The sequence below is a fragment of the Nuphar pumila genome, chromosome 2 (genome assembly GCF_984573655.1).
Source record: "Nuphar pumila chromosome 2, dmNupPumi1.hap1.1, whole genome shotgun sequence".
NCBI lineage: Eukaryota > Viridiplantae > Streptophyta > Magnoliopsida > Nymphaeales > Nymphaeaceae > Nuphar > Nuphar pumila.
The window spans coordinates 119,437,555-119,509,643 of record NC_143250.1 but is presented as its reverse complement, the minus strand read 5'-3'; the positions used below and the strand labels follow the sequence as shown (position 1 = coordinate 119,509,643).

Below are 72,089 nucleotides of genomic sequence, written 5' to 3'. Positions count from 1 at the left end.
CTAGATCCATCTGTGTATAGATGGGCATCGGGCATCTTCGCTCAGTTTTGTGCAGCCTTTGCAGAGCGGTTTCGAAATTCATAGTCCGCCCACTTGTCACACATTGCATCCCAACAATCTGACCTGATAGTAGGAGGGTCATGGCCCTTCCAGTCCAGTTGATCATCTATCCCACCAGATGATTTTATTGTTGTAGTCTTCATATTGTACAACATATCGACAAATCGACTGACAGCCACCTTCTATCACACCCCCCTCGCATTCTGCTCCTCCTTCACAGTCGCAAAGCAATTCAAAGCCTACAAATAATTTTAGAAAGTTAGTACGCATGACTATAACAAAAAATTAAATATGAATCACATTAGCTATGATAAACGATTCTATACCATGAATGATGACCACAATCTGTCCAACACTTCATTTGGGTACTCTTTTCATTGAGCGTCCGGTCCTGGAAGATGGCAAACTAGTGACTGCCTAATTTTTTGTATTACTTCTTGTGGCTCGAACCTCGCGCTACACATGAATTGGTAAACATTAACAATCGACTATCAATATACACTATTTATAAGATAAGTATTTGATAAGTGAAAATGAAATACTTAGGATCGACTATCGATATATGCTATTCGAATGAGTAATCGTGTGTTAGACTGAGAAGAGCCTGCATTCGGCGTTGTCTCATGATGCGTATGAATAGCTGGTGTAGGTGGGTCATGTGCAAGCAAAACAATATCTATAGAAAAATGAGTTAGAAATTCACACAATGTATATTTAAACTAATCAAGTATACAATTATTTAAATGATATACCTATCAAAGTATTACATGAATACGAAGGCTGAGACTGGCTATCACAACCTCCACTTGATCCTTGACCACTGGGTGCTCGACCACTGTAACATCCTTGCAATCTATATACAAAATTTAATTATCACAAACCATAGTGAAAAAGTATAAACGGGAACCACATCCGAAAAATTATCATGAAACATTTGAGATTTTTCCTTGCCTTTCTTATCTCGCAAAAAAAAAACAAAAATATTAAAGAGTAGGAAGAAATCATGTAAATAAATAAATAAATCATATAATAATAATGACAATAACTATAATAATAATAATCTTTTCTCCTGAGCTATAGCCGATATAAGCATGATTATCAGGGTAAAATCATGATATTTTTTTCAACAATAATGACCAGATATTTTCCAGTGAGGCCTACACTCCCCCATTAAACATGAAAGTGGCCAATGATGGGAATGCGGGAATTTATTTCGACATGGAGATTTTCCACCTGCTTCCTCTCCCCTTGACGAGGTCAAAACGTTCTGAGTTGGCTATATATATATATATATATATATATATATATATATATATATATATATATATATATATATATATATCAGCAAATTGAAGAGCTCTGCATACCAGGCTAGGTGGGTCTGCTTCAGACTTACAAATTGAAGGGCTTTGCATTCCTTGCTGTAAGGTTGAAGCCAACTGAAAACTATCCCTGGTAGATAGGGGAGGATTTCCAGTGAATTTCTACACCACAAACACTGAAACAAGTCTACAACCACCTACTCATCTCTCAGGCCATCAGTGGATACCCAAACCAGAACAGTGGCTCATAATCTTCATAAATATTCAGGCATTCAAAAATTACATTTTTTCATCAAAAATACATGATCCAATGGTTATTCCTAGCAAATTTACCATGCCAAGTACATCCACGTGGTTGGATTTGCAAAAAAAAGTTCTGAAAATGCCCATATTTCTTGTTTTTATATTTCAGTTCTTGTATTCTAGTGACTATATATATATATATATATATATATATATATATATATATTTATTTATATTTATATATATATATATATATATAACTCACCTTTTGACCTAACCAGAGAAGTCAATCTGAAGTATACTGCAAATTTGTCAAAATACAATTTTTTTTTACGAAAATCACTGCAAAGAGAGAAAAAATGCTGAAGGTTCTAGAGAAAAAAGAGTTAGGGTTCTTTTAAAAACCAAACAAGAAAAAGAAATAAAATAAATAAAAATAACTTTATATATGATTCAATAAGCATGAAAATTTATAGTAATTCACATGCGAGTATTTTTATTTGCGATGGTTTGTTTCAGAGTACAAACTTCACATAAATTCACATGTTACATGTGCAGATCACCACATATTTGCGAATCTCTTTGATAATCAATTACGGAAAAAAAGTTCGCATGAGATCTCGCGAGTGATGTATTATATATAGGAATTTAGCATGGTATTTGCAAAGTTGCACAAGTTGTAGTTACATGAGGTTCACAAAATTGGTTATGTGAACTTCGTGATGTCTAAAAAATATTTTTGTTTGAATCTACATTTTAGTGAGAGTTTGCGATACCAGGAGACCGTATTGATATACCGTGTGAAGCTCAAGAGGTTTACTCGTGTGAAGGGTAAAAAGGTTATAAAAAGGTTAGGCATTTGCGAATTCAGATATGAGGTGAATTTATAAAATTATGAGGCAATTTCATAAAACATGTCAATTTTGCCATACAATACAATCATTTTATTTGAATCAATGCCAGCTATGACATCATTAAACATGGCTTCATATATATATATATATATATATATATATATATATATATATATATATATATATATATATATATATATATATATATATATATATATATATATATATATATATATATATATATATATATATATATATATATATAAAGACCTGCACAAAGACCTGGTCATGCTGGCTCAACCTACCATACCTATGGTTGTCGTAAAACTCTAAGGTCAGGATCCCCGCCCCTAAGGCCTATGCTTTCATGACATTTATTAGTTTGATCACAACAAGCCCTTTACCCACTAATAAAGTTGTATTAAGCAAGGGTACTAGCAATTTCCAAATAAGTTGGTGGAGGAAGCTTCTTGATTATCTAGAATGGACTTGAACTTGTCACCCCAAATTTTGTTGACATTAAGGGTGTGTTTGAAAAACACAGAGGGTGAGAGGGGTGTGAACTTTCTCCCTTTTTCAGGAGAGGGTGTTGTGTGTTCTCTTCAGAACACGCACTGTAGCTACGGTGCGTGTTTCGGGGTCCCGACTGAGCGCCGCGTGGTGGTGTGTCGGGTGTACAAGCATGTCGTACACTCGCCTGCGGGATGTACGCGAGTGTACGGCGTAACCGTACATCCGACTAAGCGCCACACGGTGCTCAGTGGAGACCCTGAAACACGCACTGTAGCGGGGGAACATATAACCTGCCCCCTTTTGTCGTGCTCTGTTTAATGAATATCAGCATACTAATTACCGGAATCCTATTTGTATGCAGGATATTTTTAGGCAATTCAAAATTCAATGACTTTAAAAACACCACAATTTTGTAGTTAAAAAATAATTGTTTTTGTGAAAAAACATGATTCAAGGGTCAAATCCTATTAAATTCATCTATGGTGTCAAATTCAACGAGAACAAATTGCCCTAAAGAGATCCCAAAGGGGGTCGGACATTAGGGAAGGAAGAGAGGATGAATATCTCGATTAGAAAAAAGTTCTCTCTCTCTCTCTCATTTATGCTGCATGTCTTGTTTAGATCATTTAAAAAGAGGTAGGCGAGAGAGTGTAAAAGAAAGCCATTCGTGGGCTGACTAATATCCCTGCTTTTACAGTTGATGTATGAGATAAACAAGGTTATTGATAAGAAGGAAGCAGAAATGGATGCGGGTATTTTAGATCCAAGGAGAGTGAAGATAGGAAGCAGGAAATACTTCAGATACATGGGGTCTCTGACGACTCCTCCATGCACTGAGGGCGTTACTTGGACCATTGTTAAGAAGGTCGGTCTTGGATTAATCGTTTATGTTGGGTTTTCATGTTTTTCATTGAAACTATAAAACGCCAAGATGGCCTTTCGTGTTCGGATTTCCATTCTGATATTTTTGGGCTCAAAGGTATTAACCATCAGAAATTTACTCATGTCAGGTGAGAACAGTTTCAAAGCAGCAGGTGAAATTGCTAAGGGATGCTGTCCATGATGTAAGTTTGTCCCCACCTCCCTCTTCTTTATGACGCACATGGTGGCATCAAGGGCCCACGGTTCCTTGGTACCCAAGGGAGAAAGGATCAAGTGCAATGTGATTGCAGACCTTTAAATGTTCTGCTGCATCTGATCACCCACCATCTGCCTGATCACCTTTGGGATAAAGCCTGTCAAATCTTGGCTGTAACCATAAAGATGGTTCCTTGTTGCAAGGTCGATGATGAGTAAGAAGGATCTAGGAGGCATGCTAACGTGCAGTTCTTTTAGCCTAACAAAAAATAAAAAGATGATCAATCATCTTCAAAACACAATATGAAGAAGGTGTGGTAATTGAAGTTGTTGCTATATGTTTTGACAGGGTTACGAGGCAAACGCTAGGCCAATACAAGCCACCAATGGGAGGGCCACATACTTCTACACTCCAAGAGTCCTTACAGAAGTTCCACGTGCTTACGTACTTTTTTTACGGGGAGTTCATGTTCTCTTTTTCTTTATATATCATATTAAATAATGTTCCTCTCAATAGTATAAAATATTGTTCATTATTTCGAAAGGTGTAGACATTTAACCGATGCCGTGTACGCTGGTCGGATGGTATACGTTCATTTGTATTATTCTCAATATCTTTTACCTAGAGTTTTCAATATAGTTTTGGCACCTTGTGAACCACCAATAAACAGAGAAAAGATGAGATTCTCACTTTGCACATTTTAGACGTTCTGCTGCATGCTCTTGGACAAAAATTGTTCCAAGAGCGATTGACATCAAGACACGTATTAGCATGGGTCATTTAAAATTGGACGGAACAATAGAATATGTAATATGTTTTGTCTATTCTGCAATAACTTTTCCACGTTCAAAGTATGTTTTAACTGGACAAAAAACCTTAATTAGTGAAGTAGTGAGAGAGAGAGAGAGAGAGAGAGGAACAAAGGAGTTGAAATAAAAAAATTAGGAGAGAGAAAGAGGAATGAAGAAGGGGGGAGAAAGAAGAAAACAAAGAGAGAAAGAGAGAGAGAGAGAGGAACCAAGAAGAGCTAGAAAGAGGGTTGGAGTAAGAAACTTAGAACCCCCTCTGCCCATCTCCCGTCCCATTCTCTTCATATCAAGGGGTTGAAACGATGTTTCATCATTCTACGGACGTGGCAGACATCCGTTGTGCGGGCCTGCAATGGCATCCAGGGTGATGCATGATCAAACACCTACAGACTCGCAGAGAACCATTACGATCAAACAATAGGCGCATGCAATACACATCTGTTGCATCCATAGAACAATGAAATACCGTTCCACCCCTCCCCCCGTTACTATGAGAACGAGGAGGGAACACTACTTAAAAAAAAAAAAAAACTCTGGTGGAGGGTGTCTAACCCTGACCCTCCCCCTTTCACTCTCTCTCTTTCTCTCCCCTTCTCTCTCTTACGCTCTCTTTTTTTTTCATTAGTACGATCCAAGACAAAGTTATCCTATCTATATCTATATGTGTTCAAGCTTCGCGCAATGTAAAAATCAACCACTAGACACAAGGAGCACAACTTGTGTCAAAACAAACGTATAAAATTTATTACAAAACAGACAGAACATGCATTTTGTCTGTTATGTTCTGCTGTTCCGTCTACTTTTGAACTCGCCATAAACACACTCTTAGGGCATGTTTGCGTCTCGAGGAAGCATCGCGGCACCTCTTCCGAGAAAAGGTTCTGTGGAAAAGCAGTGGTCCCCCATTGAAAACAGGGCTCACTTTTGGCAAGAAAAGGAAAGCCCATGTTTGCCATGCTCCAGTGGGGGCCCGTGAAAACACATGGCTTCTCGTGCGTTTCCATAGAGTTTTAAACGCCCCCTTAAAAGTGGTTTTCTGGACGCCAAACTGAGCCAAAACAATGTCTAAATGGGCATTTGAAATCCGATCAAAAGCCCCACCGTGTGGTCTGCCTCCCCGTCTTCCACTGCAAAGCCCATCTCCGGCGATTTTGGGGACGCTGGACTCCGACCATAGCCACCTGTTTTGGGCTGCCTCAATCGTCTCTCTCAACTCCAGTAACCACCAAAAGCTAAACACAATGCCATTAGTGGCCCCATTAGTCGTTGCAGACAGAGAGCACATTTTCAGCAATGGAGAGAGACACCAGACGTGAGGGAGTAGGGATTTGAAAATTTGGACGTGATGATGGTTATGACCCTAAAAAAGAGGAGGTATTTGAGATTACTGGATTCACCAGTATTCCCCTGAGGCGGGCAGGTTATATGTTCCTCCAGGAACACACTGTAGCTACAGTGCATGTTGATGTATGGCTCCTCCACACATCTCACTGAGCGCCACGAGGCACTCATTGGGGACCCAAGAACACACACTGTAGCTACAGTGCATGTTGGAGGGAGGGGGGGGGGGGGGGGGTGCACGCAACACCCTTCTCTCCCGTGAGTCCCCTGCAAATCGGATAGTAAGTGCCTGAAATATAGGAGTCCATGAATTTGGCAATATTTTATCGTGACCTGATTATATATTGTCTACATGCTTACCAAAGGACTATTAACCTGAGAGAAAGCTGCACTGAACACAAAGATGCTTGCAGGTATGGAGCTCATTTCCTTAGGTAAAGCACCTGCAAGTTGTTTATCATCCACCTCTGAAATGCATAACGCAACCTGCAGGCACTGCCTTAATTACCCCTTTCCCAAGATCTGCCTCAAAAGAAGTTCTGCATTTTACATTGATTATGGCCCTTCAGTACAACCACCCAAGAAACTTTCAAAACCCTCTCATCTTAGTCTTGGCAAAAATATAGTAAGAACTACTCTTTCACGTGAATAACAAGAGAGAAATTATACCGCACCAGCAAATAAGTAAGCACTATGGAAATGCTACATGCAATATAGCGAATAATGTCCCTATATATATATATATATATATAGAGAGAGAGAGAGAGAGAGACCTGAGTAATAAATTTATTTTTATCATCATGACAGATTCTCTTAGCTTATATATCCAAACAATTCTAGAACTCAAAACTGAATCTGTAATGAAGGATCTGAATGAAAGATACTTAAGCCATCACATTATTAAAAAGGATAACTGTTTCACCACTTATCAGTAAATTCTGTGAACTCAAAGCTCAAAGAAGATTATTAATATAGGATTGAATCAGCATTAACAATGGCCTTGATGTATAAAAAGCGTATAACATGTTAATGGTTCTTCCAACTTGCCCTTAACCATATGAAAAAAGCCTCCAACAGTGTCATTTAGATGCAATACAAAGGAGAAGCAAAACCCACCTATATGGCCATTTTAAAACTGCTAAAAGGTATATAAATCAGTGCAATAACTTAATGAGCCCAAGACGAACTTATTGTCTATATTATCTCCATTCTAAAGCACAAAAGACACTAAACGCTACATAATTCTTCAATCTTTATACCCTTTTTAGGTAATTTGAATCCCTATTACCTTTGCAGCCTAAAGTTTTGAGTAGCCTCCATAATAAGCTGATTTTCAAGTCAAGAATGATAACCAAGCATGTATACATGTATGAGCTTTGACAGATAATCACAAAAAATTAGAAACACTTGTTTATTTGAAAATGTCGAACCAATGCAATTCAATATAACTTTTTTCTACATTCTTTGCTACGCAAATACCATGCAAGTTCCCAAATATGGTGAGGAATCAGGACTAATTGAAAGCCTGAATCCTTGAAGGAGTTGTTTTTGCTTCCAAACAAAAGAAGACCCTTTGGTCAATAGGGCAGAAGGTACTTGATACTATAGTAGTGAAAGCAAATAACATGCACAGCAATAGGTATTTTGGAATCAAGATACAAACCACGTGCTACATGTAGAGAAACCCTATTAGAGTGACGAAAATCAATACCTCTTGGTTTTAGTGTACATGACTCAAACAATTTAGTTTGCAAATTAAAAAATTAATATATAGACTTAAACAAATCTTCTGTCAATGGTATAAAAAGTTCAATTAGGTGTTTTTGACTTTCATTCACTAAAAGCATTGTTGATTAGTGCATATATCTTAAGGCTACTAGTAGTCAGTTTATAATTTTGATTTTGTATGTTGATAGTATTCTTCTTGCAACTAATTATTTAAGACTACTACATGAGACACAAGAATTCTTTTCCTCTCATTTTGATATAAAAGACATGAGTGAGGTCACTTATGTCCTTGAAATTAATATCCTTTGTGATAGAACTAAGGGTGTACTCGGTTTCTCTCAAAAATCCTATATTCTTAAAATTCTTAAAAGATATTGGATCAATAATTGCTCTCAAATTTTTGCACCCATAGTAAAAAGGGATAAATTGAGTTTAAGGACTGTCCCCAAGATGATTATGATAAGGTTCAGATGGCAAGCATCACATTTGCTTCGGCGGTTGAGAGTTTACAATATGTGTAGACTTATACTCGACCTGACATCGCATTTGTTGTTGGGATGCTTGGTAGATATCAGTCTAATCTAAACATTGCATACTAAAAGGTTGCGAAAAAGTTCATGCGTTATTTACAAAGAATGAAAGACTATATGTTGACTTACAGAAATGTAGACCACCTAGAGGTTGTTGGATAATCGGATACAAAGTTAGGAGGATGTCTCGAAAGTAAGAAGCCTACCATAAGATATGTCTTTCTATTAATAGGTGGTGTCATATCATGGAGAAGCGGAAAATAGTCTACAACTACAGATCATACTATGGAGGCAAAATTTATTGCTCTATACGAGACTTCGTCTTAGGGCATATGAATAAGAAACTTCATTTTGGGTCTTGGTATTGTGGACTCTATTGAGAAACCACTGAAGATCTTTTATGATAATGAAACTGCTCTGCCTTTTTCTAATAACAATAAGAGCTAAACTTTGTGTAGACACATGGAATTAAAGTACCTTGTTGTTAAAGAAAGAACATAGAATCATTTAATGTGTATTGATACAATTAACGCAAAAAATGACTCTAGATCCTCTTACTAAAGGGCTAGCATCGAGATTGTATTCCCAACATGTAATTATAATGAGTTTATTTAATTTCTTACGATGTATGATAATACATTATAGTTTGATATGATCACATTTTTTAAACTAAATTAACTCTCTATATTTTTATGCATTATTGAATTTTGTGTAAAGTCTCTCATTTTTTAAGAGAGAATAGTAGAATAATAATATTAAAAAAAATAAAAAAGAATGGGTCAGAGACCAATCTAGCCATAAATATGCTCTTAACATGCTAAACACTTAAAATAAATAATATTATAGTACATGAAAATATGACATCTCATATAGAGATGTTCATCTTCATGACTCATATGATTCATTTTTGTGATTTAGTATGGCATGTGAACTCACATGAAACTTGAATCGAGATAACAATAAAAAACCTTGATAATGAATTTTTTCATGTCAAGTGGGAGAATGTTGGATTTTGGATTGGACTCGGCCCAATAATCTTCCATCGAATCCAATAGAGACTTCAGACCTTTGGGTTGACTTGGGTCTGATTCGGGTCAAATCCAATGACTTCTCTTACAAAGTGCGGGGAGAGGTGATGGAACTGTGCAAGTCTCCGTTCGATGATGATGATGAAATGACATTGACAAAAGCATTATCCAATCTAAAAAATTAAAGTGTGGGGGTGCACCAAAGCGGAGGATACTATCAGAACTTAAGCAGATATGCAACCCAACTGAGCATGAGGAGGGGATTGGACTAGCCTATTGACCGTACGATTCTTGGAAGGTTAGTTTTCAATCTCTTTTTTAAATGTGTATTCTTGCATAAAATGTTAGGGTGCTTGAAAGAAAAATTGTTTATGGCAAACTTTGGTTAAACAACATAAATTTGATCTTTTTTGTATTTCAGAGACAAAAATGGAGGTCATTGAGGTTGATTTTCTGAATCATATTTTGGGGGAGTGCACTTACGATTTTATTTCGGCTTTAAAGAGGTCGGGGCATATTTTAGTGGCATGGAAGTGTGGCTTAAGGGGCAACATTATTGATAAAGGGAGATTCTCGATAACTATATGCTTTAATGTGTCACATAACAAGAAGGTTTTATATTAAATGTTGTTTATGGCCTCACTACCTCATCCTTAAAGAGGTGTTTTATAAAGAAACTTAATGAGCTTGGACATAGATCACATATGTATAATCAAAATTTAAAAATAAAACAAAAAAAACCTAAAAAACTCATTTAGCATGTTTTATTGAGCACTGACGTGTATATATATATATATATATATATATATATATATATATATATATATATATATATATATATATATATATATCAGGTTTATATTTGATAAGATCGATTGTACTACAATCTAGTTTGAATTGAACGGTGTGAGTTGTTTTGACATAATTATGTGTTCAACAAGTTTTTTTATGCAGACCTCACGAACTTGCATAAATTTATTTATGAATTTTTGGTAAAACTGAAACCACCAAAATCGTAAATATCTTATTCATTTGCATATACATCAATATTTTGCATAAATATATTTGCAAAACACCTCTTACAATTATTCTACTTTTCGCATATACTTCCTGAAATCATATAAATTTATGTGCAAAATTCTCCTTAAAGGAAAACAACAAAATCGCAAATCTCTTACTTAAATATTTGCAAATTTTTTATTATATACAATTTTTTTTAATATTTGAGATATTTTTAAATCATATATACACTCATTTTTTATTCGAGGGTTTCTTCTTTTCGTTTGCATATGCAAAAAACTTATCTGTATAACCCTTGCGGTGATTCCTACATTCTGAGAAGGTTGCGGTATCATCATTGTGATAGACTTCCCCATCTATAGCTTTGAAAGGTGAGTTCCATACAATATATACATGTGTATCCCATGCATATTTCTATTTAATATGGAGACCTTTAATCAAGTGTGAATAAATCCAGTTCACAATAATTGAATATCCCCATGCGTATTTGTGTTTAGTTGTTGCTATGGATGTTTTTTATGTTATCTTGTGTTGTCATTGACTTCTCTAGCCACCGGATTTATCGTTTAGGGTTTTTACTATGTTTACGATTTTTTTCATAGAAATATATATTGTTGTAGATGATTTATTGTTGTTTGCTTGTCTTTTAGTTAATATTTGTTGTTTTTGTGTTGGTAAAATGGGGCGAGAGTTTATTGTGTACAAGCATTGAAAATACTAAAGTACACTATTATGGTTGTTATAGGCAGACAATGTAACACCCTGAAATCTTAACCTAAGTTTTAAGGATTTTTTTCCCATAACAGTGGAAACAAGTAATACTATAAGGTTAAGTATTCTAGAACATTACACTAGAGAGTCAGCCAAAACATTTATTTCATTTCATTTCATTATCAATGAATAATAACATCAGAGTTTTAATGACATGTTCAACTAAATAAAAATGAACTCAAACTATCCCGAGAACAGTAAATCCAAAGTCTCAATCAAAGCCTCATCCCGCAGTCCCTCATAAACTCTATTCTTTATCTGAAAATGATAAATTTATAGGAATTAGATTACAACTGTCTAAGTAGTAAGTACTGTAATTTTTTTTGCAGGTATATCATGTGTCAAGTATATGATGTGGGTGTCGTGTGTGATTTTCAGCATATACAAGAACAAGTAAAAGAAACAACAGTAAGTAACATGTACATCATTTAGCTAACGACTACACATCAACAGAAATCAAATATCTCACATGTTACCAAATCTGCAACATGCTAAAAGTAAAGAAATACATTCTGAAATGATTGTTTAACTGTGAGACTGTAAATCTAGTAATTCTACTTTGAGTGATATAAAAAATGTTTCTAATTAATGTTTATCTTTATTTATCCCGCGGGTACATGCATGCCAAGGCAACCATTTCAGAAAAGAATATTCGGGGGTGTATTATTCAAAGGTATTTTATTAACCCGAATGTTCTAACTGAAACTGAAATCCCAATGGAGCGGCCAGTAGCTGAGAGAACCTCCCAAAGGTCAAACCAAAATATGATGTATCCCTAACTTCTGCAGAAGAACATGGAGCTACCACTTAGGACACATTTGGTAGTCCCGGTCCCCTAACTCCGAGGATTGGGGACTAACAAATCATTTTTTGCTCGAAACACAAAACACATGTCCCCAAAATTTTATACTACCTACCCTCTCAAAGGTAAGCCTGAATCTGAGTGAGTTGATCTTCTCATTTATTTAAATTACCCAAAGTACAAGGGCATTTCCCCGAACTACCTCCTATTATCATAGTAGTAGGTCCCCAACCTTAGTCATTTTACCAAGGCATACACATCCCAATTTTTTTCCATATTGATTGTATAAACCCACTCAGAGTGCTTCGGTGCCTTTAAACCAGTCAAGCACGAATGCCCCGGTGCCTTTAAACCAGTCAAGCAATAATATTATATTCTCATTTTTATGTGAATTCACATCATAACTTCGATGGTCTAAGCATGACCCTCAACACACTGGCTTGAGACTCATATGTCCACAACAAACTGACCCATAGGTTCGGTTACCAGATCATCATTCATCATCATTATTATTATTTATTTATTCTTCAATAGCAAATTGCCACAACATACCATTAGGTTTTGTCTTGTGACATCCCAACACATGGTGGCATGCACTAAAAGCTCTCCCAAACAAGCAGAGACACATTTGGTGCCCTTTATTGAGGATACAGTGTAAACTTAAAGATTTGGTAATACAACTATATACCTTTCTCCCAACACATTCGCATTTGAACATTCTAAAAGATATACACTTAATGGGCATTTTGAACATTTTAAGAAATATGCATTTGAATATACTAAATTATGCAGCTTAGTATATAAAATTGAATATCCTTTTACTATGCAGCTCAATATGCATTTGAGCATTAGTTTAATATACAACTTCATGTAACAGTGAATAACAACCTAATATGCAGTTAATTTTGCATTGAATATCAACTTGATATGCAGCTTTGTAAGATGTTGAACATACACTTACTATGCAGTTACATAGGCATTGAGCATCTAACTAATATGCAACTTCATATGGAACCGAACATCAACCTATATATAGGCATCTAAATAGGAATTTGCATATCAACTGAATATGCAGGTAAATGTTAACTTGAATTTCAACTTAATATAAATCCAACAAGATTCTCATTTATACATGCTTCCAAGATTCTTCCCACAACAGATTACGCATAAAAGGAATTTTAAATACCTGAGAATATTGCCTACGCACGCACACAGATCAGAAAGTCTCAACCAGGTATGTATATTCACAAATAGCAAATGTTTCAATCCATTTCCAAATAATTTTAACGATCCCACAAAATAAGCATGGTGATTCCAAATCCTAACACATGCTGTTATGAACCTATAGATTTCATTTAACAGAGGTCACTGATATCACATATAGGGCTAATCAAACTAAATTTCTAGAATCCTATGATGAAACAACAAAATAGATTAGCATTGATCCTCCTTTGAGGTTCAATAATAGTATAGCTAGTATGAACATTTTACAGGAATCAACAATTAAGAGAAGTCGACATTTTCAGAGCCACACTTAGCACGCATATATCAAAGAGCTTATTGTTGCTTAATTACACAGAAAAGTCAACAAAATTCTGAGCTATCATGACATTTAAATAGAAATATTGCACCACTATGGTTCATCTGAATTGCAGGCTCCGCTACGAACCCACTTTTGTTTACCTTGTTATTCTTGATCCTAAAGAGCGATATTTTTTATTCTCATGAACAAATCAAGCATGTGATAGTTAAACTTTAAATTCAATAAGTTTAACACATCATATTCAATGCAATACAAATGACTCCACTGTGATTTCGCAAGATTGAAATAGTGGTCAGCAGACCCACGAGTGTCATTGCTTAGCGGGACATCAAACATAACCAACCATTAGATGGGTGATTTGGTCTGGTTTTTAAGTGTTTTGTGAAAACAACTTTTTTGGCATTTTAAATTTCGGGTCCTGCGATTTCCAAAATTATCCTGATTTTGAAATGCTTATATCTGGAGATCCAGAACGTATTTTTCAAATCTGTAAAATGTGTTAGATTCTTGAATATGTCAGTTACAGAACAAAAGTGATTTCGGAAAAATTGGACTTCGTTTGACCCCTCAAATCTTTGATTTGCGAAAAGCTGTCAGAGTCCACTTTTGCATTGCTTAGGGACAAAATAGTCATTTAGTTAATTGTTTGATTGAGTGTAGTTTTCGTGTTTTCTAGCATTGTAGTTAGTGAATTAACAGTAGTTAGAGTAGTTAGCATGCATTTTCTTAGTTAGTTTAGTTAGAAGTTGTAATTGTAGTTTTCTTTAGTTGTTTAATTGTGTTTTCATTTAGTTGTTGATTTAGCAATAATCGTAGATGTAATTTAGAATTAATTTTTATTAGTTTACTGACTTTTTCTTTTCATTGTGTAGGTTGATAAGTTAGAACAGGTTTACAGGTGTATTTCAAAACTGAAGTGCAACTGCACATGTGGTGAAAAGTCAATTTTGCCCCTGGAGATCTGCAGACGACTTAGCTTCCTGTTTAGTTGATTTTCATAGTTTAGATTATTATTTAATTTAATTTGTAATAGTGACATAGTTGTAAACTCTGTTATATTAATAAAGTGTTATTTCAGAATGTATCCTGTTCCCTGTGGATTCGACCCGTACTCGCCACTTCTGTGGAAAGTCGGTTTTTATATCTTTGGTTGACGATTTTCCCTTGTTTTTATTGAAAAATATCTTTTAAAAATATGCATTCCAAAAATCCAAACCAAATTTTGGGGTCGTTGCCGGGGATCGAACCCGGGTCACCCGCGTGACAGGCGGGAATACTCACCACTATACTACAACGAAAAACAAAAAATTTGGTTTGACTTTTGGAATGCATATTTTTAAACAATAATTTTTCAATAAAAACAAGGGAAAATCGTCAACCAAAGATATAAAAACCGACTTTCCACAGAAGTGGCGAGTACGGGTCGAATCCACAGGGAACGGGATACATTCTGAAATAATTCTAAAATAACACTTTACTAATATAACACAGTTTACAACTATGTCAATATTACAATTTAAATTAATTAACAATCGAAACTATAAAAATAAACTAAAGGAGAAAGCTAAGTCTTCTGCAGATCTCCAGGGGCAAAATTGTCTTTTCACCACATGTGCAGTTGCACTTCATCTTTGAATTACACCTGAAAACTTGTTCTAACTTATCAACCTACACAATGAAAACACAAAATCAGTAAATAATCAATAATTAAATCTAAACTATATCTATGATTATTTCTAACCTAATGCAGAAATTAAAATACAATTAAATAACTACAGAAAACTACAATTACAACTTATAATTAAACTAAGTAAGAAAATGCATGCTAACTACTCTAACTATTGTTAATTCACCAACTACAATACTAGAAAACACGAAAACTACACTAAATCAAACAATTAACTAAATGACTCTTTTGTCCCTAAGCAATGCAAAAGTGGACTCTGACAGCTTTTCGCAAATCGCTAATTTGAGGGGTCAAACGAAGTCCAATTTTTCCAAAATCACTTTTGTTCTATAATTGACAGATCCAAGAATCTGACACACTTTACAAATTTGAAAAATACGTTATGGATCTCCAGATATGAGCGTTTCAAAATCAGGATAATCTTGGAAATCGCAAGACCCGAAATTTAAAATCCCGAAAAAGCTGTTTTCACAAAACGCTTAAAAACCAGACCAAATTAACTTGGATCGAGCTGAAATTTGGTCTGCAGATAGTTAACACATGGATATAGAGAATAGAAAAATAATTTTCAGAAAACTTTAGAAAAATCTACATAAAATAACGAGTGCCCGACATGATAAAAATCGTTTTTAAGCTTCAATGCACTATTCATTCATATACATCCACTAAGCAAATTTCACATTAAACCACGAACAAAGACCGTCCTAAATGAACCTAATCTACTGTTAAATTACAGCAAGGACAACAATTAAGCTAATTTATAAAATTAATAAAAGAAATAATCAACTAATGTTAACCCTAATCTAAACGAATCAATAATCCTAATCTAACATAACTAAATACTATTCTAATTAAACTATCTAAATGCCTCACAACTCTAACTAATCCTAATGTACATTATCTACTATTACTAACTAATTAATTAGCTAATCAACAATTAGTTCTAACACGTAAGTAAAACACAACTACTATCTAAGATTAGTCTAACTAGGGTTAGAAATTAATTAGGCTAACTAAAGTTAATTAACTAACTATGGGTTAGTAGAGGTTAACTATAGGGTTCTAGGGTACGGTTAGTGTTAGATACCTAGGGTTAGTATCTTGCCTAAAGTAACTAAGGTTTAATTACCTACTAGGGTTGGCTACTAACTTAGGTTAGCTAGGGGCAGTTAGGGTTAACTAACTAGAACTAATAACTAACTATGGTTAGTTGACTAAAGTTAGACTACTAGAATCACTAAAATTAATTACTAACTAGGATCGACTAGATTAGTTTCTAACTAAGGGGAATTAGAATGGCGGTTTAGGATAGGGTATTGATTTAAGTTCACGCCACCTTAGAGTTACTACTTAGGCTAATTAAAATTGCCAACTAAATATAATAAAACCTAACATAATTAAGTTATACAACTAATTAGAATATAAACTAATACTAATGAAAACATTACCTACCTATTGAACTTTCCTAAACACATACCACACGATTTTACAACTCCTCATCTAAGACAATAAATACTACATTAACACTATCCTATCTAGGTTATATGAGAATGGAAGTTAATCAAGGACTCTAAAGATGAGAATCCACGAATTTGGTAGGGACCACCTCTTCCATAATTACCTTAATTGCTCAGTTAGAAAGTTTTTATCTTGTAAAAACCGTCCAGCCTGCTAGACCATACGTTTTTCATTCTTTTCCTTAAAAGCATTAAATCCCTTTTTTGAAACTCTTACCTAAAGCATGGTTCACGTTTTTGACTGGCTTTAAGAGAGAATGTAATATTTCAATTCTTGCCAAACTCGTGTAAACCAATTTAGAAAATCTTTTGAAAACATAAAAAGGGGAGTTTCCACATTTAAAACAATAGCTCCTTGGCAAAGTGGCTGGACCAAAATTATTAAAACTTTCCTTCATTGCAAATCACGATTTTGGATGGGATGGTCTCCTACCAAAAACATTGCTTCAACTGCAAAGACTCAAATGCCCTTAACTAAATATCACAATAAGCAACTAACTAAATTACTCTACCATTAGTTTAACTAAACTAATATATACATACTAATTCAAGGGTAAGGACTACTGAAAAACGAGAATACACAATTATCTATTTGAGCTTCTACACAATAATTAAAGATATTAAGTTAAGGCTAATTTAGCTAAAACGAAATTCAAGAAAGTAAAAATGCTAATTAACTAATATACTATTTCCTACAAAATTTTACTCACACCAAAACTAAACAAAATATCATATTGAATCTAAATAAAAATACAAAGTACTATATAAAACTAAGAACATAATTCTACTCGAAAATCTACTTGCACTACACTAATACATGGTAATAACTAGAATTTTGAAAACTAAGAAACGTGAAAACTAAACTACTACTAAGTTGTAAATTAATCAAACAAATAAATGCATTCTAACAATTACACTAAACTCGACTAAACTTAAAACACCAAAACAGTACCTAATCTAAAATTAAGTCTGCTATATGATGAAAACTCCTTACTAATCTAACACTATGCTGTACATAAGATAAATAAAACATAAAATGCTAAAACAGAAATCGGCTAACCTAGATCTAAAACAGAAAATTATATTTAAACTAAATCTACTTCATGATGAAGACACCTTAAATCTACACAGTAATTTCACTAATTTAAACTAACTAAAAGACATTTTATTAGAATAATATGCACAGAGAAATACTACAGCTGGCTGGACGACCCACCTAAACACCAGAAAAACAAAACTCGATCTTTAATGTTCCTAAATCTAAAACGCCAAAAACAAGGAATGACATCTACACAGTTTCAAAGGTATTGGATTCAACTAAAACGAAATACATGAAGCTGGGAAATACTAAAGAAATGCAGACACAGAAATATCAATTCAACTATCACGCACACACCCCAAAACACCAACATTGGATTGAAAATAAAGATTTAACTAAAACAAATACCTAAACACACCTACGTGTTGGTTTATGCACGAAATATCTATGCTAAAGCTTGACAAAAAACAGAAAAACACAGCACACAACTCACGCACATTTTAGGTTTTATCTAGAAGCAGTGGATGGGAAGATCTAACCTCCAGAGCGATCCGACGATTGAGGGGAAAGGCAGAGCGGACTTTGCAATGATTTCACGCCACGAAGGACCTCGTTGATGCTGTCTAACATCTTTTTGTTGTCTTTTGCAAGGAAACAGTTTGGATGGATATGCCCGAAGGTGGCGTGCTTTAATGGAGAAGAGAGCCAACGGGGGTAGGGATGGCTTGCTATGGAGGGGTAGACGGCACCCCAACCACGGCTGGTCACTCCACCTGCAGCTGCAACCTAAAAAAGAAAACCTCGATGATTAGTTTCAGCAGGGTGAGAAGCAAGACAGGATATGAAAAGAAAAGCATGGGAGAAGAAGGGCGGCATCTCCATGGAAGGTGGACTTCATGGATGAAAAAGAAGATGGGTGAGAGGGGCGGCTAGGTAGAAGTGGAGGTGAGCAAGATTCATGCCCCTAGGGCACGAAAATCAAAGCAAAGACAAAATGGTGCTGGGCGTCCCTCTCCTCTTTTAACGATTTGGGTTGTTTTGGGTTATTTTCAGAAAAAGGTTTAAAACAAAAGTATTCATTGGGTGCCTCATGTAGGAGGGGTTTTTTAGAAAGTATTCTATGAAAACATGCAAGCCTGGGCTGGAGTGGATCTATCTCTGTTTTGGTCCAGATCCAAGACCCAGATGGGCAGTTTGGATCCTGAATACCCGATTCAACTCCGAGGTTTGACCCGCAACACTAGAAATGCATTAATTTCCTCAAATTAAGTTCGATTTCGATGAAATTCGAACCATAGCTCTATAACACCATTATGCACCTAAGTGTGGACCTTAAACCTATAGATGATGCATTTATGCAGTGAAAATGTGTTAAGAAAATGTAATATTTATGCATCATCAATGGGGTTCAATGATAAATTAACAATTAGAACATTGACGCAGGAGGTTGATAATAGATTTAAAGAATTCAATGTTATTTACTGAACAATGCTTTTGAATAGCGCATACATAACATTCATTCAAGACATGTAACCAATGACTAATTTGCAACATTGATGACAATAAACAAAACAAATTTTTTGTTCAGTCCCATCAGAGGAAACACTGATAACATTTGATTGCCAAATAGATCTTTCATTTATCGATAATCTAAACTTATTTATATACTGTGAATCAAATTCATTTACTTAGAGAAAACAAATACAGATGATTCTGATATTCAGTCACTTAGAGAAAACAAATACAGATGATTCAAATACCGATGTTTATGAAAAAAAAAACTAAAGAGAAAACAAGTACAAATGATTTATATACTATGATTCAAATTCAGTCACTTAGAGAAAACAAATACAAATGATTCCAATATTTAGTCACTTAGAGAAAACAAATACAGATGATTCAAATACAGATGTTCATGAGAAAACTAAAGAGCAATACTTTCGATTCTCATGAACAAATCAAGCATGTGATAATCACTACCTATTGATTACACAACATTTTAGAAAGATGATATAGTCGAGTAAACAAAAAGGGGGCCTGAATCAACAATTAGCAAACCAAAGACCCCATATTTTTTTTCTAGTTACTCAAACAATTTAAGAAGCATCCAAATTAGGTGATAGGTAACACGATCTTATGCAACGAACGTGTACGAGTGTACAAAGATAACTGGGACAATGGATAACCATATATGGTTCTCTTTTTCTTTTTTTTATTTAACCGAAATGAAACCCTATAGCAGGAATAAAAAACCTCTCCCCTTTTTACAGAAATGCGAAACCCATAACCCCCTTTATAATAACAATCTGAAACCCCCAATTTGGGGATTTTCTTTTTGGTTGCCCACGTACACACCCGAACACATTCAATAACCCAAAAAAAGTCACAACATTCTACCTCAATCGGCGATCGGAAGCTGCTGTCGAGAGACAATGGTCGACTGATGTTGTCGGCGTCGATGCATGTCGAGCTCGGGCTGAGAGGGAGAGGAACCAAGAGAGAAATAGGGAGACAGAGCGTGAGGAAGAGAGGAAAGAGCGAGAAGACAGAAACGGGGAGGAGAGGAGAGTGAGAGGAAGAGAGAGGAGAGGGGATTTGTAGGAGGGTGTCCCCCGAAACATAAGGGCCATTACCCCCACCACGACGGCTGCGCTACCCCTTCCCCCAACCCCTTTCGCTTGTTGCGTTAGGGTTCAGAAATGAACCCTAATGCAGTTTTATTGGGTATGTCAATTCTTTTTCGTTCTTTCATTTTAACGCATGAACGGGTGCGGGTTTGGTTCGACCGAACCCATGACCCGCGACCCACCTTTCGTTGGGTCCACGCTTGGGCCTAACCAAATCCATCTGTGGATCCAGATCTTCTAAAAATTTATTTATTTTTTCATTTGGGTCGCCCTCATGGTGACCCGTTTAAACTTTGGGTCCAAACTAAAACCAATCGGGTCTACGGATCTGAATTTGTTGAGTTGGACCATGTCCTAATGGATGATATGGGTCCATGACCCAATACATTTATGGATCCAACCAAAAAAGTTTGGATCCACCCAAGGATCCGAAACACTATAAAATTTTTGGTATATTTTGTTTTTAATAAAGTACTATGGATCCCAATAAACCATTATGGACTCTATATAAGATTTATCTCATTAAAGATCCAATTTAAACTCGCGGATCCACCAAATACTGTTTGGAACAAATCTAGACATGACATTGAGAATCCGATATCAAAGATCCAAACAGAATTTCAACCTCTATTATTAGATGTTTGTTGAGATCCAATATCGAAGATCCAAACATAATATCTGAGGTCCAAATATGATTTACCAATTAAAACAATAGAATTATCATTATACTAGCTTAAGGATATAAATTTTAAGTTTATTTATCTGAAAAAATTCATGGGTATTACATCCTTTCCCGTAGAGATCGTAGTCTGAGGGGATTAGTATCGACAAAGATGCACATATGTGTGCGAGCTCCCAACATAATCCCAACATATAAGCATCAGGACAACACACAATGAGTTTCTAAGAGAAGTTTAGAGCTAAAATTTGGTCTCAACAAAATTCATACATGATTTCTTTGATGGCAAAATCCATACTAATTCACAGGAAGACTTAACCTAACACAATTAGAGTGTATGTTCACTACTTCATACATGTTTAGTCACGAATGACAGCCACGACCTACTATAACTTTAGCTTATTCTTGATTTTTGGATAGAGTTTCCTTTATTTTATAATAATCATGTCGTTGTTTGTTGTCCTAGCTATTTCTAACAGACTCTTTGTCCTGAATAACCTCCACTTATTCTCATTTCTCAAGGCCTTGTGCGGTAGTTGTCACATGTCATAACCTCGCTAAAGATGTTATTCTCAAAATGGCCCTATCTTCTTATAGAAGACCCAAACATATCCTCAAATCAAGGTCTAGAATCTCTCACAGAGTGACCCTTCGATCCACAAAAGACACAAACACGTCATTATATCAAGATTTAAAATCAATAATGATCCAGTTTTGCAATAACTAAAGCCAAATCTATTGATCTCTAACTAGTTATATCAATCAATCTCAGCAAATTCTCCCAATTTACCATAACTCTTTATTAATTAAAGATTAGCAAGTTCCATGTCGGATCACCTGGTTTGGAAAATGCACGACCTCACAAGGAATTACCGCCCTAGAGGGTATACCCGATCGTGGACAATACACTTCCTCACACGAATTCACCGTCTTTGCGGCTACCCGCTCTTGGACAATATACTTCATCACAGAGATCCACCGCACTAGCCGGATTACCTGATCTCGATCATACATACCCTCACAGAAAATCCTCTATGGAAACAAAAATCATAAGATCCCCGCAGAATCAACTGGTTTAAGAAATGTACAACCTCACACGGAATTACCACTCTACATGGTATACCCGGTCTTGGACAATACACTTCCTCACAGGAATTCACCGTCTTTGTGGTTGCCCGTTCTTGGACAATGTATTACCTTACGAAGATCTATTGCTCTAGTCGGATTACCTGATCTTGGTCATACACACCCTCACAAATAATTCTTTACGGAAAAGGTCCTCAACAGGTGCCAAAATAGTGATACATGCATAACTACAAATGACCGCTCTCAAGGTCGGTAGCCACCAATATGAGCACAAGCATACATATCATTAATATGCATCATCACTTCATCTGGCACATAAATCATAAAATCACACCTTTCACCATTAAGGTTTCATAAATCATAGTTCACTATTGAACTTAAGCATATATCACATGCTTTCAAAATTTTAGATCACGTGGCATTTCAATCATATCATACAGAAACATATTATCCTATGCATCATATCATTGCCAACAGGAACATTGCACTTTCCAAATTTAACCTTGAAGCATGCGTAATCAAAGCATGAGTCGTATACAATGTGATCCTATATATATCAAGAATCAACTAAACCTCAAGATACGTAACTTCTACGTAGTTTGAGTTATGCATATAGGATTCCAATCATATATGAATCTGAGACATTCAGATCATTTCATGTGCATTGATAATTCTTACATCATATCGCATTCGATTATTTTAACGTGAAATACACGCATATGTCTACTAAGAAATTTAGTCAGGTATTCATGATACACACATCAATCATGCTATCCAAGTATGATAGATCCATTCAGACAATCATAATACAATCATCTATAATGAAACTATGTAGGCGTGATACATTATTCACCTAGTACATCGACACTAAAGAATTATAGTCTTGATAAATCAACAACCTAAAAGCTAATCATTTGTAGGCGTGATGTGTCATTCACCTAATAAGTCAAAATTAATAAATTGTATACGTGAATTCACCTATATGCTAATATGAGCATCACAAGAAAAAGAACAAGTAACATGACGAATAACAAAATAAAATAAATTATACTCACAGAGCGATTGCAGGGTGTGGCATGACCATGATCTTTGATTTATTGTTTCCAAGCTCTGATATCATAATTGTAACGCCCCAAAATCTTAACCCAAGTTTTGAGGATTTTTTTTTATAACAGCGGAAACAAGTAATATTATAAGGTTAAGTATTCCGGAACATTACAGTGGAGAGCCTGCCAAAACATTTATTTCATTTCATTATCAATGAATAATAACATCAAAGTTTTAATGACATGTTCAACTAAATAAAAATGAACTCAAACTATCCCAAAAACAGTAAATCCAAAGTCTCGATCGAAGCCTCATCCCACAATCGCTCATAAACTCTATTCTTCACCTAAAAAATGATAAATTTATAGGAATTAAACTACAACTGTCTAAGTAGGAAGTACTGTAATTTTTCTTGCAGGTATATCATGTATTAAGTATGTGATGTGGGTGTCGTGTGTGATTTTCAGCATATATAAGAACAAGTAAAAGAAATAACAGTGACATGTACATCATTTAACTAACGACTACACATCAACAGAAATCAAATATCTCACATGTTACCAAATCTGCAGCATGCTAAAAGTAAAGAGATACATTCTGAAACCATTTCAGAAAAGAATATTCAGAGGTTTATTATTCAAAGGTATTTTATTAACTCTAACGTTTTAACTGAAACTAAAATCCCAAGGGAGCAACCAGTAGCCGAGAGAACCTCCCAAAGGCCAAACCAAAACAGGATGCATCCCAAACTTCTGCAAAAGAACATGGAGCAACCGTAGTCTGAGGTCCATTGATCGATAATCTAAACTTATTTATATATTGTGAATCAAATTCAGTTACTTAGAGAAAACAAATACAGATGATTATGATATTCAGTCACTTAGAGAAAACAAATACACATGAATCAAATACCGATGTTCATGAAAAAAACACTAAAGAGAAAACAAGTACAAATGATTTATATACTGTGATTCAAATTCAGTCACTTAGAGAAAACAAATATAGATTATTCCAATATTCATTCACTAAGAGAAAACAAATACAAATGATTCAAATACTGATGTTCATGAGAAAACTAAAGAGCAATACTTTCGATTCTCATGAACAAATCAAGCATGTGATAATCACTACCTATTGATTACAAAACATTTTAGAAAGATGATATAGTCGAGTAAACAAAAAGGGGGCCTGAATCAACATTTAGCAAACCAAAGACCCCATAATTTTTTTTCTAGTTACTCAAACAATTTAAGAAGCATCCAAATTAGGTGATAGGCAACACGATCTTATGCAACGAACGTGTACGAGTGTATAGAGATAACTGGGACAATGGATAATCGTATATGGTTCTCTTTTTCTTTTTTTTCTTTTTTTTTCTTTTTTGTTTAACCGAAATGAAACCCTATAGCAGGAATCGAAAATCTCTCCCCTTTTTACAGAAATGTGAAACCCATAACCCCCTTTACAATAACAATCTGAAACCCCCAAATCATAGATTTGGGGTTTTCGGTTTAGGGTTGACAGAATCCCCCAATTTGGGGATTTTCCTTTTGGTTGCCAACGTACACACCCGAGCACAATCAATAACCCCAAAAAAAGTCACAACATCCTACCTCAACTGGCGATTGGAGGCTACTGCCGAGAGATAATGGTCGGTTGGTGTTGTCGGCATCGCCGCATGCCGAGCTCAGGCCGAGAGGGAGAGGAACCGAGAGAGAAATAGAGAGACAGAGCGCGAGAAAGAGAGGAGAGAGAGAGAGAGAGAAGACAGAAACGGGGAGGAGAGGAAGAGAGAGGAGAGTGGATTTGTAGGAGGGTGGCCACCGAAACGGAAGGGCCGTTACCCCCACCCTGGCGGTTGCGCTACCCCTTCCCCCAGCTTCTTTCACTTGCTGCGTTAGGGTTCAGAAATGAACTCTAACACAATTTTATCGAGTATGGCAATTTTTTTTTTGTTCTTTCATTTTAACGCATGAAACAATAGAATTATCATTATACTAGCTCAAGGATATAAATTTCAAGTTTATTTATCTGATAAAATTCACGGGTATTACATTTTTTCCTCCTAAAAAGAATTTCGGCCTTGAAATTTTATTGCAGGATTCCCGTAGAGATCGTAGTCTGAGGGGATTTGTATCGACAAAGATGCACGTATGTGTGCAAGCTCCCAACATATAAGGATCAGGACAACACACAATGAGTTTCTAAGAGAAGTTTGGAGCTAAAATTTGGTCTCAACAAAATTCATACATGATTTCATTGATGGCAAAATCCGTACTAATTCACGAAAAGTCTTAACCTAAGACAGTTAGAGTGTATGTTCACTACTTCCTACTTGTTTAGTCACGAATGATAGCCACGACCTGCTATACCGTTAGCTTGTTCTTGATTTTTGGATGGAGTTTCCTTTATTTTATAATAATCACGTCATTGTTTGTTGTCCGCGCTATTTCTAACAGACACTTTGTCCTGAATAACCTCTACTTATTCTCATTTTTCAAGGCCTTGCGCGGCTAGTTGTCACATGTCGTAACCTCGCTCAAGATGTTATTCTCAAAATGGCCTCATCTTTTTACAGAAGACCCAAACATATCCTCAAATCAAGGTCTAGAATCTCTCACAGAGTGGCCCTTCTATCCACAAAAGACACAAACATGTTGTTAAAATGTAAAACATATAGATATAATAATAATATAAATATTATTATTATATCTATATTTTTTTGTAATTTTATTTTATTTTTCTATATTTATTTTTGTGTTTTTTAGTGTCCAATTCTAATAGAACTAGACTAACCTTATCTAGTTAAGTTCCACTTGGAACTTAACTAGAAAGGTAACTGTTGGAATGGTCCAACGGTTACATTTCTAACTGTTGGACCATTCCAACGGCTACAAGGAGAGCTCCTTAAGAGCTCTCCTCTTCCCTTTTCCAAACTTGTATATATAGGGGTGCAGCCCCTTTTGTAGAAGCATTCCAATGCTTCTTAAGCATTGGGTTCTCCAGCTTCAATAAAGAATATATTTTATTCTTTTTTTGTTTCCTTTTATACCCTTTTAAGGGTTATGCTTAAGTGTCCTTTTAAGACACTCTTTCTTACGGATCTTAGTTCGTGTTTTGAAGATCCTCATTTCATTTCATGGTATCAGAGCAAGGTTCATCCTACGTCGTGAGAATTTCTTGCCTCGTTTTCCATGCCAAGCTTACAAAGGTATTTTATCACCTTGGTTGGGTTTTTTGAAGCTCCCTTTGAAGGAAGGAGAAAAGAGAAAGGCTCGTTACATCAAAATCTTATGTTTGTTCTCTTTTACCCTCTCTTCCTCTTTATTTCTTTTTCTTTCTCCTTTTATCACCTTTGTAAAAGATGGATAATCAAGATAAAATCACCATCATACCCATGAAGCTAAATGACACAAATTATGCAATGTGAGCTTCAATAATGAAGCACCACATATGGGGAAAAGGATTATGGGGCATAGTAGATGGTTCTGATTCGGAACCTAAACTTGTCCTCACCAAAATGTAAGGTGATAAAGAAATTCGCTTAACCGAAGACGAGAAAAGCAAAGCCCTAGCCAACTTTGAAAAAAGTTGGAAGGAATGGTGAATAGCGCATGCTAAAATTATGTCATGGCTAATTAGTAGTGTTGACATAAAGAAATTCTCTAGTCTCGCCAAATTTGAGCATACCGATAAGGCATGGGAATATCTCAAGAATATGTATTCCCTAAAAGATATTGCACATGTGTGCAATCTTCAAGAAAGAGTGAGATCAATGACCCAAGGTGATAAAACTATACATGAATACTATAATGAACTATCAGAACTTTGGGGTGAATTGGTTATTTTAGAGCCAAAATGGCATTGTCCCGAGGACATTGAGCTCCGGCAAAAGCAACTTGACATGAAGCACTTTTATCAATTTGTAAATGGTCTAAGACCAAAATTCGAGTCGACTAAGTCGGCCCTTCTTCATCGGGGAAAAGTTCCCTCTATTGTCGATACTATAGAGAAATTAACTATGGAGAAAAACAGAATCAAGAAGAATACTCCAAAGACTGAAAATGATTATGTGCTAGTTGTATCTAGACCAGAGAATCATGTACGATCTTATAGACCTCCTCATTTTAACCGACAAAGTGGTGACTATGACAATAAAAAGGTTATTTGTCATCATTGTCATGAACCTGGACACTATAGGCCACATTGTCCCAAGCTTAAGGAGTTGAGAGAGAAAAGAGTTGTGATTGTTGGATCGGAGCCCAAAGATCAGGATGCACCAGTTTTCATGGCTCAACTAATGGAGATTTTCCAACCTCTTATCAAAGGAGCCTCCTCTTCATCTGAAGCTTTAACTAGCGCAACTGCCTCATCTTTTCTGATCCAGGTAACTTTCCTTGGCTCATTTACTCTGGTGTTTCTTTCCATATGACTACAAATAATCAAAGTCTATCCAAATGTGTTAAAAATAAAACAAGTGTGTCAAAAGTTTTTACAGCTGGTGGAACTTCTCTTGAAAATAGAAGGAATAAGAAATTTTAAAAAAAAATCATAAAACTAAAAAAATTTCTATCCCAGAAGTTAGATATATTCCCAAATTAAATTTAAATCTTTTATCTGTATCTCAAATATCTGATTATGAATGTAATATTTCTTTTTCTTCTCATGGTTGTTGGGTTCACGATCGTCAGTCAGGAAAGTTGATTGGGGAAGGCCATAGAGAAGGAGGACTCTATTACATGGATTTTTTGGAAATGCCGAAGAATGCCTTTTGCTATAACATTCAAAAAATTGAGTTGGAAGTGTGGCATAAAAGACTTGGTCATCCACATATAGCCAAAATCCAACATTTTCCAAATCTAGGAAAATTTTGTAACTCTGAATCATTTGATTGTAAAGATTGTATTCTTGGCAAAATGCAAAGATTACCATTTCAAAGCAGAACTTTTATCTCTTCAAGACCACTTGAATTAGTACACTCTGATGTACTTGCTTATTAATTTCTAAAGGAGGACTTGCTTATTACGTTATTTTTGTCGATGATTTTTCCTGACATACGTGGATTTACTTTCTTAAACATATGTCTGAAGTATTTTCATAATTTCAAACATTTCATAATATGGTTAAAAACAAGTTTCAAAATGATATTACTATTTTTCGCATAGATTCAGGGGGAGAATTTTTATCCACAGATTTTAAAAACTATCTTAATTTACATGGCATCACACATCAAAGGTCATGTCCATACACACCTCAACAAAATGGGATGGCAGAACATAAACATCGCCATATTATGGAAACTACTAGGACTTTATTAATAGCAAATCAAGTCCCGAAAGAATTTTGGGCAGAAGTTGCCTTAACTGCCACCTATCTGATTAATAGAATGCCATCATCTTCTTTGCAAATATAACTCTCATTGAAAAAACTTATGAACGTTTCTCCATATTACTCTAGACTGAGAATATTTGGATGCAAGTGTTTCATATTTACCGACAAAAATGATAAACTTTCTCCTCGTGCGATTCCCTGTGCCTTTTTAGGGTATGCTGAAAATCAAAAAGGTTATAGGTGTTTTAACCTCAAAAATAATAGATTATATGTGTCTAGAAATGTTTCCTTTCTCGAAAAAGAGAGCTTCTTTGATTTTGAAAAACCAAAGGAAGTCATTGAGTACTCTTTTTTGTTAGATCTGACATCAAAATCTGATGAATATGATCTTGACTATAACTTTGATAATGATCAAGAAATTATTGATCTTGATCATAATATTGACAATGAAGAAGTTCATAGAGACACTAGTATACAGTATTCCAGGCGACGATAGCCTAATCTTCCATGTGCACTTGAAAGATTTTCTGACATTCCAACTAGATGGTCATCCCGAGTCTCGAGGCCTCCAAGAAAGTTTGTGTCATATGAGTCATTCTCACCTACGTATAGGGCAGTCATTGCATTATTTCACTCATATGAAGAACCATCTACATATCTTCAAGCAAAAAATGATGTCAAATGGATAAAAGTCATGAAAGCTGAATTAGATGCACTCGAAAAGGCTTCTACATGGAATATTCAAGATCTTCCTCCAGGCAAGAAAACTATAAGATGTCATTGGGTTTATAAAATTAAAACCAAGAGTGATGGCACTCTTGAAAGATATAAAGCCCGATTAGTAGCCAAAGGGTATGCCCAAGAATATGGCATTGATTATGAAGAAACCTTTGCCCCTGTAGCTCGTATGACAATAGTCAGAACCTTAATTGCCTTAGCCTTTATCAAGAAATGGTTCATCTTCCAAATGGATGTCAAAAATGCATTTCTAAATGGAAAGCTAGTTGAAGAAGTATACATGGAACCCCCTCCAGGTCTCAATATTCCTAAGGCTAAAGTCCTTCGCTTAGAAAAAACCCTTTATGGACTTAAACAAGCACCAAAAGCTTGGTATGATAGGTTTAGTCGTGTTATGATTGATATTGGGTTTCAATTTTGTTTAACTGACACTGCTTTATTTATTAAGAATTCTGATGCAGAAATTATTGTGCTTCTTCTCTATGTAGATGATATGATCATCACCGAAAGCGATAAACAGAGAGTTGAAACGATCAAAACACTTCTTAAATCTCACTTTGAAATGACTGATTTAGGCTTATTGAGATATTTTTTAGGCATTGAAGTTGCTTATTCTCCTAGAGGATACTTATTGTCCCAAACTAAATTTGCTTTTGACATTGTTTTCAGGTCTGGTATTACTGATTACAAGAAAGTAGACACTCCAGAAGTTGTCAATGTTAAAATGAAGGTTGATTATGGAGAACTTCTTACAGATCCTACCCCTTACAGACAACTTGTCGGGGTATTTTCCTATCTATCCATTACCAGACCAAACACAGCACATGTTGTTCACACAGTAAGTCAGTTTCAGCACACTCCCACCTCTGTTCATATGGGAGCAGTCACGCGTATTATCAGATATATCCAGTCCACTTTTTCACGGGGACTTTTCTTGTCTTCCTTCTCCTCTCTTGATTTAATTGCATATACTGATGCTGATTAAGGAGGTGATCCCAATAACAGATACTCAACCACTGATTTTTGTGTCTTCTTAGGTGAATCATTAATCTCGTGGAGGTGTAAAAAGCAGTAGAAGGTCTCGCTATCATCCACCGAAGCTGAATACAGAGTCATGACAACCACGACCATGAAAGTAGTTTGGCTCTGACGTCTACTTGCTGACATGGGAGCTGAAGCAACAAAAGCTTCACAAATGTGTTATGACAACAAAAGTGCGATCTACATTACAAATAACAGAACATTCCACGAACGCACCAAACACATTTAAACGGATTGTCATTACGTCAGAGAGGAATATCTACATGGGACAATTGATCTACCATATGTTACTTCAAAATATCAGTTAGCAGATTTCTTTACAAAGCCTCTCGCTACTCCTCATTTTCACTTCCTCTTAGACAAACTTTCGCTCATTATACCGTAAGTTTGAGGGGGAGTGTTAAAATATAAAACATATAGATATAATAATAATATAAATATTATTATTATATCTATATATTTTTATAATTTTATTTTATTTTTATGTATTTTTTGTGTTTTTTAGTGTTTTTTAGTGTCTAGTTCTAATAGAACTAGACTAACCTTATCTAGTTAAGTTCTACTTAGAACTTAACTAGAAAGGTAACTGTTAGAATGGTCCAACGGTTACAATTCTAACTGTTGGACCATTCCAATGACTACAAGGAGAGCTCCTTAAGAGCTCTCCTCTTCTTCCCTTTTTCAAATTTGTATATATAGGGGTGCAGCCTTTCTTGTAAAAGCATTTCAATGCTTCTTAAGAATTAGGTTCTCCAACTTCAATTAAGAATATATTTTAATCTTTTTTTGTTTCCTTTTATACCCTTTTAAGGGTTATACTTAAGTGTCCTTTTAAGATACTCTTTCTTACGAATCTTAGTTCGTGTTTTGAAGATCCTCATTTCATTTCACATGTCATTATATCAAGATTTAAAATCAATAATGATCTAATTCTGCTATAACTAAAGCCAAATCTATTGATCTCTAATTGGTTATATCAATCAATCTCAACAAATTCTCCCAATTTACCATAACTCTTTATTAATTAAAGATTAACAAGATCCATGTCGGATCACCTAGTCTGGAAAATGCATGACCTCACAAGGAATTACCGCCCTAGAGGGTATACCTAGTCTTGGACAATACACTTCCTCACAAGAATTCACCGTCTTTGAGGCTACCCGCTCTTGGACAGTGTACTTCCCCATAGAGATCCACCGCTCTAGCTGGATTACTTGATCTCGATCATACATACCCGCACAGAAAATCCTCTATGAAAACAAAAATTACAAGATCCCCGCAGAATCACCTGGTCCGGAAAATGTACAACCTCACACAAAATTACCGCCCTAGATGGTATACCCGGTCTTGGACAATACACTTTCTCACAGGAATTTACCGTCTTTGCGGTTGCCCGTTCTTAAACAATGTATTACCTCACGGAGATCTACCGCTCTACCCAGATTACCAGATCTTAGTCATACAGACCCTCACAGATAATCCTTTACGAAAAATGTCCTCAACAGGTGCCAAAATAGTGATACATGTATAACTACAAATGACCGCTCTCAAGGTCGGTAGCCACTAATATGAGCACAAGCATATATATCATTAATATGCATCATCACTTCATCTGACACATAAATCATAAAATCACACCTTTCACCAATAAGGTTCCATGAATCATAGTTCACTATTGAACTTAAGCATATATCGCATGCTTTCAAAATTTCAGATCACGTGGCATTTCAATCATATCATACAGAAACATATTATCCTATGCATCATATCATTGACACCAGAAATATTGCATTTTCTAAATTTAACCTCGAAGTATGCGTAACTAAAGCATGAGTCTTATAGAATGTGATCTTGTATATATCAAGAATCAACTAAACCTCAAGATACGTAACTTCTACGTAGTTCAAGTTATGCACATAGGATTCCAATCATATATGTATCTGAGACATTCAGATCATTTCATCATTTCATGTGCATTGATAATTCTTACATCATATCACATTCGATTATTTCGACGTGAAACACATGCACATGATACAATCATCTATCATGTTATTCAAGTGTGATAGATCCATTCAGACAATCATAATACAATCATCTATAATGAAACTATGTAGGCATGATAAATCATTCACCTAGTAGGTCAGTACTAAGAAATTGTAAGCGTGATAAGTCAACAACCTAAAAGCTATTCATTTGTAGGCGTGATGTGTCATTCACCTAATAGGTCAAAATTAATAAATTGTATGCGTGAATTCACCTATATACTAATATGAGCATCACAATAAAAAGAACAAGTAACATGATCAATAACAAAACAAAACGAATTATACTCACAGAGCGATTGCAGGGTGTGGCACGACCGTGATCTTTGATTTATTGTTCCCAAGCTCTGATACCATATTTGTAACGCCCTGAAATCTTAACCCAAGTTTTGAGAATTTTTTTTTCATAACAGCGGAAACAAATAATACTATAAGGTTAAGTATTCCAGAACATTACAGTGGAGAGTCAGCCAAAACATTTATTTTATTTCATTATCAATGAATAATAACATCAGAGTTTTAATGACATGTTCAACTAAATAAAAATGAACTCAAACTATCCCGAGAATAGTAAATCCAAAGTCTCGATCGAAGCCGCATCCCGCAGTCGCTCATAAACTCCATTCTTCACCTAAAAAATGATAAATTTATAGGAATTAGACTACAATTGTCTAAGTAGGAAGTACTATAATTTTTCTTGCAGGTATATCATGTGTCAAGTATATGATGTGGGTGTCGTGTGTGATTTTCAGCATATACAAGAACAAGTAAAAGAAACAACAGTAAGTAACATGTACATTATTTAGCTAACAACTACACATCAACAGAAATCAGATATCTCACATGTTACCAAATCTGCAACATGTTAAAAGTAAAGAAATACATTCTGAAATGATTGTTTAACTGTGAGACTGTAAATCTTGTAATTCTACTTAGAGTGATATAAAAAATGTTTCTAATTAATGTTTATCTTTATTTATCCCGCGGGTACATGCGGGCCAAGGCAACCATTTCAGAAAAGAATATTCGGGGTGTATTATTCAAAGGTATTTTATTAACCCGAATGTTCTAACTGAAACTGAAATCCCAATGGAACGACCAGTAGCTGAGAGAACCTCCAAAAGGTTAAACCAAAATATGATGCATCCCTAACTTCTGCAGAAGAACATGGAGCTACCACTTAGGATACATTTGGTAGTCCAGGTGCCCCAACTCCGAGGACTGGGGACCAACAAGTCATTTTTTGTTCGAAACACAGAACACATGTCCCCGAAATTTTATACTACCTACCCTCTCAAAGGTAAGCCTGAATCTGAGTGAGTTGATCTTCTCATTTATTTAAATTACCCAAAGTACAAGGGCAATTCCCCGAACTACCTCCTATTATCATAGTAGTAGGTCCCCAACCTTAGTCATTTTACCAAGGCATACACATCCCAATTGTTTTCCATATTGATTGTATAAACTCACTCAGAGTGCTTCAGTGCCTTTAAACCAGTCAAGCACGAATGCCCCGGTGCCTTTAAACCAGTCGAGCAATAATATTATATTCTCATTTTTATGTGAATTCACATCATAACTTCGATGGTCTATGCATGACCCTCAACACACTGGCTTGAGACTCATATGTTCACAACAAACCGACCCATAGGTTTGGTTACCAGATCATGATTCATCATCATTATTATTATTTATTTATTCTTTAATAGCAAATTGCCACAACATACCATTAGGTTTTGTCTTGTGACATCCCAACACATGGTGGCATGCACTAAAAGCTTTCCCAAACAAGCAGAGACACTTTTGGTGCCCTTTATTGAGGATACAGTGTAAACTTAGAGATTTGGTAATACAACTATATACCTTTCTCCCAACACATTCGCATTTGAACATTCTAAAATATATACACTTAATGGGCATTTTGAACATTTTAAGAAATATGCATTTGAACATACTAAATTATGCAGCTTACTATATAAAATTGAATACCCTTTTACTATGCAGCTAAATATGCATTTGAGCATTAGTTTAATATACAACTTCATGCAGTGAATAACAACCTAATATGCAGTTAAGTTTGCATTAAATATCAGCTTGATATGCAGCTTTGTATGAGGTTGAACATACACTTACTATGCAGTTACATAGGCATTGAGCATCTAACTAATATGCAGCTTCATATGGAACCGAACATCAACCTATATATAGGCATCTAAATAGGAATTTGCATATCAACTGAATATGCAGGTAAATGTTAACTTGAATTTCAACTTAATATGAATCCATCTAGATTCTCATTTATACATGCTTCCAAGATTCTTCCCACAACAGATTACGCATAACAGAAATTTCAAATACCTGAGAATATTGCCTACGCACGCACACAGATCAGAAAGTCTCAACCAGGTATGTATATTCACAAATAGCAAATGTTTCAATCCATTTCCAAATAATTTTAACGATCCCACAAAATAAGCATGGTGATTCCAAATCCTAACACATGCTGTTATGAACCTATAGATTTCATTTAACAGAGATCACTGATATCACATACAGGGCTAATCAAACTAAATTTCCAGAATCCTATGATGAAACAACAAAATAGATTAACATTGATCCTCTTTTGAGGTCCAATAATAGTATAGCTAGTATGAACATTTTACAGGAATCAACAATTAAGAGAAGTCGACATTTTTAGAGCCACACTTAGCACGCATATATCAAAGAGCTTATTGTTGCTTAATTACACAGAAAAGTCAACAAAATTCTGAGCTATAATGACATTTAAATAGAAATATTGCACCACTATGGTTCATCTGAATTGCAGACTCCGCTACGAACCCACTTTTGTTTACCTTGTTATTCTTGATCCTAAAGAGCGATATTTTTTATTCTCATGAACAAATCAAGCATGTGATAGTTAAACTTTAAATTCAATAAGTTTAACACATCATATTCAATGCAATACAAATGACTCCACTGGGATTTCGCAAGATTGAAATAGTGGTCAGCAGACCCACGAGTGTCATTGCTTAGCGAAACATCAAACATAACCAGCCATTAGATGGGGTTCAATGATAAATGAACAATTAGAACATTAACGCATGAGGTTGATAATAGATTTAAAGAATTCAATGTTATTTACTGAACAATGCTTTTGAATAGCGCATACATAACATTCATTCAAGACATGTAACCAATGACTAATTTGCAACATTGATGACAATAAACAAAACAAATTTTTTGTTCAATCCCATCAGAGGAAACACTGATAACATTTGATTGCCAAATAGATTTTCCATTGATCGATAATCTAAACTTATTTATATATTGTGAATCAACTTCAGTTACTTAGAGAAAACAAATACAGATGATTCCGATATTCAGTCACTTAGAGAAAACTAATACAAATGATTCAAATATTGAGGTTCATGAAAGAAAAACTAAAGAGAAAACAAGTACAAATGATTTATATATTGTGATTCAAATTCAGTCACTTAGAGAAAACAAATACAGATGATTCCAATATTCAGTCACTTAGAGAAAACAAATACAGATGATTCTAATACAGATGTTCATGAGAAAACTAAAGAGCAATACTTTTGATTCTCATGAACAAATCAAGCACGTGATAATCACTACCTATTGATTACACAACATTTTAGAAAGATGATATAGTCGAGTAAACAAAAAGGGGGCCTGAATCAACATTTAGCAAACCAAAGACCCCATAATTTTTTTTCTAGTTACTCAAACAATTTAAAAAGCATCCAAATTAGGTGATAGGTAACACGATCTTATGCAACGAACATGTACGAGTGTACAGAGATAACTGGGACAATGGATAATCATATGTGGTTCTCTTTTTCTTTTTTTTCTTTTTTTCTTTTTTTCTTTTTTTCTTTTTTTCTTTTTTTTTTCTTTTTTGTTTAACCAAAACGAAACCCTATAGCAGGAATCAAAAACCTCTCCCCTTTTTACAGAAATGTGAAACCCATAACCCCCTTTACAATAACAGTCCAAAACCCCCAAATCGTAGATTTGGGGTTTTGGGTTTTGGGTTTAGGGTTGACAGAAACCCCCAATTTGGGGATTTTCCTTTTGGTTGCCCACGTACACAGCCGAGCACATTCAATAACCCAAAAAAAGTCACAACATCCTACCTCAACCGGAAATCAGAGGCTGTTGTCGATAGACAATGGTCGGCCGATGTTGTCAGCGTCGCCGCATACCGAGCTCGGGCCGAGAGGGAGAGAAATAGGGAGACAGAGCGTGAGGAAGAGAGGAAAGAGCGAGAAGACAGAAACGGGGAGGAGAGGAGAGTGAGAGGAAGAGAGAGGAGAGGGGATTTGTAGGATGGTGGCCCCCGAAACGGAAGGGCCATTATCCCCACCTCGGTAGTTGCGCTACCCCTTCCCCCAGCCCCCTTCGCTTGCTGCGTTAGGGTTCAGAAATGAACCCTAACGCAGTTTTATCGGGTATGTCAATTTTTTTTCGTTTTTTCATTTTCACGCATGAACGGGTGCGGGTTTGGTTCGACCGAACCCGTGACCCACCTTTTGTTGGGTCCATGCTTGGGCCTATCCGGATCCATCCGTGGATCCGAATCTTCTAAAAATTTATTTATTTTTTCATTTGGGTCGCCCTCATGGTGACCCGTTTAAACCTTGGGTCCAAACTAAAACCAACCGGATCTACGGATCTGAATTTGTTGAGTTGGACCACATCCTAGTGAATGATATGGGTTCATGACCCAATACATTTATGGATCCAACCAAAAAAATCTGGATCCACCCTAGGATCCGAAACACTATAAAATTTTTGGTACATTTTTTTTTTTAATAAAGTACTATGGATCCTAATAAACCATTATGGACTCTATATAAGATTTCTCTCATTAAAGATCCAATTTAAACTCGCGGATCCACCAAGTATTTTTTTGGAACAAATCTAGACATGACATTGAGGATCCGATATCAAAGATCCAAACAAAATTTCAACCTCTATTATTAGATGTTCGTTGAGATCCAAACATAATATCTGAGATCCAAATATGATTTACTAATTAAAACAATAAAATTATCATTATACTAGCTTAAGGATATAAATTTCAAGTTTATTTATCTGATAAAATTTATGGGTATTACAGGCAATGATGATGTCTAAAAGAGATAAAGTACACTACTATAGGTCTGATTACACTAATTGAAAATCTATAGTGATCTTCAAAAATATTACTTTTAAGAAATTTGCGGCTTTAATGTTTCATAAAACCAAATATGTGGCAAACTTAATGAGCCTCTGGTATAGTTATTCTCTAAACTTAAACAAAAAAAAAATATGGATAGATGTTGAAGAGGATAATGATATAGAATCGATGTTATTTAATGGTGATGGTTACTTAAAAATATACAAAGTTAATGAAGGAGCAATTAAACAAAGAGTAGTTGATCGATAGAATGATGTGACTCTCATAGAGAATGTGCATGTATCTCAAGCACCATCTATCACACTGAGTCCGTTGCCGATTATCCAACTATCCCAAACAATGGACGATATTGATGTTGTACATGATCAAAGGGTCACTGCAAAAGATATTGAACCACGTGAGCAAAGAATTGCCTAAGATCTTTATCGTAATAATTTGAATGATGTGTAACCTTCCCGGGTATACAACAATGCTAGTTATAAGTTATAATTTTGACATAATTTATGGTTAAAATGTAAGTGCGATGATGACTGTGATATTTTGATGATTAATCTTAAATGTGGAAAATGCAGGAATGATGTATGCATGAAAGCAAATGAAGCGATAGATACATAAATTTATGCAATTTCAAAAAGTATATGAAAAAAAGTAGGATATTTGTGAGAAGTGCTTCACAAATATATTTATTTGAAATAATGATATATATGCAAAAAAACAAGATATTTGTGATTTTTGTGGTTTTAGTTTTATCAAAAATTTGTAAATAAATTTATGTGAGTTCGTGAAGTCTGCATAAAAAGAACATGCGACTATGAATTTAAATGAGAGTTGAACAAAGTCAATGGGCGGTACAATTTTATCACAATAAGGCTTAAATTCATAATCGCGAAGGTTAAAAAGGTCTTAGCGATGTCAAATATTTGTAATTTTGGACATTGGGAGTATAAAAATTATAAGGTTTTTAGAGAATTAAGTCAAATTATTCGTTAAGTACAGCCATTTTTCATGTACTTTTTGTGCCCCATGCTCAATGATTTTCTGGGAATAGGGCTGGGCATAAGGCCGGCTCGGTCCAAGCCTGTTTAGAGCTCAACCCATTTGGTTTTAAGTGCAGCCTCACCCAAAGATGACTCAGTTCTTAACAGGCTCAGATTTGAAGAGTAGCTCATTACCCGACCCATTTGCCCAAATGAGCCAATACTCATCAGGGAGGTACAGCCCAGCCCAAACACATTTGTAGGTTATTTGCAAATGTTCATAAATTAATTCTTATAATACCCAAAGCAATCAATTAAATGAAAGATTAATGCATCTAACTAATTATCTTTCTATTTCTCATTTAATTAATGCGACTAATTAGGTAAATAGTAATAGTTACCAAGTTACTATGCAACTAGCTACCAAAAAATTAATTAAGTAGCTCTACCCCATTGGGTCAGCCTAGTAATCTATGAGCCGACCCAGGCCCTACCCATGTATATAATGAACCCAGTTTCAAACCGGTAACTAACAGGTCAGAGCCTAAACCTTCACCCAAACCCAGCCCATAGTGGCCCGAATTGGCTTGGCTGCCCGGCCCATTGCCCACCCCTAACGAGCAGTAGTGCTGGAGGGCATAATGGACCTAAGAGGTTTTTCTTTTTTATATTTATCCAGGGAAAAGTCACATCAAGTGATGAGGCCCAGAAGAGATTGACACTGCCGTATGACATGTGCCCAAGTAGTTAAAACCCCCTAGGCCACCCCCCTTGCCCACCAAGGAGCCTGCTGCTTGGGGTTTAAGACAAAGGATGCGGAAAATCCTACTCATGCCACATCAATCAACTTGAATACCTTAAAGCCATCTCATCTAGCCAGATGTGTGGGGCCCTTATACGCTGAACCTCGAGTTTTATCGGTGAAGCCTGCACTAGGGTTGGCTGGGTTCACACCATCCTGGTCACGACCAATGAGAGCAGGGTCCTTCCCTTGCCCTAGCCACAAAAGAGATGATGAGAAATCAACCGATGTCTTTGTGATAGTTTCGCTTGAAAAAGATTTCATCTTTTTTTTGTGGGCCAAAAATATTCAAATATACACAAACTGTTTGAATTATGACATTCAGCCTACAAGCCTAATGTCACATGGAAAGTTACAAAACAAACAAGGTGGGCATGTAGGAGAAGGGAACAAATCAATTTACTAATGGATATGATAGCAGATATACAAGGAGCTTCCTCAGGAGACCATAAATTTTCTTACCTTCCTAGAGAAGGCTCCGGGCAGTTCTCTGTCAGAAAAGGTTAGAGGAAGATCTTATTGATCCATGGCATCAGTGTCGTAAAACTGACTGACAGTCTTTGACTCCTTTCCCCGTTGTAGTAGGCCACTCGACAGCTCCTCCGTGGTGGGTTCAGGTATATCACTATACAGGTGTTTTAACACAAAAAGAGCCGTGTCAAAATCATGCCAGTACGACCTGCATCGTATGTTAAAAACAACAACAATTATTATGGCATTGTGGTTATCTATAATAATACCAAGTTGTAAAATAGTTCAAGTGGTCATAGAACTTCTACTGATCCACCAATTCTTGTTTTGAAGTCTTACATCCATAACAAAATTACTCTTCAATGGAAAGTTTAAGAGCTTGGCTAACCGGCTCGGTAACAGGTAACCATGCTCTGCTTAATTGTATCAAATTTTACAAACGACTCGCATAACATTGTGAACCAGTCAATTGTATCAAACTCTACACTCCCAGAAAGCTTCCACATTGGTTGATATCACAAATTTCAAATTTGTTCATATAAATATATGAATAATTATATTTATTTATCTATGATCTATTTATATTTCAAGACAATCGCATTTCCCCAGGGTAACCGATTCCAAGGTTCCAAACAAGTCCTTAGGTTCCTAGTGAACTCCGGGTAGAAAAAAACGAGGGAATGTAACCATTATAAACCACATGAGGGTGACCCAATGATGAGCTTATTTGCCATGGAAAGCTTCAATTGGTTGACTTTGCTATATAGGAACAGGAACCTGGAAGCTTTTGAGTATCCCATAAATCATCAAACGGAACATTACCAAATTGTTCCTGTTTGAAAGCAGTTTCTTGGAATATTTTAGTTTCACTTTCCCAGTGCAAACAACTCTCATTGTACATGCCACAGAATCTGCCATTTCATTATACATGTATGACTTAAAGAAGTTGAGGACCAAAATTATAGATAAGGGCAAAAAATTAACTTCCCAAGCTATTTTGCAATATTTGCAGCATGAAATGGTGCATATTCCAGTAAAAAAACAAGCTCCAAAAAGTCCGACTTGCACCTAGTCATATTCAAAGTCACCTCATATATAACCTTGCTTCCCAATAAACCATGGCATGTACATGCATATACACATGCATGCTTGCATACATCATTCATACTATATATGTCTACATGTATATGCATGTGTGGAAGTGTGTGAATAAAGTGAATAAAAGTTTAGAAAAGCTCAATATTGTGACTGTAAAACAAGCAACATAAACGAGAACATGAAAATGTATTAATGGATTCCATGAGGTCAGAATCTAATCGAATATCAATCATTAAACCCATTTAGCCATGCCTAGAGAGCCCTTATCAGACCCATAGTAACTAGTGAGTCTGATCTGGTAGAATTTCTCAAACATACAGAACCAATTAGGTCAGATTGGTTTTGCATCAAGCAACCCATGTCCAACAAAATCTGGATCCAGTAAGGCCATAACAGCCAACTTTGGGTTTAAATATACCTAGATCTGAACCAAATCGGACCCATTTACCTCCCTTAACAGAACAGATGGATTTACTACTCACGTGTGTGATCCAATAGCTGATATATAGGGGTGCTGAAATGTTGCATCCTGCAGGTAGAAATGATCATCAAGTAGATTAGTCAAAGATAAAATGTTCCTGCTTTAACAATTGTCAGCATCAGGTAAACATGCGGTTGAAAAAAGAAAAAGACCATAATGCTAGATTCATCAAATCCTAGAAATTTGGAAATTATCAACAAAGTATTTCCTCTATAAATTGCTTTATGTGCTAAACAATGCACCTCATATAGAAGAGTCATTGTCAATCATGTATCACATTTCACTTCCATAATAAGAGGGAAAAACAAGAGATAAAAGCGTGAAAGATGCATTGAACGTAGTCACAAGGAATTGTCATGATACTTTGAAACCTAATGAAGATAAACATAACAATCTGAGCCATGGATCTCAGGCCTCATAAGCCAAAGGTTGTTTTGAACATTTTCCCATTATAAAACCATCAGATAATGAGGAAACAGAATTGTATGTGTGCATATATGTATGTATGCATGTATGTATGTATGTATGTTTTAGGATAATTAACTTCAGAAAATCAAGAAACCTGCATCAACAGGATCATGCTTTGATATGCATCTGTTTGAATGGTTCTGCATTGCAAATAAATCCGTTGTACCTCAGTTATTGTGTTTTTGAGGACTGTGTTATCATTTTGTTTGCAAGTAGATCAAAGCAGGCATTCTTGTTTTTGTCTAATAAGGGTAATCATGAAATCCAAATCTCTAGCATACAAACCTTTCAGAATTTTGCACCAGGTATTGGCTTTACAAAATTCTAAAATTCAGGCTTTTAGGTTTTCTACATCAAGGCAAGCCCTTGACATTGTTGCATCTTATTCAGTAAAAACCAACCAGCAATTTAAAGATGCAAGCAGATATGAAGAGAATTCAATTATGAGTTCAACATTTTGACAAACAGATTATTGCACATTCACATGAACAATATAGTTGAGCGTTTTATGCATTTGTCTGTGAGCATTTGTGCATTTGTGTTTAAAAGAAGAATGGGTATGTGAGGATTTGTGCAAGTGTCTGTGCATGCATGCATGCACACATGCAATCTTACATGCTCATACGTGAATGTGTCTCTTCTAAATTTCTGGTCTGACCTATCTTCTTTTGCCACATTCTAGATTTTATCCCATGTAGGGGTATGTTACCACATGCTGCATTTGGATCCTAAAATTTTTAATTTGACTTGTATATCCACTTACATAATGTTAATTGAAGAACAACCAATTTAATACACACATTTTATTAAAGAGATAGTCTAATGTCATAGTTATAGGAAAATAAAGGGATGGACTAATGCCATAACTATGTACAAAAACATTAATACAAGAACAAGTATTCACCTGGAGCATGTAATCTATTTGGCCTTCTTCACTTCCAGTCAGTCTCTACATCATGATAGAACCATACGTTCTTTCTTTTGCATCTCCAAGAGCGTTTGTGGCATCTATAGTACATTCATGAGCAATATTACATGGTTATATGAGAGAAATTATATAAGCTTCCTTGAAGAAAAAGAAGTGACAAAATCCACATACCTTCTATTTTGTTTTTGTATTGAAAGTTGAAACATATTTACCATATGGATCTGATCAAAGGGTACCAAAACTTTATTAGCGTAAAAAGAAAATTAACAAATGGAAGAAAAAAACATGAGAGAGAGAGATTATTCACTATTTTTTTAAGTTGAAAGAAAATCACTGACAAAGTAAGAGAATGGAGTGACGACAGCAATCCAAGCATGAGAGAAAATCTGAGTCAAAAAAAGACAATATCCTAACATAATACACCATCCATCTCTTATGGCAGCCCTTATCAACTTGGGGCAAATATATGACCCCATACCAACCTGGCAAGTAATCTCATTGAATAATCATTTCTGGCATTTTAGTTGACATGTCAACCAGTTGCTAAGGGCACTATAAATGAGTAAACAACTTAGCTTCATTTGTCTCGTATAAAGTTATTCGACCTTTATAATGTCAATCTACTTTGATGTGTTCTTTCACGATAAACCAAATCAGCTGCAATAAACAGAGATATGCAGTAATTTTTAAACCGATAACAATAGACTTTAACCATGTACTTTCACAATTCTAGAGCCTTAGGCTAGATTCGCGTCTATGCTTGACCAAACAATTATAAATTGCTTCTGGTTTTCCCAAGCACTAGGTTCTCTCTAATAAGAGCACAATTCATTAACACATATATGCATCTATTTTTCAAGTTGGTCCAATCATTTCATTTCTACTTCATCATCACCACTTGTGGATTAAAGAATCCCTTTGCAAGCTACTTTGCAAGGAGAACTGTCGAAAGGAACTCCAACCCCAAACCCACCTGCAGCCCATGTAAGAACCACAAATTTCACACTAAACTTAAAGAATAATGTGGATTTGGGCCTGGGATCCGTTATTGGATCCAAAAAGAAAAATGTGCATATTTGAGTATTTTAGTAATACTATATAAATAAATAAGTAATAATAAAAAAAATTAAAAAAAAAAAAAAAAAACCATTGTTGGACTCAAGTGGATCCACTGCTATTCACGCGACCCGGATCCAAACTGCAATCGGATCCGGCATCGCAGGTCGTGGGTCGGACCCGGATCCGACCCACACCCTGTTAAGTTAAAAGAGGGGCTAATAGGGGGGGGGCAACCCGATATGGGTTGCCCGATAAAAAAAAAATTGTGAGAGGAAAACCCTCTCCCCTGTGATAGCGGGTGTTAGGGTTCAGCCGAACCCTAACACATAAGGAGATGGGAGGTGGGGGAGCACACCGCAGCCGCCGGGAGGAGGAGGAGCTCCTTCCTTTTCGGGAGACCACCCACCTACAAAGGAGGGACCCCGAACCCTCTTTCCTCTTCTCTCGCTATCCCCTTTCTCTCTTTTCTCTCTCTTCTCTCTCTCTCTATTCCATTCTCTCTCTCACTCTTTTCTACCTTTCTAAACCTCGAAGCTCCCTCCAATCCCAAGCCGCAGCTCGAGGCCTTGCAGTGAGGAGCCAACCTCGCCGGTGGTGGTGCTGTCCAGGCCGACCGACCCCTCTCGTGGATGCCGCAACAACCTCGCCGGATAATGGTAGGTTACTGTTTTTTTTCTGTAGGTAACTCGCGTGTTGGGGATGTGAATGAGTGGGAAGGGGGAATCGAAAATCCCCAAATCACGAGGGGTGTTGTGACAGTTGGGGATTTCGGTAAATCCCACGCCAGAAAACCCCCAAACCCTAACCCTAAAGTCTCAAATCCACATCGATTTGGGTGGGTTCAACTCTTGGTTGTATACTGTAATACATCTTATGAGTTTTAGTTATACGAGTTGCCATTATGATGCACAAGTTGTTAAAATATGAAATGGTTCCTAAATAATAGAAACTCTTTTATAATAGAAATTTACTTATAACAGGTTAGCCGATCTCTTGAGTCTGGTTCATTTAAGATTACATAACAATGGTTATCAAATTCCTGTGATGCATAACTGAATCTGTGTAAATGAGTAAGGTCTAACCTGTTATCAGATTTTCTTTCCGGTCATTTTCTCTATTAATATGCTGTTATCAAATGCTATTAAGACTGAATACCTATGTTTTAACTACCTGTACCCATACTTTATTCATTTTTATCAGAATTGAATTCCTCTGATTTCAAGTGTACAGTGATGACATTTATGTATCATTAAAGTAGGTATACTTTAGGAATTTCCTGGTAATCATACATATAGTCAGGGTTTGAACTCTTAGGGTGTTCGATAGAAAATGGATTTGGGTTTTCCTGAATAAATTGTATTAGGAACTGTGATAGAATCACTGTGGGATGATTCATGTTCCATTCTTGTATATGCATGATTCATGATTATATTGATTGGAATGGTGACATGTTTAAACAGTAAATTGTGAGTTTGCATGATTGACATATTAAAATAGTAAATCAGGAATGTGTGTTGTGTTAAAATAACCAATCTCTAAGTGTATGACAGTATAGAGATGTTATGCTATTTTGATGGTTGTAATACTAGAGCAATACGTTAATTTGGGGTTTTCTATTAAGTCTGTAGTTTTCTATTAGTTTGTTAGTTGTGATCAGATCTGAGTACTTGAAACCATGTATAAGAGTGTATAATTGTATGCATGAGGTTGGGTGAAATTCTATATGTCACAGTCTCATAGTTAAAGTATGCTGGATGTGATTTGTTTAACTGGAATTCATTGTTTCCTCAGAATAAATTGGATTAAATCATGTGCTTCTTAGTGACGTTCGAGATACTTTATTTGGTATGTCTTGTTCGGTCGATGTTGCAATATGCTGTTAATATTGTCATTTGATGTGCTATAACCAATAAAAGATAGTTTCACTTAGTAGGGTATTACATTGGAAAACTTTGCCTAATGGACAAAATGGGTTGAATACCCGATATGGGTATTGGAACTATTAGCTTGTAGGCTATGACAATGAAACTGATGAAAAAAAAAACTTATTATAAATGATTGAATGTCTAACTGGTTTAAAGACACTGGGCATTGTGCTTGGTTGGTTTAAAGGCACTGGAGCACTGTGGGTGGGTTATGCAATTAAAATGACAAATGACTGAGACTGTTCTATACACCTGGGTAGAATGACTAAGGTTGAGAATCTTATTACTATGATAGTAGAATGAAGTTGGGAAAATGCCCCATACTTCGGAAAATTAACTAAATGAAAAGATTAACCCACTCAGTTTCGGGCTTACCTTGGAGAGGGTAAGTGGTACAAAACTCTGGGGACATGTGTTGGTTTCGAGCGTAAAGCGACTCGTTGGTCCCAGTCCTCAGAGTCGGGGGACCCGGACTACCAATTGTGTCCTAGGCGGTAGTTTCATGTTCTTCTGCAGAAGTTAGGGATGCATCCTGTTTTGGTTTTGGCCTTTGGGAGTTTCTCTCGGTCACTGGCCGCTCCCTTGGGATTTCAGTCACAGTTAGAATGTTCGGGTAAATAATACAACCCTGAATAATATACCCCCGGACATTCTCTTCTGTGATGGTTGCCTTGGCCCGTGTGTACCCGCGAGATAAGAAAAGATAAACATTAATTAGAACAGTTAGGTATCACTGTGTTGGAGTCATTAAAGAGACAACTGTTTACTTTTTCATCATGCTGTATATTCGGTGCTTATGATAAAACAACATCCTAAACTGTGCATATATTAGTTAATTGAATTCATATTATGGATGTTATATAGATGTTATTCATGTTAGTGTAAGTTCTGCTTTAATTGCTTAATACCTTGTTTAATTGTTGTAGTTGAGTAAAATGCTTTTTGTGCTTAAGTATAAACTGTTACATAATCTACCTTTCTATTCAGATATATGTCTATTATTGCTATTGCATCGAATTCCCTATGTGTTTATGTTTAGACTGAAATTCCAACACAACACCCACATCACACCTGACACATGATCTACTTGCAAGAATAATTACAGTTTTCCTACTTAGACGTGGTAGTCTAATTCCTATAATTTCTATTATTTTCAGGAGAAGAGTAGTTCTATGAGCGATGCGGGATGAGGCGCTGACCGAGACTTGATCCATTTGTTCCCTGGCGGTTCTGCTTACTTTCAGATTGAGATTTTTGTTTTGAGACTAAATGTGAAAACTCTGATGTTGGATTTTATTATTGTTGAAGTGGAAATAAATGGTGTGGTTTGCTTTTACCTTCCTGTATCGTTCTGAAATGCTTAACCCGAGAATTATTAGTTGTTTCCGCTTGAAAAAAAAATTCCTAAAAATTTGGGTTAAATTTCGGGGCGTTACAGTTATGGTATCAGAGCCTGGGAACAATAAATCAAGGATCACGGTCATGCCACATCCTGAGATCGCTCTGTGAGTATATTTTTATCATTCTTACTTTATTAGGCCTGATAATTGCATTGTTTTCTATATAAATTTAGATATATACATGTGATGATTTTAGGGACACTACAATTCAAAGATAGTAAAACTGTGTGTATTGAAATGATTATTAGATGTATCGTCGATCCCAAGCTAGTTCGAGCACGGCGAACGAATGGCAGGACCAAAGGGGTTTCGTGATGGAAACTCTCGGTAATCTGGCTCAAACCATGGACACTCAAATGCGCCATCAGGCGGAGTTAGCCGCAGCCATAAGTGAAAGGCATAATACGAACACAATCACCTATGAGAAGTTCTTGAAGTTGAACCCGCCTACCTTCTCAGGCAAGGCTGATCCTGAATTAGCTGAGAGTTGGATTGCCGAGACAGAACGAGCTTTTCGGGTTCTGTCTGTTCCTGATGATAAGCAAACGGACTTCGGCACCTACCGCTTGATGGAAGATGCACAGAAATGGTGGGACACAACCCGAACCATCCACTTTGCTGGAGTGGATACTATTCCGTGGGAAGATTTCAAACGAACATTTCTTGAGACATATTTCCCCCAGTACGCTCGTGATCAGAAGCATCAGGAGTTCTTGGAGCTTACTCAAGGAAATATGAATTTGGTGGAATACACTACCAAATTTCGGACCTTGGAGCGTTATTGCCCAAATTTGTTTGCGAATGATAAAGCCAGAGCAACTAGGTATGTCCGCGGACTCAAGGACGGATTGCGACCACGAGTGATGATAAATCTACCGTTCACCCTCGCACAAGCCATTGAAGTGGCTACTATGCTGAATGAAGAATGAGAGCGATCAAGGAAGAGTCAAAAGGACACACTGGGAAAACGGGGAGCCGGTCCGCCGCAGCACCACGGTGGCAAGAAGTACCAGCCACCTTACAAGAAGCAAAAGTACAATGGTGGAAATCGTTCTCCGCAACAACAAGGACAAAATCGGGTGTGCCAGAAGTGCAACCGGTCCCACTATGGACAACCTTGCCCTAGAGACACAGGAGCATGTCTTTACTGTGGAAAGATGGGTCACTATGCCCGTCAGTGCCACAAGAAGATGGCGGATATGCAGAAACGTAATGCCGGGGGAGGACAGCAACACCAACCATCTCAGCCGCAGCAAACACCGCAGCAAAATGCACAGAAGAGGGTGCCGGGACGAGTATATGCCACCACTGCGGAAGAATTGGAGAAAGAAAATCTGGTACAAGGTACTGTATTTGTCAATGGTTGTGCTGCACTTGTTCTATTTGACTGTGGTGCCACACATTCGTTCATATCCGTAGAATTTGCAAAATTACTTGGTGCACATACTGAATCTCTGAAACATGAATTATATGTGTACAATCCGATAGGATATAATTCGATATGTGTAAACTACATCCCTGATGTCATAATTGTACTTGAAGGGCAGAACTTACCTGCTGACCTAATCTTGCTCGATATGACTGAATATGATGTCATTTTGGGGATGGATTGGTTATATGAACATTATGCCAACGTTCTCTGTCGACAAGGGAAAGTGGTTTCGTCCCGACCGGGATTGCCAAAGGTTGAGTTTCGACTCTCTAGACCTACAGTGAAGGGCCGAATTGTATCGATATTAAAGGTTCAGAAGTATGTGCGACAGGGGTGCCGAGCATTCCTAGTAAATGTATTCTCCTGCGAGTCGAAAGTCACACCATTAGAAGAACTTGAAGTGGTTCGTGAATTCCCGGAAGTGTTTCCGGATGAGTTGCCTGGACTACCTCCACCGCGTGAGGTGGATTTTCATATCGAGTTGGTGCCTAGGACGACACCGATCTCGAAAGCGCCTTATCGTATGGCCCCAGTAGAGTTGGAGGAGCTGAAGAAACAACTTCAGGAGTTGATGGAGCAAGGTTTCATTAGACCGAGCGTATCACCATGGGGAGCACCAGTTCTTTTTGTGAAAAAGAAAGATGGTTCTATGAGGCTGTGTATAGACTATCGGATGTTGAATCAAGCAACAGTCAAAAATAAGTATCCCCTACCTCGTATTGAAGACTTGTTCGACCAATTGCAAAAGGCTAAAGTGTTTTCAAAAATCGATCTTAGATCTGGTTATCACCAACTTCGGATCAAGGACGATGATATTCCTAAGACAGCCTTTAGAACAAGGTACGGTCACTACGAGTTCGTAGTTATGCCATTCGGACTGACAAATGCTCCCGCAGCATTCATGGACTTGATGAATCGAGTATTCAGAGCATACTTGGATACGTTTGTAATTGTCTTTATTGATGATATACTCATATACTCAGAAAGCATAGAGCAACATCGTGAACATTTGAGGATCGTATTGGGGACTCTCAAGGAACACCAGTTGTTCGCCAAATTCTCCAAGTGCGAATTCTGGCTCGAGAAGGTCATGTTCTTGGGTCATGTCATATCGCGAGACGGAGTCGCTGTAGACCCGGCTAAGGTTGAAGCTGTATTAAATTGGGGTCAACCGAAGAATATCAGTGATATCAGGAGTTTTCTGGGATTAGCAGGCTATTATAGAAGATTCATTCAGGACTTTTCACGGATTGCTATGCCCATGACCAAGCTCCTGAGGAAAGGAATCAAGTTCGAATGGACGGATAAGTGTGAGGAGAGTTTCCAAATCTTAAAGAAGAAGCTTACCACCGCACCAGTGTTGGCTTTACCTTCAGGTCATGGTGGTTTTGTGGTCTACTCTGACGCATCAGGTACTGGGTTGGGATGTGTTTTAATGCAAAATGGTAAGGTAATAGCTTATGCCTCTCGCCAATTAAAGACTCATGAACGAAACTACCCAACTCATGATCTCGAATTGGCAGCCGTGGTGTTCGCATTGAAAATATGGCGACATTACCTGTATGGGGAACAATTCGAGGTATTTACTGATCACAAAAGTCTCAAGTACCTGTTTTCCCAGAAAGAGTTGAACATGCGACAACGACGATGGTTGGAGTTTATAAAGGATTACGATTTTACCATTTCCTATCACCCAGGAAAGGCAAATGTGGTAGCTGACTCTCTCAGTCGCAAAGCTGGTTGCAGTTTGTCCAGTCTATTGACAAAAGGGTGGAATTTGGTGGAGGAATTCATGGATTGGAAACCGTTTTCAGATGTCGTGGGGAGTATCAAGTTATCTAATTTATCTGCCCATCCGGAGATCCTTACAAAGATTATTGAAGATCAGAAAGAGGATCCCCAATATGAGAAATTGAAGTCACTAGCCCAACAAGAGAAGTCACATTTCTCACTCAAGGAAGATGGCAGTATTTGGATGAAAAAGCGACTTTGGGTCCCTAGTGATCCCAAGTTGAAGGAAGAACTATTGGGGGAAGCACATAGGTCCAAATACACCATACACCCAGGAGGCACGAAAATGTTTAAAGATTTACAACGTGGGTATTGGTGGAATGGAATGAAGCGTGAGGTCGCAAGTTATGTCTCGAAGTGTTTGACTTGTCAGCAAGTCAAGGTAGAACATCAGAAACCTGGTGGAATGATGCAGCAAATGGAGATTCCACAGTGGAAATGGGAAGAAATCACCATGGACTTCGTGGTGGGTTTGCCCAAAACACGGAAACAACATGACGCTATATGGGTAATAGTGGATCGACTAACCAAATCGGCTCACTTTCTACCCATACGAATAAATCAATCCCTCGAGAGCTTAGCAGACTTATACATCAGAGAGGTTGTTCGACTGCATGGAGTACCAGTTTCTATTATCTCAGATCGAGATCCTCGATTTACTTCGCGATTTTGGGGTCAGTTGCAACAAGCCTTAGGTACAAAACTGAAGCTGAGTACTGCTTTTCATCCCCAGACTGACGGACAATCAGAGAGGACTATCCAGACACTAGAAGATATGCTGCGAGCATGTATGCTGGATTGGAAGGGGGAGTGGGACAAGCATGTTATTTTAGCCGAATATGCTTACAATAACAGTTACCATGCGAGTATCGGCATGGCTCCTTTCGAAGCTCTGTATGGAAGACCATGTAGATCACCTGTGTATTGGGATAAAATTGGTGAACGGTCGGTAGAATCACCAATCGTGTTACAACATTATACCCAACAGATCAAAATGATAAGAGATAGACTGCTCACAGCCCAGAGTCGACAAAAGAGTTATGCAGATCAAAGGCGCAGGGAGCTCACTTTTGATGTGGGGGATCAAGTCTTTGTAAAGGTATCACCCACCAAAAGTGTGTTTCGTTTTGGTAAGAAAGGAAAATTGAGTCCCAGATATGTCGGACCTTTTAAGATTTTGGAACGGATTGGAGAAACGGCCTATCGTATAGCCCTACCTCCTCGGTATGCTCAGATACATAACGTATTCCATGTATCTATGTTAAGAAAATATCTTCAAGATCCGTCACATGTCATCCAGTATGAGGACGTAGATATAAGGGAAGACCTAACAATGGAAGAAAAACCAGTGGAGATATTGGAACGTAGTGAGCGAATCTTGAGATCAAAGACCATTCCGCTCGTCAAGGTGAGATGGCAACACCATGGCATCGATGAAAGCACGTGGGAACCAGAAGCTAATATGAGAGAAAAATACCCCGAGCTGTTCGAGTAAACATCGACAGGTAAATTTCGAGGACGAAATTTTTTTTTAGGAGGAAAGGATGTAAGAACCACAAATTTCACACTAAACTTAAAGAATAATGTGGATTTGGGCCTGGGATCCGTTATTGGATCCAAAAAGAAAAATGTGCATATTTGAGTATTTTAGTAATACTATATAAATAAATAAGTAATAATAATAATTTTTAAAAAAAAAAAAAAAAAAACCATTGTTGGACTCAAGTGGATCCACTGCTATTCACGCGACCCGGATCCAAACTGCAATCGGATCCGGCATCGCAGGTCGTGGGTCGGACCCGGATCCGACTCACACCCTGTTAAGTTAAAAGAGGGGCTAATAGGGGGGGGGGGGGGGGGGCAACCCGATAGCGGGTGTTAGGGTTCAGCCGAACCCTAACACATAAGGAGATGGGAGGTGGGGGAGCACACCGCAGCCGCCGGGAGGAGGAGGAGCTCCTTCCTTTTCGGGAGACCACCCACCTACAAAGGAGGGACCCCGAACCCTCTTTCCTCTTCTCTCGCTATCCCCTTTCTCTCTTTTCTCTCTCTTTTCTCTCTCTTTTCTCTCTCTTCTCACTCTCTGTTCCATTCTCTCTCTCACTCTTTTCTACCTTTCTAAACCTCGAAGCTCCCTCCAATCCCAAGCCGCAGCTCGAGGCCTTGCAGTGAGGAGCCAACCTCGCCGGTGGTGGTGCTGTCCAGGCCGACCGACCCCTCTCGTGGATGCCGCAACAACCTCGCCGGATAATGGTAGGTTACTGTTTTTTTTCTGTAGGTAACTCGCGTGTTGGGGATGTGAATGAGTGGGAAGGGAGAATCGAAAATCCCCAAATCACGAGGGGTGTTGTGACAGTTGGGGATTTCGGTAAATCCCACGCCAGAAAACCCCCAAACCCTAACCCTAAAGTCTCAAATCCACATCGATTTGGGTGGGTTCAACTCTTGGTTGTATACTGTAATACATCTTATGAGTTTTAGTTATACGAGTTGCCATTATGATGCACAAGTTGTTAAAATATGAAATGGTTCCTAAATAATAGAAACTCTTTTATAATAGAAATTTACTTATAACAGGTTAGCCGATCTCTTGAGTCTGGTTCATTTAAGATTACATAACAATGGTTATCAAATTCCTGTGATGCATAACTGAATCTGTGTAAATGAGTAAGGTCTAACCTGTTATCAGATTTTCTTTCCGGTCATTTTCTCTATTAATATGCTGTTATCAAATGCTATTAAGACTGAATACCTATGTTTTAACTACCTGTACCCATACTTTATTCATTTTTATCAGAATTGAATTCCTCTGATTTCAAGTGTACAGTGATGACATTTATGTATCATTAAAGTAGGTATACTTTAGGAATTTCCTGGTAATCATACATATAGTCAGGGTTTGAACTCTTAGGGTGTTCGATAGAAAATGGATTTGGGTTTTCCTGAATAAATTGTATTAGGAACTGTGATAGAATCACTGTGGGATGATTCATGTTCCATTCTTGTATATGCATGATTCATGATTATATTGATTGGAATGGTGACATGTTTAAACAGTAAATTGTGAGTTTACATGATTGACATATTAAAATAGTAAATCAGGAATGTGTGTTGTGTTAAAATAACCAATCTCTAAGTGTATGACAGTATAGAGATGTTATGCTATTTTGATGGTTGTAATATTAGAGCAATACGTTAATTTGGGGTTTTCTATTAAGTCTGTAGTTTTCTATTAGTTTGTTAGTTGTGATCAGATCTGAGTACTTGAAACCATGTATAAGAGTGTATAATTGTATGCATGAGGTTGGGTGAAATTCTATATGTCACAGTCTCATAGTTAAAGTATGTTGGATGTGATTTGTTTAAGTGGAATTCATTGTTTCCTCAGAATAAATTGGATTAAATCATGTGCTTCTTAGTGACGTTCGAGATACTTTATTTGGTATGTCTTGTTCGGTCGATGTTGCAATATGCTGTTAATATTGTCATTTGATGTGCTATAACCAATAAAAGATAGTTTCACTTAGTAGGGTATTACATTGGAAAACTTTGCCTAATGGACAAAATGGGTTGAATACCCGATATGGGTATTGGAACTATTAGCTTGTAGGCTATGACAATGAAACTGATGAAAAAAAAAAACTTATTATAAATGATTGAATGTCTAACTGGTTTAAAGACACTGGGCATTGTGCTTGGTTGGTTTAAAGGCACCGGAGCACTGTGGGTGGGTTATGCAATTAAAATGACAAATGACTGAGACTGTTCTATACACCTGGGTAGAATGACTAAGGTTGAGAATCCTACTACTATGATAGTAGAATGAAGTTGGGAAAATGCCCCATACTTCGGAAAATTAACTAAATGAAAAGATTAACCCACTCAGTTTCGGGCTTACCTTGGAGAGGGTAAGTGGTACAAAACTCTGGGGACATGTGTTGGTTTCGAGCGTAAAGCGACTCGTTGGTCCCAGTCCTCAGAGTCGGGGGACCCGGACTACCAATTGTGTCCTAGGCGGTAGTTTCATGTTCTTCTGCAGAAGTTAGGGATGCATCCTGTTTTGGTTTTGGCCTTTGGGAGTTTCTCTCGGTCACTGGCCGCTCCCTTGGGATTTCAGTCACAGTTAGAATGTTCGGGTAAATAATACAACCCTGAATAATATACCCCCGGACATTCTCTTCTGTGATGGTTGCCTTGGCCCGTGTGTACCCGCGGGATAAGAAAAGATAAACATTAATTAGAACAGTTAGGTATCACTGTGTTGGAGTCATTAAAGAGACAACTGTTTACTTTTTCATCATGCTGTATATTCGGTGCTTATGATAAAACAACATCCTAAACTGTGCATATATTAGTTAATTGAATTCATATTATGGATGTTATATAGATGTTATTCATGTTAGTGTAAGTTCTGCTTTAATTGCTTAATACCTTGTTTAATTGTTGTAGTTGAGTAAAATGCTTTTTGTGCTTAAGTATAAACTGTTACATAATCTACCTTTCTATTCAGATATATGTCTATTATTGCTATTGCATCGAATTCCCTATGTGTTTATGTTTAGACTGAAATTCCAACACAACACCCACATCACACCTGACACATGATCTACTTGCAAGAATAATTACAGTTTTCCTACTTAGACGTGGTAGTCTAATTCCTATAATTTCTATTATTTTCAGGAGAAGAGTAGTTCTATGAGCGATGCGGGATGAGGCGCTGACCGAGACTTGATCCATTTGTTCCCTGGCGGTTCTGCTTACTTTCAGATTGAGATTTTTGTTTTGAGACTAAATGTGAAAACTCTGATGTTGGATTTTATTATTGTTGAAGTGGAAATAAATGGTGTGGTTTGCTTTTACCTTCCTGTATCGTTCTGAAATGCTTAACCCGAGAATTATTAGTTGTTTCCGCTTGAAAAAAAAATTCCTAAAAATTTGGGTTAAATTTCGGGGCGTTACAGCCCACCTCTTCCGCCACCCCAGGAAACAATTACATAGTTGTGGGAGGGGTCTCATTGGAAAGGGAACCACTTCCTCTGACAACAGTGGACCCATGTTTCACGTGCCCATTGGAAGCCTCACAAAAAGGGACTCTTTTGTGTAAGGCAAACATACCTTTAAACTGTAGGACTTGTAGACAAGAGGGAAATGCACAAATTGATTAGCCACAATTATGGCATAAGAGATACTTGCCTGATGGTGGTTAAACTATGAGCTTCCAAAGAAGTATGAATACCTTTCAAAAGCCTATTCATTCCAGATCCTACATAATTGTTTATAACCATCAAGGGTCAACTGCCTTAGATTCAAAGATTTGATTTACAGAAGCAAATCAAGAACGTATATTCTTAAAAAAGTGGACCCCTTTCTCAAGCCTTTCAACCTTAATTCCAAGAGAACAGCACACAACTCCCAAGTCTTTGAAGTTAAAAATCTTAGTTAGCTTTCAAATGTAATTCTTCAATATCATCTCTCACCACTATATAATTTTCATGTACAGTCACTATCAGTTGTATTCTCCTCTTCCTTAACAAAGAAAGTACGATCTGCCATATTCCATTTGTATCCAAATTTTATAGTGGAAATACTTTGATTTCATTCCATGCTTTTGGAGTTAATTGAAACTATTAGATGGCTTTAACAGATCAGGTTACTTTGCTTTCCTCACCCTTAAGAAAAAAAACCCAGGATGAGTGTTTCAACATATTTATTCATTCAAGTCTCCCTGCAGAAAAGCTTTTTTCATGTCATGTTAGTGGTGAGTACATTTGCAGCAAGAGACAACAACACCCAAACCAAATTTAACTCAGTATAAGGAGCAAAAATCTCTTCATGGTTAACCCCATAGATCCATGGATAATCCTTGGCAACCCAATCATGTCTTATATCTCCCACAGATGCACCTAGTCTGTATTGACTATACAAATCCCCAAACTACACCCAACAATTTATCATCATGAAGAGAAGTCAATTCCTAACTAACAGTCCCCTCCAAGTGTGATTCATTTCCTTCACCATAGGCTCTCCTATTAGGAATGAGCTAGAGCCGCTAGAATGCTTAGGAATTTGAAATTCTTATTCAAGTGCAACAAGACATGACCTGGTGCGAAAGAAAATGAATTTGTGGAAAGAAACATACATATTGGTAACTCGCACACTTTTTTAAAGCTAATCTGCAAACTCATTTCTGATTTAATCGTTGGAGTGCATGTAAAACCTAGATAAGACAGGCACAATAAGAATCTAATGCTTGCTCATTGAACATCAAAACATTACTAAGATTGTATCCTAGTAAAACACAAATGCCATGAAAACTGAAAGCTTTAGCAACAACATAAATTTACACCAACCCAAACAATAATTCTAATTTAGTACATTAGAAAGTCGGGAAACATGAACTAAATGACAAAAAGAGTAACGAGCTAAGCATTGAATCCTCTTAACTTGGCAGCAAAGGAAGGTACTTTTCCTAAGGACAGTACACTTGAACTAATTACTGTTCTAAGATTTAGAAATTGGAGAACGTTAACTTTTGGTACCATTATTGTTTAACCAAAACACTTGTGCGATGAAGGGAGATAACAAGAGAGATAGAAGTTGCAATCCCACACGTCCCAAAGATAAGGCAACATGTGCTCTTTTATTCCTTTTATATTGATATAAATGATATATTACAATATTTCCCTCAAAAGTAAAATACAACACAATTAAACAATAGGGGCAAAAGAGACAAACAAATAAAGAATAATAACAGGACATGCAACTCGGAACTACACCAAGATCCAGACCCGATCCAAGGTCATGTCTCAACAGCCTCCCTTAAGTTGTACATGGTCATTATCATGGACAACTTGCCCTTTTAGAACCAAAACCTTTGTTTAGTGAGCTCTTTTGTAAACAAATCCACAATATGATTTTCTGTTCCAACATATCTTGTTGCAATTTCCTGATCTTCCATTTTCTGCCTGATGAAATGTTGATCTATTTCAATATGCTTAATTCTTTCATGTTGAATAGGATTCAGTGAAAACTTAATTGCACTTTGATTATCACAAATCAAGGTGGATGTTGGAATCCTCTCACCTAATTCAGTTAGAAGATGTCTAATCCATGTCACTTTTGACGTGACTGCTGCCAATGGACCTATATACAGCTTCTCTGTTGGACTGTGCTGCTGCTTTTTGTTTTTTGCTGCTCCATGAGACCAAGTTTTTTCCCACAAACACACAATATCCAAATGTTGACCTTCTTTCATTTGGGCCTTCTGCCCAATCAGCATCAGAAAAGTTCATCACCATTAGCATATCCTCATTTTGTGCTCTTTTCTTTTACACCAATCTATCTCCAAGGGTCCCTTTAAGTACCACAAGATTCTCTTGACAACCTCCATATGTCATATTTTAGGCTCATGCATATATTGTGACACCTGCTGCATAAATTATGGCAGGTCTGGTAAAAGTCAAATATTGGAGCATGCCTACTACACTTCTATACTTGGTTGGATCACCATATAAATCTCCATCAATAGCACTCAACCTTCGATGTATTGGACTCAGAGTAGCTGCAGGTTTACATTCTTTCATTCATAGTTTGCTCAACAAGTTTAAGTGTATTTATGTTGGGTCAAAACAAGTTCAGGTTAAAACAAGTTCATCAACCTTCCGATCTACCTCTACTCCAAGGAAATATTTAAGCCTTTCAAGATACTTCATTTGAAATCTTTTATTCAAGAGAGCTTTGATATATTCAATATGTGTTTCACAACTACCAGTATCAAACATATTGAACAGCAAAATCAAGGCAAAAAGAAGAGTGAAGAGAACCACACATTGTAGCAGTTCGTAACTTGATGATGAGTTAATCAGATACAATGAGATTGGTGGGTCCACCATCCAAATTGTATAAACTTGGTATGTAATGCTTAGCTCATGCAATATTTTACCATTTGTGGATGACTGTGTCATATGGCTTTCTGCAGCCTGATAGTATGTCATATACTGAACCTGGATCAATTCCAATCGTTCAGGTACATTGGATTGAACATCTGTCGGATCAGTTGAATTTCAAAGTAAATCCTTTGCCAGGTTTTAACTTGAATCTACGTTTCTGTGTTAGATACAAAAGTTACCTAAGGAAACGTAGGATAAGATATGGTAGACATTAGAGAGGTATTTCCTACCTAAGATGTAGATAGAACGGGTTTATCTCTATAGTGGGGCTTCAGAATGGAGATAATCAGTTTTCCTTAGCCAAAGGATTTACTATCTAAAATGATGTGGATGTTCTGTGGTTAATGAATTATGCATTTTGGTTTAAGCCTTTAGAAGGAATGTCCCTTTGGAAGAAGACTACCGAATTTCTTTTGAATTTTAAGTCTACAAATCGACATGAAATTGCATCAGAATTCCAATTTAGAGCATTCAGAAAAAAGGTCACCATCAGCAACAATTTGCAAAATTGTACAAGTCGAACTCAAAACGAAAGCTGCATAATTGTACAAAGTACAAACCAAACAAATTTTATAGCACAGAAAAACCGTTCAGCAACGAGTTGGACTCAATACCAACCATTCCCCGAGAGGGGAACATTGCAGAAGTACCACCGGTCGTCCTCGCCGTCCGACGGCTCTTCGTCCGTGCGAGATACTTCTGCCGCCCCTCGCTCTGCTCAATGATATCCTCCAACTTGGAGATGTTCGACGGCGTGTTCTTCAGCAAATCCGGCGACGCAGCATCCGCGAACGGCTCAGAAACCAGAAACCCTCCTCCTCCTCCCTCGGAAGGGCCACCGCCGTCCGATATAGAAGCCTTATCGCTCGATTCAGGATCGACCATGGCGAATTCTCCAGCAATTCACCCGTAACGATCAGAAACTTCGCCGCATCTGCGAAACCCTAACCCTAGAGGGAGGAGAGCGGAGGAAGGAGGGAACGGAAGCACCACCGAATGTTTTATGTTTTATAGAAGAGCGAGAGGAGGAAGCGTGGTGGTTGATGATTATAGTTAAAGCTTATTGGGTGAAACAATCAAGTTGATAGGTTTTAAGAAGGGAGGGAGACGTAGTGAATAAAGGATTCACTAAGGTAAATGTGGAAAAGATTTAAACCAACTAAAAATTTATAAACCAATCAGAATTCATGTGATTCAAAGAGTTTCAACTTTTTTTTCTTTTTTGAAAGAAAAATATTCTCATTAAAAAGCAAATCAGCAAAAGGCATAACCAAATTGATGATATATCATTTGGATGCCAAATCAATACATGATAACTGAACAAAAGAGAGTAGCTGTTGCAGAAAAATAAATCTGCAAAAACCAGGAAAAAAGAAAAAGAGTAAAAAGAACACATAAAAATTCGAAATAAACCCATGTGTAAACACACACAGATAGAAGAACAAAGTGTATCCCAACCGAAACACAGGAACTGATGATTCCTTGGTCATCCGTTTCCAAGCCTATTTTCACATCTTCCTCCACTACTTTCTCTCATACACAATCCAAATCCTTTTGAACTCTGTGATGCCCTCTCACCTCGTCGGGTACCGTGCTCCAAAATAAAGCTTGTCTATTGTGAATATGTAAAAGTAAAGTCGGATGTTGGATTTTTTGCAAGTTCAGGTATGCAATGGCTGGAACCACCATGACAATTGGCAAGACCCAGGTCCACATGGCCCTGTACCCTGTAAGGAATTCAAATGGATCAGGTTCATCCAGACTTCCAGTCTTATATATTCAACAAACAAAACAAGAAGGTTACCAACCAATTGGTTTGGATTCAACCCAATATTATATCCAGACCTGCTTATTGACATTCCTGTACAGCCGTTATGCAAGGCTAATTTATCCATTATAACTTTAGCTAGCTTCAAATATATGTCACTTATTAGCCCGAGATAAATAACTACCGCAAGACTAACATTATGTCTAACGATCCAAAATTTTAATTCAAGATTCTTGAACTTTTTTGTTGAAAGTAAGTGAATGATGCACGACCTTATCGATGGCAATGTTCTAACCAAACTCACTCAACATCCGATAGGGTTATCTTTTCACTCAGACACAACATTATACACATCATATGCCAATATGTGCCCATATATGCAAATACAGTAACATAATTTAAACTTTGCATTCAATAAAACCTTTCATAAAACATTGCAATAACACACAACCTCAATATGCCCACATATTGTTAAACAACATGCCACAAAGTTCATCTGGTTCACTTCTCGAACCATCTCATACATTCAACAAAATATTTTTTCTAATTCAAGACTGATAACACCTAATTTACCTATTATTGTAAATTCTACCATAAATTATAAGGAATGATTTAGGCTCTAAAATTTTAAAAAAGTTTTTTAGATATGTTACATGCATATAAGTAAAAACCCAAACCTTAACTTCTTACATATCAGGAATTAAAATTCCTGTAACACAGATTGTTTTTTGTTCTTATAACAATCTTGTTCAATTATGTCGCTCCAATAAAAAATTAGTCATAAATCATACATGACGAATTAGATGCACATATTTTAACTATGGGTGGCTTGATATGTCTTATTCAAGCCTACAAAAACTCAAAATTAAATTTGATTTTTGTAGAGAACTAAAAATCTTGAAACACACATTGTTTCTGTTATTTGACAGAATATTTTTCTAAAATTTATAGAACTTAGACCATACTTGTGAATTTTTATTTACAAACTATGAGGAATCAACCTCCAAGATTTTAATCATGTGTTCTTCCATGTTCAGACTAACATACCTTAAGATCTCATTCATAGATCTTAAGTATTATATGAGATATAATTTTTATAAAAATATATCATCTCCATAGGTTCATTGTCATGACAGGATTCTTGTGCCGATTTGCAGAGGGTATATCTCTCAATCCATGACTTATCTGAATCTGAGATTTGAACAATGATTGCTTCTATATGTCTAAAATATTCTCACAATTTTTTAAGATTTATGAGTTCACAGTTTGAAATCAACAAATTTATCATTCTAACTGTCAGATCAAAATATAGTTTTTCAAGAATTCACCATGGACTTTATGGTTTTCAATAAGAACAATCAAGAAAAGCATCTAACAAATTTAAATATATCAAAAATATATCATATTCATGCATACAACCATGAAGTCATGTTGTAAATACAAAAATACAATACATGCATGAATCTAACATCCAGAAATCATACATTTTTCAAAAGAGGACATACTTTCTCTATAAAAATCAAAATCGGATTTCAAAAATGGGTTTTGGATTTTTTAAACCTTCATGCACAATACAATATTAGTTTATATATGAATCTAGGTTGATATATGTACTAATATGCATCAGAGGATCATCCAACGACATGCTCATGTATTCGAGCACTATACACATGTACAAAGTTATGGTGTACTTACCTTAAAATCAGTAAATCTACGAATACTCTTCCTGAATCGTCTCTATACTGAATGACTTCTTCCTACAGTTGCACCCTTCAATGGAGATGCAATCACACCCCAAACGACCTTGGGAAAACCTCTTCTATAAAGGGGCGTAAAGAGAGAGAGGGAGATAAGGAAAGAGCGAGAGATAATTTTGAAGGGGTGTGTGATAGAGAGAGAAGGGAGTAGCCAAAATCATGTGGGAGGGTAAAAGTGCCCTCTCCTTTATACAACCTTCCTTGTGAGGCCTCATAACTTAGTAAAAAAAAAACATTTAGTCTTAGCTAATTAAGATTTCAATAATTTAAGAAACCCTCTATGATCCAAGCTAATTAGGAGCCCTAATAAAATAAAAAAACAATTAAGCAAAATTGACTAAGTTAAATAAGGAAAATAAAAAAGTAGGTAGAGAAGTCTCACCTTGTTTGGACCTTGATTGAGTCCATATCTTAGACTCTCACTCCAAGAGGATCCATATCCAAAGGGGTGTCCCACCACATGGGTCTTACCATACCCAAGGTCCATTTCTGGATCCAAATACTGTAACACCCCAACAATATGGACGTGAAATTTTGGATAATTTTTTTTTTGAATTAGCAGAAGTGACAAGTCCAAGTGTCGGGCGAATCACAGGGTAAAACAGAGAAGTACTAAAAGCATATCATTCATTAATTAAAGCATTAATCTCATTAATTATATCTTATAATAGAAATGTAAATCTACTAATCAGAGTTCAAACATAAAATACTGAAATAAATGAGATCTCTTGGTTATATCCATAACGACACCCCGATGCTCTGATTTAGTTGCTACCTAAAAAATATTTAAAGCAGAAGGGTCAGACTCCCCTGTCTGCGTAAGAAGCATTATATTTATATGTGGTGCTCAGTGTCCTGTGTACAAATATGTACAAACATCTAAAGTTATAGCTAGCAGGTAATTTGCATTATTCTAAGAAAATAAACATGATTTATACTTCATGATACAGTATGAGAGATAACTGGACTAAATATACATTTATTTATACTAGCATAAATTGTAGTTCTACAAATGTCATATCAACAGTTCACAATTCTTCAGGAATAAGTTTCCAGTTAACTTAAATTATTTAATGTTTATCTTACTCTTACCCTGTGGGTACACACAGACATAGACCTCGTAGCGGACCGAGACTGTACAGGGGCCTATTATTTAATAACCCGTATGACTAGCCATACGGATATCCAAAATGGACGGTCTGTGACCGAGAGAGAACTCTCCAGTGGCTAGAACAAGAATTAAGATGCATCTTTGACACTTCTGCAGAAGACTTGGATCTACCACCTATGATACATTGGTAGTCTTGGTCCCCTAACTTCGTGGACTGAGGACCCGGTGAGACGCCTAACTCTCACGAAAACAAGAACGTTCATGAAGCTTGTATCACCTACCCTCTCCAAGGTAGACCATGAGTCGGTATCATATATCGCCTTTCAGGTATACCCAAAGCCCAGAGAATCTGGTAACATATACCGTCTTTCAGGTATACTTAAAGCCCAGAGAATCTGGTAACATATACCGTCTTTCAGGTATACCAAGAATCTCGAAGGTTTTATGTCTTATGTTTCATTTCATATTTTCTTTATAACCATGTGCGAACCATCGCATCACGAGGGGTCCGGTAACATATACCGTCTCTCAGGTATACCCAAAACCTCACAAATTCTCATGGTTAGGCATACATTTGATTTCTCAAGTATTTTTCGGTGCGCGCCATCGCACCACAGGGATTTCCAAAATCCTGAACCCACCATTGGGTTCACAAACATCGTATGCATTTTCGAGCCCGGGTGCCATAAGCACCACCCATATAGTATTTCTCGGAACATGGCTCGACTCGAAGCCCAAAATTTTGTATTTGTTTTACGAGCTCTGGCGTACTCATTCGTACCCACAGACTAAGCCCTCCACGTATATATATAATTGTTCTGGTCACCATCTGGTGGCATTTACAGCACGCACTCAGAGGTAATGAGCCTTCAACTTGTCGTGGCTTTTTGGTTTCTACCATTGGTAATGTGATTACTGTCGCCCAAATAAATGATGCATACTGCTACTCGATTGAGATTAATCCACCAGGCTGCCAATACTTAACCACTGACCCGGCACACCCTGACCACAAGGTCAGTGTGGTTCGCGGCTAGGGAGTGTCTGAAATCAGGCTAGGGTCGTGTCGATCCCTGCCTCAGTTCTATTCATAGGGTTCTGCTGATTATAGCATCCCCACACTAGTTATAACGTCACCACCGACGTTTCGGCCGAAAGCAATAACCCTGGTTGTTGTCCAGCCGTAGCGTCCTCAATAGCGAATGAGTTGGAACCGCCCATCGTCAGCGGAGACATCACATCTCCAGCCGAGTATCACTAATGGGTAGTAGGCTATGCCATCACTGCTCTGTAGCTGAAGGTGTTACCGTCCAGACCACCTGGTCTAACCAGGTGAGGCAGGATCAGTCTGGTCACGACTGGGACCAATCAGACCCCCAAACGAGCCTGTCCCGCAACCAGACTGAACCCAACAGAGCGTGGGTGCCCTGCAGCGCCAGCAACATGCTGGTCTGGCCAACAGGTATCGAGCCAGACCAACTGCAGGCCCACCAGCTCAAACAGATCAGGTCAATCCCCCACGGGGTGACCCACATGGTCAGGCCGTGCCTGGGTAATGTGCATCCTATTGGATCACGTTACCCCACTTGGCATTTCAAAAAATCATTTTCCTATCAGTATGTTACGTCCGGAGTGGTTTAGACGTTTCAAAGAAGAAAGGAGATATATCAGCGTTTTTTTTTTTACAGCAGTTTCACACACACGTTATCAGGTAATAACACCTGTGTTATTGTTGGTAAAACTTGGGCCAAACTATAAGGCATGTGTAACTATGACCTTAACTATGTACAAGTATATGCAAGAAAAAAAAAAACCTAAAGATACAAGCACCAGAGTTTATGTAAATCAGACAGCAAAACCATGATCCCATCTTTTTTTTTTCTAGACATCACTAACTACGCAGTTATGCTTTCAGTTTTATTCTAGACATGTCCACAAACGTGTAAACCTCCCCTAGTACGTAGGTCTAAGGTTCCTAGCATGCATCTATGTAGGAAAGATTCTATATATTTTTTTTCTATAGTGTATATTCAGATCTAAGTTTTTTTTTTTGGTAGTGTCGCACTAGATCATGTGTTTGCATCACATGGTCCCCGCGATCATCAAGCCGAGGCTATTGGCTGAACTTTCATAGTTCATCATCTAGGCGAACTGAAAGTTTCGGCTCACACCCAATCATACTTCATGACGATGACCATTACCCACGTCTATTGTGATGTCTAGCCTCAAATCGACAACACTGCACATGTTTGTGCAGCAAGACATCAAACACATACGTATAAATCAAATACTCCTTACCTCTTTGGAGTCTCGCGACGACACGACTGCAACTTCATTCCTTTATTGGAGCGACACACCACCACGGGAATGAAGGTCCACTCGGTCCAGCAAGGGAGATCGATCACCACGGTGGTAGAGAAAAATAAGAGAGAGAGAGTAAATGGCATCTAAAGTGCTACAGGTTTTCTCTTGAGCCCTTCATTTAACTCCCCTTACTTAGGGGGAGTTATTATTTTTTTAAAGCTCTAAATCTCCATCTAATCCCACGTTAGTTGGTGGGTGGTTTCCATTTCTGAGAATGCCCCCCTCTCCTTTGCAAAAATCTCTCCAACCACCCATACTTGTTGCTTTATGGGTACCCCTCACCATTTGATGGGATTCCCCATGTTTCTTGAAAAGGGGAAACAAAAAGACCAACTCCCACACGTTCATTGTGGGGGATGGTTTAGGAGATAGGGGTTTAACCAACCCACGATTTTACCTTCTTCTTTTTTCTTTTTTTTTCACCAAAGTAAAAATCATCACTTTTCTGTGAAAAAAGGAAAAATCCATGCACAAGGGGTTTCAAATCGTGGACATCCACCAAAGGGGCAATGAACCCCACCACTTGTGCTACATTGCTTTTCATTGCAAAGTGTGTGGATTAAATTGTATTTAACCCTTCTTGTTTAGTTTCGGGTTTTATGCAAAAAAAGGTAACATTTTACCTTTCTACGCGGGCGCAATGTGGGTTTTGAACTTGATTTATTGCCCCACACGATCGTCCATCCTACCATAACACCACACCACTACTTGTTGTTTACTTTTGCAAAGAAATTCCCTTTATGTCTTATTGAGACATTTTCTCCCCCCGTTGGTGGATCTCTCTCGTTACTACATGGATTTTTCTCCCGTTTGTTCCAAACTTTCACTCTCTCACCTTAATTGTGCTTCGGATCTCATGCTATCATCCCAAAACCATCGAGTTTCCCATTGGGCCTCGTGAACTGGGTCGGATCGTCGGATCTCGCTAAGGTCCGAATCTAAATACCCCTTTCTAGCGTTTGTTACTGGGTTCGTTCTAGTAACCCTCAAGTCATCAAAATTGTATTACATAGTACAAAATTCTATTATTTTACACAAATGCTTCACTTTTATTCATTTAAATTTTCTTAAATTTCACAGGTTTTATAGATACTATAACTACAAGTATCCAATTTTAAATCCAAAATATTTGAATTGATGAAGATCCAATTAAAATTCAACCAAAAAATATAACATGAATTTCATCTTTATTTCTCAAAAAATTATGAAAAAATTTTGGGTGTTACATTATAGATCCAAACCAGAAGTAAAATTGACCCAAATTCATATCCAAACCAAAGCCAGATACTTGTTTATGTTCAGGGTTGTCCTAAGCCCAAACATGTAGACTATTAATTTAAGGCCACATTTTGATGGTAATATAGATTTGAATCAAGTGTAGCTCATTTGGGTTAGGAGATATGCAATCATCAACTACTCCATACACCAGTTTTGAGTTCCCAAACAACTCCACACTAAACAAAAACAACTATTTTTTAGTAAATAAGATAAGCATATGTTGTGTGCTCCAATATAACATATCTCTTTACTGGTACGAGCATATTTCGCACTAGTAAAAGTGCCTCATTACTGCATTGCGTTAGTATAACACTTTACCGGTGTAAAATATGTTCACACTAGTAAAGTAAACATTTGTACTGGCGCAAAAAAATATTGCGCCAGTAAAGGTTAATAATAAAAAATGTGAAACATGTTTTAGCCTTTATTGGTATAAACGCATTTTGCGCCAGTAAAGTAAACACCTTTATTGGCGCAAAATACGCTAGTGCCAGTAATGGTGTCCCTTTACTGCCACAAAACAATATCATGCCAGTAAAGGCTAAAATTAAAAAAAAAATGCACAATATATTTTAGCCTTTAATGGCGCAAAATACACTACTGAAAACAAAAACTCACGTCAGTAAACATTTGCTCAAAAAAATTAAAAATAAGTTTCGAGAGATGTGACCTCTCTCTCTCCTCTTCTTTGTTGTCTCTGCCCCCTCTCTCTCTCTATTTCCCTCTCTCACTCCCGCCCCCTTCGCTCCCTCTCTCTTGCCCTCTCTCTCTTTCTCTCTCCCTCTCTCTCACCCCCACCCCCTCTCTCTCATCCCTTCCTCCCTTGTCACCTCTCTCTCGCACCCTTTATGTCATCCCCATGTATTACATAAAATTATGGTGACTTCTCTAGCGGATCCCAAATGATCTTCGCCCCACTGGAACCCTAGCGACCCTGAACTAGGAAGATCCTTTTCCCCCCCTCTCTCTCTCTTTTATTTTTCTTTATTTGTTGGATTTTGTTTGAACCCTATGCTCTAGAATGTGAAATGCATCATATTCCCCTTCATCAGCCTTCTTTGAAACTTAAAATTAACATATGAATGGGGTCATTTGGTGCCATTAGAAACCCTAAGGTTTGTTGTTCCCGCGAATGCAATTTCTTGTGTTGTTTTTTTTGCTCATTCTCTAGGGTTTGTGTTATTCTTATGAATATTGTGTATTTTTTGTTGAATTAGTGCATTTGGTACCATTAGAAACCCTAAGGTTTGTTGTTACTATGGATGCGATTTCTTGTGGGTTTTTTGGCTCATTCATTAGGATTTGTGCTACTCTTATGAATTTTGTGAATTTTTTGTTGAATTATTGTATGTTTTTTTGGTGGTGTTCTTTTAATTCTATGGGTTGTCTCTATATAGGAAGTCAAAGGTATTGGGGCTGGTTTGACTGCAAATACTCTTATTGCAATGGTAAACATTCGTGTTCTATCTTATAATCTGTTAGATTTTTGTGTTCATCAGAAAACAATTTCTAATTGTACATGGTGTTAACCATATTAAGAATTATCAGTTGTGATTAGATGAGATTTTGCATCTTGAAGTTAATAGGATGCTTAGGGTTGGATGATACTTTTCTTGGGCAGCACAACCAGTTTATAAATATGAAGAGAACCTACAAGAAGCATGGAAAAGGTATTTTAAAACATAATTTGTATTTAACTGTTGAAGACTTCAAATTCTTACTCCTTGATCTGTTTACTTCAAATTCTTATTTGCAATATATTATTTGAAAGACATTTTGAAACACAAACTGCATTCAATTACTTCTCAAATTTTGGCAATGTTACACATTTTAAGTTTTTAGTTTTAATTGCCACCATCCTTGTGGTTGAGCACTGTTACCTGCTTCTCTTTCAATTCCTGATTCAAATGATCCTTGTATATAATGAATTTTATCCCATCTCTTGGATCTTTGAACTTTTGTTGTTTCTAGGGAACTTTTATCTTGGTACTACATTGAATAAAATTTTTTATATTATCATCATACAAGGTCCTGAATCATGATGATTCGTCACAACTTGTAACAAGGTTTGAATAAGTTTACTATAAACCTGCAAGATAACAGTGGGAAGCAGAGATGGGCAATTGTAGTTCAGTCTATTCAAAATCTTTAGACACTACTAATTTCCTCCAAGAATTCAATTGCAATCCATTGGATTAAATATAACTAAACAATCTAAATTTCGTGATGGATGATGTAACACTGCTTTTGTTTTGCTATTTTTACTTTTTACTCCACACATTATGGGGAAGAATAGTATATTTGGATTTTATTTAAGTACAGGTACTTCCAAGTTCAAATGGTTCTTTCATGTGTGAATAAAATCTCTTGCATGAGATACCTCTTATAGGGATTGGCATAGTACTTAGGATGGCATATTGCAGTTTAAATCTTTGACTTCCACTTGATGTATCATTCTTTCAGCATGTGTTTATTAGCATTAGTAGTTGCTTGGAAATGAAAATGTTTATTTGATTAAAGCTACTAGGCTATGTTCCCCATAATTTGTGTAAACTAATTGTTCTCCAAGAAATCTTTGCAAGGCTTGAGAAGATGGAAATGCACTAGTAGTTATGTTTTAAAAAACATTGATATACATTTTTAAGAAAATATTTTCCCTAGCAAATTGTTTCATATTCATGGAAAAAATTGCCAAGCTTCAGCCTGAAAAATATATTGTTATAGAAAAAGAAAAAAACAATGAAATATGTGCATACAATTCTTAAATATTTCAAGTTAAGGATCTATTCTTGTAAGTTTTGTTCTACTTGACCATTGTTAAAATACAAACATCAAGAGTAAGGAAATTAGCAAGTGATGGTGGTCTCAATTCTCAATCTAAGAAAGAATCATTACAATAAATGATATTCATCTTGTTCATCATTCATGTTGTAAAACCAAATGCCCGTCATCGCAATGACCTTCACCCCCTTAACCATATCGTCAGTCTCCTCCTCTGTCGTCGTGTCTTCGTAGGGGGCACCACTTTACCTATAGAAGCTCAAATAATTCATGGTTAGTCATATATCGTATTATGTTTTAGAACGTAAATAAATTCATCAATAAAACTTCCATCTACTCTGCTTGGCTTGCATAATAATTTTATAAATTGGGCACATTCCATGTGATGACCCATCAACCTTTCACCAGTCACTAGCAAGACAAATTTTGCAAAAATTGAATGTGTGATTCATGGATCAACTTTTCACTAGTATCAATAAATAAGCATGTCCCAAAAAAGTAGAGCATGAATACTCTCACTTCTTTCTCCACCCTACTACCGGCCTTCCCTCCAATACACGGTAGCTTGCTCTTCTTGGTTCCTTCCTCTTTCTGGGGTCAAAAAATTTTCTTAGCCATGACAGCTTAATCCTTTCTCTGTCAAACGCATCCTCCTTTGCTCCGAAATAAAAATCACATAATTGCTTGAAATCTCTCCATAAATGTCTATTCACGGGCTCCTCATGGTACTTCAATATGATAATTCATGCCATATCCTCTAACGTGATGGTCATTTTAAAATCTCTGAAATAAAATATGTTGGTTGCCAGATTTCAAAATTGCACAATGGTCTCTAAGAGAGGGTGGCCAATGTTCCATGATGTGATCTCGAAGAATTGTCGAAAATGCATCTCATGCAGCAAATCATTCACTTCCTCTGTTAGTCTTACGAACCACCAGTGTTCTTGAAACCAGTAGAACCAGTGCATTTGAGATGTTGGATCTTTTGAATCTTTTGACTACGAATCCTGCAATCACAATTAATTTTGTTGAAATGAATTAAATGAATCATTCAATCACATTAAAATGCAAGAATCAAACTATTGTGTGTGGAATATCCTAATATGTTTCACATAAACATGAATTAGTGAAAAAATAATAGTTTATGCATCACACAATAAAGACATATATATTCATATATATCATTTTATACATTGAACTGAAAGAATCAAACTAATTATCCTAATAACATGTTTCACACATACATAAATCAACGAGAAAATAATAGTTTATGCTTCACACACACACACACACACACACACACACACACACACACATATATATATATATATATATATATATATATATATATATATATATATATATATATATAACATTTTACACATTGAACTTCAAGAATCAAACTAGGCATCTCAATAACATGTTTTACACGTACATTAATCAATTAGAAAATAATAGTTTATGCTTCATACACATATATAACATTTTATATATTGAACTACAAGAATGAAACTACTTATCCTAACAACATGTTTCACACACATGAATCAACGAGAAAATAATAGTTAATACTTGACACACACACACACACACACACACACACACACACACACACACACACATATATATATATATATATAATTTTATAACTATTAATGATTGCCTAAAAGATAAATATATAATTGATACCTATCCACAAGAACCAAACCTTGTTCCCCCCTGCAACATCTTCTTCAAAGCTTATACTTTCTCCTCCAGGATCAAATGCTCAGACTCGTGAAGATGATCTTCCTTATGATCGTTCAGCGCACTCTCCAGCTCAGCCTGAAAATTGCCCTCAACATCTCATCTAGCCATTGGACCCTAGGATACATCCACTTCCTGATGATGGTCTATATTAACCTCAACTTTAGGTTTCTTATCTTTTCCTTGGTGAGGTACCTCCATCCTCATCTCACCATTGCTACTGCAAATGATTGCATTTCCAACCTTATCTATTCGAGCATTCAGGTCTGCAACAACATCAGAGTGAGCCAATGGGTTACTCTTCTTTATCACTGAGTCACCCTCTCCCTCTTTAAATGCTTCTATGATAGGTGTTTTTTTCATGAAAAATGTCAGACACCTTGATTTTTGGCATTGGATGTGGCTCCCTCTCTATCCACGTGTCAAGCAAACTCCTTATTTCATAATACAAAGGATGACCTAATTCATAAATCTTCTTCTTTGTTTTTTTTTTGTGCACTAACAGTAGAAGACAATCCAAGTGTGGACCCCTCCAATATAGTCTTCTCAGTTTGCATATTGTATTAAATAAATTAAGAATTTCTTACAATACCAAGACAGAGAATATAGGAAAACTGGTGAGCAACAAAGACACAAGATAAAAACCCAAATCGTTCAGGAAACAACAACAAAAAATTGAACATTGTGTCAAGCGTACCATGTTTATTATACAAGATCTGTAATATATAAACAACAAAATTTGAAGATGAAATAAAATCATATGAATCGTTAAAACAAATGAAAAAAATTTGTTTTTTAAAAAAAAATAACTAGTTCAA

General features: G+C 36.6%; 2 protein-coding genes and 1 non-coding gene across 5 annotated transcripts; 1 reads left to right on the top strand and 2 right to left on the bottom strand.

The window, feature by feature from the left end:
• The first annotated feature begins 3,669 nt into the window (after window positions 1-3,669).
• On the top strand, window positions 3,670-4,766 carry LOC149846921 (alpha carbonic anhydrase 7-like). Its single transcript, XM_089998209.1, has 3 exons — window positions 3,670-3,857; window positions 4,003-4,056; window positions 4,419-4,766. Exons 1-3 carry the CDS (start codon window positions 3,693-3,695, stop codon window positions 4,569-4,571), a joined length of 372 nt encoding a protein of 123 aa, XP_089854335.1. The 5' UTR covers window positions 3,670-3,692; the 3' UTR covers window positions 4,572-4,766.
• A 10,097-nt stretch (window positions 4,767-14,863) lies between these two features.
• On the bottom strand, window positions 14,864-14,940 carry TRNAD-GUC (transfer RNA aspartic acid (anticodon GUC)). The gene has a single exon. It is a non-coding gene; the product is annotated as a tRNA-Asp (tRNA).
• A 23,037-nt stretch (window positions 14,941-37,977) lies between these two features.
• Window positions 37,978-59,431, bottom strand: LOC149846919 (uncharacterized). 3 transcript variants are annotated; one of them, XM_089998205.1, is made up of 6 exons: window positions 59,084-59,431; window positions 43,085-43,134; window positions 42,890-42,993; window positions 41,519-41,565; window positions 39,930-40,146; window positions 37,978-38,064 (listed from the first exon to the last, which is right to left on the bottom strand). In XM_089998205.1, exons 1-2 carry the CDS (start codon window positions 59,352-59,354, stop codon window positions 43,088-43,090), a joined length of 318 nt encoding a protein of 105 aa, XP_089854331.1. In that variant the 5' UTR covers window positions 59,355-59,431; the 3' UTR covers window positions 37,978-38,064; window positions 39,930-40,146; window positions 41,519-41,565; window positions 42,890-42,993; window positions 43,085-43,087. The 3 variants fall into 3 exon arrangements, with proteins under 3 accessions (XP_089854331.1, XP_089854334.1, XP_089854333.1); XM_089998208.1 differs by having other exon boundaries at window positions 39,930-40,092; XM_089998207.1 differs by lacking the exon at window positions 37,978-38,064 and adding an exon at window positions 39,642-39,661.
• Window positions 59,432-72,089: the final 12,658 nt, after the last annotated feature.

Coding starts and splice junctions, on each gene's coding strand:
- LOC149846919 (XM_089998205.1), bottom strand. CDS start 59,354: ATGGTCGATCCTGAATCGAGCGATAAGGCTTCTATATCGGACGGCGGT. Junction 43,135..59,083: donor CCCCTCTCGGGGAATGGTTG/GTATTGAGTCCA, acceptor CCCTTTGATCAG/ATCCATATGGTAAATATGTT.
- LOC149846921 (XM_089998209.1), top strand. CDS start 3,693: ATGTATGAGATAAACAAGGTTATTGATAAGAAGGAAGCAGAAATGGAT. Junction 3,858..4,002: donor CTTGGACCATTGTTAAGAAG/GTCGGTCTTGGA, acceptor TACTCATGTCAG/GTGAGAACAGTTTCAAAGCA. Junction 4,057..4,418: donor TAAGGGATGCTGTCCATGAT/GTAAGTTTGTCC, acceptor ATGTTTTGACAG/GGTTACGAGGCAAACGCTAG.